Here is a 62185-nt window from a genome sequence, read left to right as displayed (position 1 = left end):
AAAAAAAATTAAAGCCTATAGGGGAAATTTTCTAACACTTTTTTTCCTCTTTTAATTGAAATAAATCTCTCTTTCTCTCCATCTAAAACCTTGTTGGCAAGGACAATCTGCTCCCCATATAGATTCCGTTAAAATTTTTGGCTTAGAAAACCATCTCTTATTAGTGACAATATAGGAGAGTCATTAAAATAATGACTTTTATATAATTCAACTTATTTTAATGAATTTTTACATTTGATCAGTTTCTTTTTATTTTTTTTCAACAATAGTATGTACCATTTTTCCTATTAATTTTTAAAGTAGATATTATGTTCTTATTCATAACATTAGTTTTTCCTATTAATTTTTAATTGAATTTTTTTAACATTAGTTTTTTTTTTTTTTTTTTTTTTTGAGAAACTTTTTAACATTAGTTCACTAAACAAGACGTATAAAATGATTTTAATATTTGATAATAAATGTAACCTCACATTTGATTGGCTTGAACAATCTAAAAGAAGAGGAGAGTTGAAGGATGAATAAATATTTAGGTTTAGCTTACCTTCAGTACTTTTCTAACTTGAATTTTCTTTTATTTTAATGAGAAACTATCATATCATCCACTAACTAAATAAAATGTGAAGATTAAAACTCACTACCACCTGTCATTGTATATTTAAAATAAAAGGACATGTCCAGTTAAAAAAAGTACTAGAGATAAGTCAAATCCTAATTATTTTATGTACATGATGAAAAATATTATTCATATATTGTCCATACAAATTAAAAAAAAAAATGATAACACTACCCTCTCTTATGACACACGTTGTGGATTTGATGAGCCTCCTCTCTAAAGAAAATTATAAAAATAAATAAATAAATAAACCCATATATATATGGTAGAGATTAAAAAAAAAATGTCCTATTTAGAAATTAAGGACTCATACCTGAACTCCTCAAAAATAAATTAAAAAAACTCATGCCTTAAAAAAATAGAAAAAAAAAAAAAAGGAAAATTTCAGCAACTTTATTGAATATTGATACTAATATAACAAGATTCGGAAAGATAAAACATAATTATTAATGATGTTTGCTGTAAAAAATAAATAAATAAATAAAGGAAAAGGAAATAAGTATATGATAGAAAAGCAATGTCATAAGGATAATTTATCCTTATGAACACCTAATTAACCAAATTGAGAGAGTCTACATGCTCTCCTCTTATTTGATCCCCCTTATCATTCCATCGTACAAAGTACTCATTCCTTTCCCTCTTTATCTTGAGAAGCTAGACCTCTTACAAAATCAAACAAAGACCTTGCGATTCCCCACCCTCCACTTACAGCCTTAAAGCTAAACCCTCCGCCATATGAGGGAACAAAGAAAAGTGCCAAAATAAGCAGTATTAGAAAATGGCTAATAAACATAAATTTCTTGCTTCCATTAGAGGCTGCCATCTTTCTTTCTTTTTTTTTCTTTCTTTTCTTTCTTTTTTTTCTTTTTAAGTATGAATGATCTCAAGGTTATAGTTGTGACTTGTGACAATGGTTCTGGAGGTATATATAGTTATATACATAGCAAAGGTGATTTAAGTCAGCCATAAATGAAATTAACTGAAGAATTTAAATTTAAGTTATGTGGACTGTTTGTAACTATACTCAATTAACTACATTGAAAGCAATTAAATTTTAACATGAACTGACATATTTCCTCGAATGACTTGCAATTAGTTTTTTTCTAATAACCAAAGGAACGCAACTACTAATTTTCCTAAATGTTAATTGTGGCTTGCTTTGATATAAGTTCTTTTAGTCTTGGAGAATTGGCTCCATACCCTTTAATCTATATATATATATATATATATAGAGAGAGAGAGAGAGAGAGAGAGAGAGAGAGAGAGAGAGAGAGAGAGATTAGATTAGAATTTAAAATTATATTCCAATTTTGTAATATATGTCCAAATTTATGTGAGGATCACACCATAATTATTCACTTAAATTTTTTAATCTTTTTTCCAAGTGAGTTAATGAGTGCAAAATATTAAGAATCTAATATTAATGAACTATAAAATTAAATAATAATAAAAAAAAAGCAAAATATTAAGAATCTAATATTAATGAACTATAAAATTAAATAATAATAAAAAAAAACCAATCACATGTACTTACTAAAAATCACCGCACAATAAAAATCATCACATGTTCTATCTTATTAAAAATTAGAAAAAAAAATTATCATAAGTAGTATTAAATATAGGATAAAACTTTAATATGTGACTAATTGTATTTGTAAAGCCTCGTTTTGGGGCCTAGGCCCAACAGGTAGGGGGTTCTGGCCCAAGAAACCCTAGACAATGAATTTTTAGAGAGCGGGTTACAGAACTAGGCCCTAACGTAACGAAGTGAATGTTAGTTAACTTTGGGCCATACAACAATTGAACATAAGAATGTCTCCTTCGTGTCCACTGGATATTCGGTTCGAGGAGACGTATGGGTGCACCTCTGTTCCTGATCAAAGGCTGTGGTCTTTCTCTCTTTCTTTTGCTCTTTCTTCCTCTTTTTTCCGATCCCCTTCTTCATGGGGATTCCCTTCTCTTATATAGCCCCCTTGAAGTCATCAGAACCTTACACTTATTGATCATCTGGACCTTCACTTGAGTATCCGTCCCATCGGACATCTCCTCTATCTTTCTGTGAGTTGTAGTGGCCAAGATAACACTGTTCGCCTGTCCTCTCCACATTAATACGGCCAAAAAAATAGCTGCCCTACATTTAATGTGGCAGCTATAGTCTCTCCCTTGACATCCTTTACTCTCTTCCCTCTCTTGGGCTTGTGGGAATCATCCCTGTTACTAATACTCGTTGGAGTGATTCTTTATTGTTAGTAGGATGCATGTTTGAGCCATACTTGGCATGTCCGAGGAGACATTCCTCCTCGGACAACCTTTTAAATAAGTTTGGGCCCATAAGAATCGGGCCGGGAGCCCTTTTGGCGCCCACACTTTCTCCTCGGACGTGGTTGAACTCTATATGGAGCCCAAGGCCCATTATTTGATCTATGGACTTTACCCCTACAATAGCCCCTCAAAATTCCAGTTCTTTCCCTCTTATCCGAGGAGAAAATGCGGGACTTTGAAATTTATGGGGTCATTTATTATAAATTCTTGTTTCACCCGTGTAGAGGTATGGCCCCATGTGCCTCATTACTGCTAATGGCGTTTCGTAACTCACGAGGCGCTAATTATTGTGCTTGACGGCTTTATATCCTTCTAATCCAAGGGTGGGGCGCTACATCAACGATTGATATTTTTCCCATTTCTCTGGGCAGGAATGAGCCCGTTCAGTTTCTCCCCGGTATATAAGATTTCCAAGGGAACTTACTCCCATTTTTTGAAAAGGCACTCAAGCACCCCAGAGCACTCTAGCACCTTCCTTTGCAAAGCGTTCAAAACTCCACAGACATTCCCCTGAAGATTCCTGGCGAATTCTTCACAACCTCGAGAAATTTAGAATTTCCGCTCCCGTAAGTGCTCATTTCGCGTCGCCTAGGGTTAGTGGGATGGGTAAGCTTGAGAAACTGGTAGACTCACCGGCCGGTATGGAAGGCTTCAGGGCCAAATACCGTATCCCGCCGAGAGTAGGTCTAGAATATTGCTCCTTCGAGCATTTGCAGCAGTGGAGCTATAATGCTATAATGCTAAAATTTAGCTCCACAAACACAAAAACTTGGTTGCAGCAGTGGAGCTAAATCTAAAAAATTTAGCTCCATTGCTACAGTGCACATCTATATATAGATGTGCACTGTTCATCAAAGCTAAAAAAAAAATTAATTTTTTATTTTACGTTCACATTACCTTTTTATTTTTTATTATTTCTGCATTTCATTCTCCGTGTCTCTCTCCTCACTGTCTCTCCATCTCTTCTTTCTTCCTCCACAAACCTTCTCTCCATCGCCGATCTCACAAGCCCAGCCGCCGACCCTTTTCTCCATCCCCAATCTCACAAGCCCAACCGCCACAAACCCTTCTCTTCATCACCGATCTCACAAGCCCAGCCGCCACAGACCCTTTCGTTTCGCTTTGCACTCATTCCGTTTCGATCGAGAAGGACCAAGCCATGCCGTTGGCGGCGAAATCGGGCGGTCAGTATCAGTTAGGGCTCGATTCGTCAATGAAGACCGTGAAACCGTGCCCCTTGGCGCAGGTCTCGTCGGCCGGTACCGAAACGGACAGGGTATCGGGCATGGGTTTCAGTTTGGTTGTGTTGATTTTTCTGGGTTTTTGTTTTGTTCTTCTTCACTGGTTTTGATGTACACGGCGTGTTGTGGTTGTTGTGGTTGTGCAGTGATTTTTATGGATTTGGCGGTGGTTGTGGCTGAACGTTGGTGGTTGAATGAAATATTATTTTATTGTAGTGTTTATATTATTTTATTGTGTTAAAAGTTAAAATAGATCCACTGCTGTAACATGTATGTAGGTAAAATAGATAAAGTGACTTTTTGTATAGATAAATAGCTAAAATTTTACATCCACTGCTGTGGATGCTCTTAGAAGAGGTCTTAATCAAGAGAAAGACAAGACAGGTCGCCATTCCGATGATAGCCTTCATAGAGAGAGGAATGACGATCCCTATGGGGAGGATAACTAGGGATTATCTGCGTGGTCATAGGCTGGCCCTCCACCAGTGTGCCGCGAACATGTTCTGAATCTTGGGGTGCATAAACGCTCTAAACAAACAGATGAACCTCGACCTCTCATGGCACGACATAGTTCATCTATATGAATGTCATAGCCTCAACGAGTCGTATTACCTAAAATCCAGGTCCAACGAGGTGAGGCTCATATCCTACCTTCCCAAGTCCAACAAAGGCTTGAAGAACGACCTTTTGATCGTCTCCGGAGCATGGCACGATAGTCTTCATTGCCCAATTAGGGCGGGAACACCAGGTGGGGCACTGTAGGGTCAGATCCCTTGGAGGGGATCTTAGTTTCGGGTCTTTTTCTCCTTATTTCAGTTTTAGCTTTGGTTATTTGCCTCCTCGGACTAATGTAACCCTTCCTTTCGGTTTTGCAGACAAAGAACGCACAACTCGTCGACTAAGTTTGGTCAACGTCTAGGCTCTCAACTTCCTCTTAAGGTCCGAAATTTTTGTGAGTGAGGACGGGCAATTGCATGCCGCTCCTCTAATCTTGGACTACAAGCCCCTTTCTCGCGCTCTAGTGGACGCCGGCCAAGCCATCAGGGCAGGAAGTCCCCGATTAGCTCGCATCGACATCTTTATACTAGGTTTTCTTGCTCGGAGAGACTTACCTCCCATCCAACTGCCTGCTCAGCGCGTTCTTCCCGAGGCAGTTGTCCCAGAAGGAGCTGATTCCTCGCATTTATCTCTTGAGGATCAAATTGACCAATTCCGCTTCGTCGAGGAAGGAGAGGTATTGGCCAGGTCTGTAGAGCTCTCGGACTCTGACTCTGACTCTGACATAGATCATTCCTCGACGGCTCCCACCCTTAGCTTGGTAATTGCACAAGTTGACACTAGTCAAGAGGTCGAAGAAGAAGGCATGGACTTGAAGCCAAGGTCTGGTCTTAGGGACCTTCTGTCCAATAGAAATAAGGGGCAATCTTCTAGGGATGCCCCCAAGGAGCAGGCTACATCCAAGCTTCCTCCTCCTCTTCCCTCCACAACTGACCCAGCGCTACAACCTCTTCCCAATTTAAGGCGGAAGAGGCCAGTGGAAGAGCTGGAGGAGGGCGAGGTCGGCCTAGAGAAGGCCAAGCCGCAGAAGAAGGGCAAAGAGCCCAAAGAAAAAAGAACAAAATCCATTGACAGCCGAGACGAGGCGGCTTTAAGGAGGGAGCAACGGACTTGGTCCCTACGCCTAAAGTTGGATGGCGCCCCTATCTCGTGGGACGCGACTCTGTGGGAGTCCCAACGAGGACAGGCGTCCTATCTGGCTGAGGTGTTACAGCAGCCCCTTCTCCTGCCCCGTGACATGGAGGGGCTCCGGGCTACTCGGCAGCCAGATCTCTTTATGTCGCTGAAGAAAGATATGGCCATGGTGAACCGAGATTCTTCCCTATTCAGCTTTTTCATACTGCACCTGTCTATTTGCTATTTTCTTCTAATCAATTTTCCATTACTCCCATGCAGGTCACTCAACAAATTTTTGTAGCCGAGGAGTGGGCCAAGAAGGCTCGTGAAGACCTGCATACTGAGGTTTAATCTCGCATCGCTGCGAAGAAGGCTAGTAGCGCCCTCAGGCTTGAAAAGGATCGCCTAAATAACGAAGTAAAGGATGCGCAAAAAGCCCGCGCCAACACCGAGGCCAGACTCAAGACCACCACCTAGCAGGCTGAGAAAATGCACAAACAGCTTCATATGTCCGAGATAAACCTTGCGACCGAGAAGCAGATGGTCTCAGACCTCAAGGCCGAGCTATTAAAGGCGAAAGAGGCAGCCCACCTGGCCAGGGAGGCGGTTGAGGCTGCGATGGTAACCTCCTACGAACGTGGAGTAGCGAACATCGAGGCCAGGCTGACCGAGGAGGTGGCTACAATGTGCAGGGACTACATTGCTATGTCCTGGGGGGTGGCCTTGGACCGGGTGGTTGTGCCTGCGGACTCCGACCTTAGGAAGATTGAGAATATCTTCTTCCCTGAAGATATTCATGAGATTCCGGGTTCGGTTCCTCCTAAGGAGCCTGTCCCTGCTAAGGCCATTACTTCGGATTCCCTCACACCTGAATCCGAGGAGGTGCAGCCCCCTACAAAAGACAAGTCGCCTGAGGACACCCTCACAATAAGGGATGTGGTCGCGCAAGCCAAGGAGTCCGTCTCTGAGCCCAAGGCAGGAGGTGACCAACCTGAGGCGGAAGTCCTTGCAAAGAGTTCGGCCCAAGATAAGGCCTAGGACATTAGTGTAGGACTTTACTTGTAGTTGTTTTCCCTTGTTTTACCAAAATTAGTGTAGGACCTTTTTGTCTTTTGTCTCCTTATTTTGTCAACGTTTGTAAGCCAACGCACTTTGGAGCTTAATGAATGATATTATTTCTCCTTTGAATCTTGTCTGACTGTTTCTTTTTCTGCCTTTGTTTTGAATGAGTTTCTGTTATGCTACTAACTGCTGAGAACCAAACATTATTCGAAATTCAAGTAACACGGTTATGCATGAATGAAGGGTTGAGAAAAATGATAGTTAACACTTAGATAAGACTGTACTCTGGTTAATTTCCCCCAATCCTGTGATCCGAGGAGTCAGGCAGGACTTAGGTTCTATTTAACCCTTAGAAGAAGTTGCATTCTAGTTAATTTCCCCCACTCCTGTGGTCCGAGGAGCCAAGCAGAACCTAGGTTCTGTTTAACCCTTAGAAGAAGTTGCGCAGTAGTTAATTTCCCCCAATCCTGTGGTCCGAGGAGTCAGGCAGGACTTAAGTTCTGTTTAACCCTTAGAAGAAGTTGTGCAGCAGTTAATTTCCCCCAATCCTGTGGTCCGAGGAGCCAGGCAGGACTTGGGTTCTGTTTAACCCTTAGAAGAAGTTGTGTAGTAGTTAATTTCCCTCAATCTTGTGGTCCGAGGAGCCAGGCAGGATTTAGGTTCTGTTTAACACTTAGACGAAGTTGCGCAGTAGTTAATTTCCCCAAATCCTGTGGTCCAAGGAGCCAGGCAGGACTTGGGTTCTGTTTAACCCTTAGACGAAGTTGTGCAGTAGTTAATTTCCCCCAATCCTGTGGTCCAAGGAGCCAGGCAGGACTTGGGTTCTGTTTAACCCTTAGACGAAGTTGCACAGTAGTTAATTTCCCCCAATCCTGTGGTCCGAGGAGCCAGGCAGGACTTGGGTTCTGTTTAACCCTTAGACAAAGTTGCGCAGTAGTTAATTTCCCCTAATCCTGTGGTCCAAGGAGCCAGGCAGGACTTGGGTTCTGTTTAACCTTTAGAAGAGATTGCATTCTAGTTAATTTCTCCCAAGCCTGTGGTCCGAGGAGTCAGGCAAGACTTGGGTTCTGTTTAACCCTTAGAAGAGATTGCATTCTAGTTAATTTCCCCCAATCTTGTGGTCCGAGGAGCCAGGCAGGACTTGGGTTATGTTTAACACTTAGAAGAAGAAGTTGCAAAGTAGTGTGGCGCCAAGAATTACATCTTTCATTAATAATAGTACCTTTTCAGGTTATTTACATTCCAAAGGCGTGGCACTACACGTTCGTCCAAATCTTCTAAAAAGTAGGCCTCTATGCCGGCCACAGAGGTTATACGATATGGGACTTCCCAATTTGGTCCGAGTTTTCCCCACGTGGGATTTCTCGCAGTGCCCAAGACCTTCCTCAATACCAGATCCCTGGGTGCCAGGGGCCTTGGCTTCACCTTGGCATCGTAACCTTGCTTGAGTTTTTGCTGGTAGTAGGCAAGTTGGACCATTGCACTCTCCCTTCTTTCCTCAATGAGGTCCAAGCTCTTTTCCAACAGTCCGTTGTTAGCATTAGGGCAGAATGTGCTGGTCCTCTGTGTTAGGAAGTTTATCTCTAGAGGAATAACTGTCTCGGCCCCATAGGTCATCGAAAAGGGGGTTTCCCCTGTGGACCTGCGTGGCGTGGCGCGGTACGTCCACAAGACATGGGGCAATTCTTCTACCCATCTTCCCTTCGCGACATCCAACCTCTTTTTCAACCCATTCACTATGCTTTTATTGATGGCTTCAACCTGCCCATTGCCCTGCGGGTAAGCCGGCATGGAGTACCTGTTGGTAATTCCTAACTCGCTACAATATCTCCTGAAAGCTTTACTATCAAATTGGAGGTTGTTGTCTGAGATCAAGGTGTGAGGGATTCCAAACCTAGTGACGATATTTTTCCAAACAAATTTCTTGGCGTCAACATCTCTAATGTTTGCCAGCGGCTCAGCTTCGACCCATTTTGTGAAATAATCCGTGCCGACAAAAAGAAATCTTTTGTTCCTCGCTGCTTTAGGAAATGGTCCTAGGATGTCTAGGCCCCACTGTGCGAACGGCCAAGGGCTGGACAGCGGATTGAGGGTTCCGCCTGGCTAATGTATATTCGGGGTGAACCTTTTGCACTAGTCGCACTTCTTTACATACTCTTGCGCCTCTTTCTGCATGCTCGGCCACCAATAACCTTGCGTTATGGCCCTATAGGACAGGGACCTACCTCCCGTATAACTTCTGCAAATCCCTTTGTGTAATTCCTCCAGGATGAGTTCAGTGGCATCCGAGTGCACGCATAGCAAGTACAGTCCTGAGAATGAACGCTTATACAGTTTGGAGTCCTCATACAGCCAAAATCGAGAAGCCTTTCTTCTAATCTTGTCGACCTCGCTTTTTTCTTCTAGTAAGGTGTCGTGCTTTAAGAATAGTACTAGAGGATCCATCCAGCTAGATCCTGCCCTGATGCTGTGAACCCATACTGGGTTGGTTCTCGCCATCTTTGGGCTGTAGAGATCTTCTACGAGAATAACCCGAGGAAGTGGCTGAGCTGAGGAGGTGGCGAGCGTTGCAAGAGAGTCAACATGGGTGTTCCCGCTCCTGGATACGTGCACTAGATTGAAGTGATCGAAATGTGTGCTCTAATGCTCGACTTGAATTAGGTCCTCTTGCATTCTTTCATCCCTCGCTTCCAATTCCCCATTTACTTGCCCCACAACAAGTCTTGAGTCCGAGAACATGTTCAAAGATTTTCCACCCAATATCTGGATCATTGACATTCCTTCCAATAATGCCTCATACTCTACTTCGTTGTTCGTGGCGGAGAAGCCCAGCCTCAGTGATTTTTCGATGGTAATCCCCTCGGGGGAAATCAGGACAAGCCCACCCCCGAGCCCCTTTGGTTGGCCGCGTTTGCGAGGTTGCTCTTCCTCATAGGAAAAGGTTTCACTTGGAGGGGTTCTTGATCTCCGCCTGTACTCATTGTCCTCCTCATCGCTAGTGTCCAAACTGGGTGAAGGATGCTTTCGCTATGCTCAGCGTAACTTTTTCTTCAAGTCGTCGATTTCTTGCTGTAGAGCCCTATGATCGTTTCGCTGATGGGATGCGTGACCTTTCCCTTTTGAGCGACTTCTGCTCGTGTGGGAGGTGTTTACACTACCCTCTCGCTGCTTGTCTTGATCTTTCTCCCGTTCGAGGTTCAAAAAGTTGTCTTGCCGTGGGGAGTCTGTGTGTCCGGTTTGGCGTGGACCTGATCCTTCCATTTCTAACAGTTTCACTTGTCGAGGCACAAGTTCTCCCCACAGGCGGCGCCAATTGTAAGGCCTCGTTTTGGGGCCTAAGCCCAATAAGTAGGGGGTTCTGGCCCAAGAAACCCTAGACAATGAATTTGTAGAGAGCGGGTTACAGAACTAAGCCCTAACGAAGTGAATGTTTGTTAACTTTGGGCCATACAACAATTGAACATAAGAATGTCTCCTTCGTGTCCACTGGATATTCGGTCCGAGGAGACGTATGGGTGCACCTTTGTTCCTGATCAAAGGCTATGGTCTTTCTCTCTTTCTTCTGCTCTTTCTTCCTCTTTTTTCCGATCCCCTTCTTCATAGGGATTCCCTTCTCTTATATAGCCCTCTTGAAGTCATCAAAACCTTACACTTGTTGATCATCTAGACCTTCACTTGAGTGCCCGTCCCATCGCACATCTCCCCTATCTTTCTGTGAGTTATAGTGGCCAAGGTAACATTGTTCGCCTGTCCTCTCCACATTAATGCAGCTAGAAAAGTAGCCGCCCTGCATTTAATGTGGTAAATGTAGTCTCTCCCTTGACATCCTTTACTTTCTTCCCTCTCCCGGGCTTGTGGGAATCATCCCTGCTACTAATACTCGTTGGAGTGATTCTTTATTGTTGGTAGGATGCATGTTTGAGCCATACTTGGCATGTCCGAGGAGACATTCCTCCTCGAACCGCCTTTTAAATAAGTTTGGGCCCATAAGAATCGGGCCGAGAGCCCTTTTGGCGTCCACACTTTTTCCTCGGACGTGGTTGAACTCTATATGGGGCCCAAGGCCCATTGTTTGATCTGGGGACTTTACCCCTACAATATTTACTTTAAAAAAATAATAATTTAACTAATTATTTATATTTTATGGTAAAAATTGCATTTAATTTTAAATATATCTATACGTATGCATGTGTTACATGCCATTTTTTAAAATAATTTGACTAATTATTTATATTTTTTATAATAAAAATTGTGTTTAATTTTAAATGCATCCATGCATTTGCATGGGTTACATGTTAGTTTGAATAATGTTATAAACACAAATTATTTTATAATATTGTTACAAATTGCTGATGTAGCTTAAGTATTTTCCAAATAATTATTGGTAATTAAAAATGTGATGTTAATAGTGGCCTACATTAGAACTAGTAAGAATTTACCGTATCAATAATTTGTAAAAATGTTATAAAATAGTTTGTAGCGGTAGTATTACTCCTTCAATTTTGTTACCATAGAATTTTACAGCTTGCTAGGGGCATAAAAATTGTTGTCCATTTTTTCTTCCAATTATGTTAGTTTCTTTATCAAAGAAGCTTTTGATGGAATCTGCCAAAATAAGTATGGGGTCAGTGATCTAGTGGATGACTATATCTATATTGATGGATTCCATAAAATTCATGCCTAAGTGGTCTTAGGCAGCTTAGGCTAACTAACATTTATTTCTGTGATCTAGTAAATGATGAGTATATGCATACCTATTTATCAAACACATTAAGACAAATGTGTACATGTATAGTATAACTTATTTAGATAAATTAGACTTGATAAACTACACTTAAAAAGATGAAATTTCAATAGGGTGTACTTAACAAATAACTTAATTTATAGATTAAACAGTCATAAACAGTGATTGAATTAGTAAAATTAGATCAAATACTCCTGGTAATCTATAATTTAAAGCAATCACTTGGGTTGATTCAAGAGCTTGATTTTTTTTTTTTTTTTTGGCAGCACTCACAATCAGCCAAATCAAATTGTGGAGGGTTTATATTTTCTCTTAAAAATTCTTTTAAAAACGGTGGTCTTAATAGTGACTAATCCTAATAATTTGGACAAGCCACTGTAAGATATTTGTGGTCATAAATGGTTTAAAAAAAAAAAACCCTTATATCTAAGAAGAAAAAACTCTATTTTTGAATTATACAGACCGTGGTATCCAGAGTCAATATTCCTGCTTCTTTGGGAAAATATTAGAACAATTGAGCTACAATTATTCAATTCCCATAATTCCACGTTCTGTCATATCCCAATGAACACTGTGCTCCATTCATTTACAATCATAAGACTTTGGATCCTTTACCACATCAATGCATTGATGAAATTCAATTATTTACACAGTTTGAAGGACATGCACCTTCAAATAGTGTGATGTATCCAAGTTTGTTCCATCTAACATTAATTGAGTATGGCCTGTTTTCTCAATATTCTGTGTTCATCAAATTACTTTATATCCGAGAGTACCTTTTTCGTTACACCAAATTTTTTTTTTTAAAAGAACTGTATTCATTTTCAATGTAGGACTTTGGATCCTCACCACAGTACTAGTTGTTGAGGGTCATTTGTGAGAACCCAAGTAGGAAGAAGAAAGCTCAACAACAAGGGCAGCAAAGAATTGGCAAACAGATGGCAAACCATTAGACCCAAGCGGTAGGAATAATGGATCACAGGCCCATGAAATAAACAAATGGAACTTGAAGAGGCAAATGGGCTTAAAGAAACCCAAAAAGAGAGAAATAGCATACTCATGAGCAGTATATGATGTAGAAAAGTGAGAAAAAGCCACCGCAGGCCCAAAGTAATACAAACAAAGAAAGTAAGGGGATAATGGCAAGCCCATGAACCCCAAGGATGAGAACAAGGTAATTGGGTCAAGGAAGCCCAATGAAGTTAGTAAAAGCCCATGGGAATGCAGAGTTAGTAAAAGAGCCAAGGAAGCCCAAAGAAAGCAAGTGGGCCAAGGATGCCCAAAGGGACACAAGAGCCCATAAGTAGGAAAACCAATGGCCGTACCAAGCCATTGGGGGAAAGAGTAAACGGCTAGCTTAAAGAGGTCTAGCAGGATTGAGTCATTACAGTAGGAGTGATAGAGTAATATGGTAAGAAATGAGGGTAATCAAGAAATGGGCCAAAAGAAATGTAAAACTCAGTATCAAATAAAGCCCAACTCCTCAGGGGAGCGGGAAATCGAAAAGCAGTTCACATAAAAGGTCAAAAGGAACGGATGGCAGACTATGCAGGCAAGCCTCCAGCCTACGACAGGCGAATGACCAGCAGGTAAATTTTGAACACACATAGGAGGGTGGCACGCACAAGGCCCAGGCACCATCAGCCTATACCCAGCCAATACAGGGCATGGTGAGGTTGTGGGTCAGAGATTCAAAGAGCATGGTTTGGTGGTAGGGAGATGGGAAAAATCTATTTTTGAGGTTCTGGTTCAGGTTCTTTGGGGAAAGTGTCCTGCTGGGATGACTTACTACCAAAAGAAGCAAGCTGAGTTGGAACCACTAGGTGCATGCCATGAGGGATAGGGAGAGAGAAAAAACCCAGACCGTAGCAGAAAAGGGTGCCATGGCAAACAAACAAACAAAATATCATTCTTTGTCTGGTGGGGGGGGGGGGGTGGCACACAGACGAACCAGTGGTGGTCGGCCAGTACACCTAGACTAGACAAAGGAGGTTAAGAGCTAAAATAGTAAAATCCGGTCATGGTAGACACTATAAAAAGAGAACCTTGTCGTGAACAAAAAACAGGGTAACAACGGGAACCATAACTAAGAAATAGGAATTCGAAGAAAGAGACCAGAAAATAGAAAAGAAACGAGTGGGAGGGAAAGAAAGAAAACAACCAGAAAAAAAAATAAAGTGAGAATTAGAACGGCAAGCATGCACCGGTAGATTGATTCCCTCTCTCCCTCACGAAATCCTACTCTCTGTCAAAACCAAAAGGGGCCTCTATGCATCAACCATTCAAATCCGTTTCCCTCATGGTAGTTAATCTCCACGGTAGGACTTTTCCTAAGAGATTAATTGCATTGAGAAGGAACGTTCTTTCCTCTCTAGTTTTGCTCCTGTGAACCAGATTTAAGTTGATTTCTTCATCTTCTGATCAACCCATACATATTACTATTTGCTCCCTTTTGTTCTGTTCTTTTCTTTTTGTAAAAGTAATTATTATTACTGTGATTGTGTTTGAGGATTATTTGGTCATTTCCTACTAAGTAGCCAAATTTTTTTTTTTTTTTATTACTATGTCTATCTACCACAACTTGTCTGAAACAGCTCTGCTTGCCGCAAGCACATACCTGGCAAACCAGGCATAGTTTGTGCACAAGCCAGACCAAATTGAGTTGCAGCTGGACCAGTCCCAACTCTCTTATCCAGAAAACTTGGGCCTAGTGCAGTAAAAAGCAGCCCAACACTACTAGCACAGCCCACCACTTTATACTAGTTGAATCCATTAATAAAATATTTTGCACATTCTGAAGTACATGCATCTTCAAATAGTTTGATGTATCCAAATTTGTTTTATCAAACATTAAATGATGAGTATGTCATGTTTAACTGTTTTCTCATATACTATGTTCATTTATTTCTATATAATATATAAAAGCTTAAGTATAACATTTATTGTTGCTAAACTCTTGTTAAGCCACATTAGTGTAGCATTTCAATCCACTTTGGAACTTTCAGTCTATTGAGTACCTTTCGGTCCACTTTGATACCTTTCAGTCCACTTCAATCTTTGATTCATTTAGGTCTATTTCAGTCCATTCGGTACTTTAATAGTCATAGACAATTACTATCAATTTTTTTTTTAGTTCATATTTTATAATTAAGTTTTTCTAATATAGTTATTAACAATATGTGTTTAAAAAATCGTTTTGATTTTGATGTCCTTTTCTACGTTGTTATATCCTATTGGCTTCCATGGTAGTTGATAACTTAATTCCCATTTTGATATTAGGTGTTATGACTAAAAAATCAATTATAAATTTATCCACAATTTTAATATTTCAAGTTAATGTGTATTAGTTTTATTTTACAATGTTGTTTTAAGTTTATGCTCATGGCTGCAATTGTTTTTTACTCGATGGAAAAAATCATGGGATGCTTATGATAAATATATGGAAATCAGTAGTTTTAAATCTTTCAAGTCATTCAAAACCTAACATTTCATTTTAATTTTTTTTTTTTTTTTTTTTTTTTTTTTTTTTTTTTTAAGAAACAAACACATACACACAAGAAAGAAGGAAATGAGTCCTAACACAAAGGTTAGCTGAGAAAAGTGCAATAAAAATTTACACTATTAAAATTTTTTAATTGTAAAGCAAACTAATAGTTCTATTTTTGGCTTATTTTAACTGTAGAATATAAAAGTGTAAATTTTTATTCTACTTTTTATATTCCACTTCTACTTTTAAAAAATGTTAACTGTAAAGCAAACTAATAGTTCTATTTTTGGCTTATTTTATATTCTACTTTTAAAGTTTACATTTTTATATTCTACACTTTTATATTCTAACACTTCTATATCAAACTAATAAAAATTTACGATATTAAATTTTGTTTTTTAATAGTTCTATTTTTGGCTTAGAAGATAAAAGTATAAATTTTTATTAGTTTGTAATAGGTTAGCTGTATTGTTTTCATATAATTTTTTTTGAGAGAAATTGTTTTCACATAATTTGGTAACTTGTGATTGAGGAAAAAAAAATGGTAGCATAGCAATGACTAAGAGGTTCATTGGTAGCATAAGGGTCAATGACATCCATGTCATTATAGAGAATGACAATCATCTTCATAACAAGAAATCTAACCTTCGATCCATTTTATTTTCTGGCCTTTAGGTTCCAAAATTTATATTGATAGAAAGTTTCAAACTATTAACTCAAATTTTGTATTGATGGAAAGTTTCAGTCTATTAACTCTCCAGCTATTGTAAATTATAAATGTATTTATATGACTGGTCATCAAACCATTATAAGGTTTATAGTTGCATCCAATTAGAACTAATGCATTTTTACATAACCAAAGGAACCTAACAACGAAGGAGTTGCATTCACATTGAGACCACTACTAAAGACTTTGGTCCAAAAATGAACAAGACATTGGGGCCTTTCCTCATCAAGGATTCTATGTCTAAGACATTGCCTTTCGACAAGAATGGATTCACCATTCACTAGCAAGAAAGCAAGAAAACTAACAATCTTAAGTGATGAAAATATAGTAAAGACAAAGTAGTAGTTTTAGATTTCTAAGAGATGATTGTAGCAATCGTCGGATATGCTCACATTGGGGCTAATCATAGAGTTTACTCCATGTATAGATTTGAGATCAATGGTATGCATTTTGTTTTTTAATCTAAGATATAACAAATTGAGTGTCATGTAATCATTTAATTCTAATCTTTTGGATAGTAGAGAAATGTCATTTAATTCTAGTACATATGTATTATTACATTAATAGCAACTAACTATATTAATTTGTTTGGGGGGGGGGGGGGGGGGGTGGGGGGGGGGGGTGGTGGTGGTGGTGTTGGGTGGTGGGTGATTGTTGTTAAGAATAGAGGAGTTAAAGCTGCAACACCAATATTTGCCTCAACTGATCTCCACCTCCTTAGAAAGCTGATAATCAGCCATTAACCTCTGGTAATATCAGCCAAGATAGGCAGAGTAACTCCCAACTAAAACCAGGATCTGCCCCACTCCTACTACTTTTCTTGTCGCATAAATTAACTTTCACTGAATCACCTGCTGCAAAATAAAATCCAAGTCATTGTCCTTCAACAAATGGCAGGGAAACATCTAGTATAAACAATTTTTTTTTCCAAGAATATGATGCTTTTTGGCTGATTGGTACTCTTCCAGCTTGCCTAAAAGCTTATATTAGAACGTTTAAGTATAGAGGCACAAAATTAAATTACATGCCGTACTAATTTGTATAGGCATTCCACAAGATGATTTTGCTAAATACCTATTTTATAAGTATCAGAGATAAAAAAAATAATAATAATAATATAAAATAAAATAAAATAAATTAAGATTTAGTGTGCATGAAAATAAAGTTGTTAATATCATGATAATCATGGGAAAATTCTTGAAGAGAGATGAAGATAAGAACTGAAAAGGGCAAATATTACTGACAACAAAACTTACCTTGCATGCAGCAAAAACTGGCCAAACTTGTTCAAATATTTCATCTTCTGTTCCTAATGCACAGATCTGCACACATTTGCTTCTCTTATGACATGTAAAATATAATTAAACACCAAATAGGAAATAGAATTCTTTAAACTCAACCAAAAAAAGAAAAGGTGAAAACAGGCAGGCAAGCCAATTAGATATATTCGCTTATACATGACAAGGCTGTAAGGCTTGAACACCACCTACTAATAAGAAGATGTAATATAACCCCTAATACATCATTTATTTATTAAAATACCTTATGAAGTTTTCCTTTCTCCGCATAGTAATTGACAACAGGAAGATTTAATGATTCAAACACTTTAAGACGTTTCTTGATTGTATCCATATTATCATCAACTCGGCCCTACAATAAACAACACCATACCCTTGAATAACAGTTTCTACATGATCTAAGCATGTGAAGAAATATAATTCACAAGAACCTGATTACGGCTTAGCACTCTTTTCACCATCTCTTCTACAGGGCAGTCAAAGAAAAGTACGATATTTGGTTCTACACCAATCTGCATTTGGAACACAATATGGTAGTATTATATACAAGCAATGTCGTAAAGCTTGTTATGAATGGAACTATTACTGCTTCCAACATCCTTACTAAAGTTGTTATTTCTGATCATATTCATCCCCCCTTTCATCCATCTATAAATTACTTTGCTACATAGTTAAATTTCTTTCAATTTCAACAAGATTTCTATTTCTCAATAGTAAATATTGGAAGGTAAAATGCACATATCTCAATGAGTTCCCTTGACAATTATCTTGCATGGATAAAAATTAAATTTTCTTTAACCAGTTTTAACAAGACAAGTATTTGGGAGAGAGACTCACAATTTGTTCAAATGCTACGCGGTTTTCCTCACATCGTGGGAAACCATCAATAAGAAATTTTTTATTGTCACTTGACTCCATCTCCTTTTGTATCAGTTTGATCGTCACTTCTGAAGGAACAATTCTTCCATCCTTAATTGTATCAAGAATCATGGACCTGAAATTTTAATTTTATCATCAAAAAACTTCATAAATTTGACAATGTGGATAAAGAATATTCTCAACAATGAAGATGAGGCATCATCACCCATATTCACTCTTAGAAGCTATTTCCTGCCTTAACAGATCTCCTGCACTAAGATGCTTAAATCCAAAAGTTTCAACAATTTTTTCACATTGTGTACCTTTTCCACTTCCAGGGCCACCTGAGAGAACATGAAAAAAAAAATTTAGCTTAATGCATAAAAGAAATAAAAATGTCACCAGTTCAACAATTTTGCAAGTAGTTTTTTTTTTTTTTTTGGGATAAATAATTATGAAAATCATTAAAGAAAATGCATAAAGAGGTGTAATTCTAATACATGGGGGTGTATACAAGAGTAAAACCCTTGAAAAATTAGCCATTTTGTGAGCAACATTTACAAGAAGACATTTTTTAAAGCATAAATTAGGAAAAAGTGTTGTCAACTCCCAGGAATCCAATCGTGTATTATATAGATTTGGGGGTAAGAGGAAAATTTTCTTTACTACCTGTTCATTGAAGATGTGCTACAAAGAAAAGTTTTCAATGTCTGCTAGATGGCATGTTATTCATACATATAGATTGAGGATGTAAAAATTGATTTTTTTTTAATAGGTAATAGAGATTTTATGGAGTAAAAATTACATCGTATTCATGATGATGAACACTCTATACTTGAAACAATTACAACAAATCAAAAAAAAAAAAATATATATATATATATATATATATATACATATTAACAGATTCTAGAAAATCAGAAATGGAAGTACAACTTGTATAGACCCAAATACGAGACCACTCAAACAAATTCCCAACTAGCAAAGACTTCAAAAGATCTAAAGGTCTCTCAATATCTTCAAAAGTATGGGTATTGCGCTCCCTCCAAATTTTCCACATTAGACAAGTTGGTACCATATTCCAAATATTTGAAAAAAAATTTCCCAACCAATTCCTCCATGTAAAAAGTAAAGAAGCAACCTCTTTCAGCATCACCCACTGAATCCCAAACATAAAAAATAAAAATAAAAACTTCACTCCACAAAGCGTGACCAAACTTACAATGGAGTAAAAGATGATCTACAATGTCCCCATTACACCCGACACAAGTGACACAAGCAACACCAATTAATAGGGACAATCCCCTCTTAAAAAGATTATCAATGGTAAAAATCCTGTCCCAAACCGTTGTCCATTAAAAGAAAGACACTCTTTTAGGTGCCTTTATACACCAAATACTCTTCCAAGGGAAAGAAGCATTAAGAGGACCAGACAAAAAATTATAATAAGAGCACACATCAAAAACTCTGTCTGAGTCAATTTCCAACTCAAATGATCATCACCCTCACCCCTTGGCAATTTGGAATAAATAATATCAAAGAAAGAATATACACCCTCCAATTCCCAGTCATGAAAAGCGCGGTAGAATTGTAAATTCTAGCTCCTACTTCCCTCTTCTGAGGCATAGAAAACCAAGTAAGAAATCCAAGCTTCTTTAGACACAGAACATGCAGACAGAACAGGATAAAGGTCCTTTAGAGGAACATTCCCACACCAAGGATCGTACTAGAACCAAATACGATAACCCTCTCCCACCGTATATACCACATGTCCAAAAAAGCTCTCCACACCTGTTCTAATATTCTTCCACATCCCTCAGCCATGAGTCCCTCTAGACCACCAACCCCCTCTAGTCTCTCCATATTTGGTTGCTATAACCTGACGCCATAACCGGTTACCTCAATTCCCAAAACGCCGTAACCACTTTCCAAGCAAAGCTTGGTTAAACAACCCAATCCTCCGAATCCCCAAACCACCAGCCACCACCGGCATACAAACCTTGTCCCAAGCAACTAGTGTGTTTGTGTGTCTACAGACAAACCACCAGACCAAGTGGCATACCATTGAAATCCCAGAAATTTTATTGACACATTGAATGTACTAATAATTTGTTCATTAGCTTATCAAAATATCCATCAAAGTTACCAGCAAGACAAGTTTTCTGTGGTATAGTCTATAGCAAAACAAATGGTGTCTCATGGCATATAATTAGCATAATAGTTCAAGCTAAGCCAATATACAGTCTTCCCTTTCACCATTTTCTTAAAATAAAGATTTAATTACTTAATTCTTATGAAAAAACGCTCATGTCTGTGATTGATCATCTACCAGTAGCATTTGTACTTAAGTCGTATTTCTTCTCCTTTAAGGAAGAGTTCTAGGGTTCAGTCATGGCAAGGGTTTGTGGGGTTAGTGATTTTTTTTATCATTTGACCAAAAGAAAAAAAGTGATCATCTGGTCTTGAAAAACAACAAAGACTAATTAATAACAATTTGGAGGCATATTTTATTCTCAGAGGAAAGTTGGTCTACTGCAGCCAACTACAGCAAATTTCCCATAGCAAGTTAAGCTGAACTAATTATTTTGAGATTCTTAATGAATTCATAACTAATCATCTAGTCTTACATTATTAAAGTTCAAATCGTTTTCTAGTTCCATTTATTATAAGATTATAGAAAAAAAAAATTGCTCAAATTCATAATTTGGATTAATCAAACCTTTCTACAAGCAGTTAGTGCAAGAAGCAAACATGCAGTGAGCCTAAAGAAGTAAGGCTCAAGAAATGAAATGAAGGTGAATAACTTCCAACATCTGTTTCTTCAGGCCCAAAGCATTTATTCAGAAAGAACGATTTATATCATCGAATCTTAAGAACAGAAATATTTTCCCATATAGTGTATATATGAATATGATCCCATTATTCACTCAACCAATAATGCGCTATTATTACCTAAGACAAAAGTTATGAAAGGGATTCTATCTTTGAAGGATGTTCCACCTTTTTCCTGCATCAAAATAAGAAACAAACAAGAAAATGAATCCCTTGGAACACATGAGACAGTGAAGCTCAGTAACTGGAACATTTGTAGGTATACCCCTCCTTGCTGAACAATTAATATTGCCACCTCACCCAAGGTATACGACTCAAGCAAATATTACACATAAAAGATATCAACAAATTAATTTTCTTAATCAATATTCTTCAAATAACGTTACAAAGAGATCAACCAAAAAATTGGGACCCTACAATAGTTGCTAAATTTTCACAACCTTATCCCATACTCAGGCTTGCTACAAGCATGTGAAAGCACAAAGTCTAGACACAACAAAGAAAACATCCTGGAAATTCCTAAAGAAAACCATACAAATAACAGGGTGAAACACAATTGCATGTCCTGTAGAAAAATTGGTGGACCCAAACAGAGTTGTTCGTTTATGTGCGTGATTTTGCTCAGCCAGGAAAAAGCTCAGGTGTAAACAGTTTATCAAATTAGAAATCCCAGTTCAGACCATGTCTCTACATCTTGGCTTAATGTCCACAATTTGTTTGACCACCATATACGAAATTTCACATTGAAAGATTTGAAAGTCCATATAGAAGATATCCTAATATCTAGAAAAAGCAATATGTTCAAATAATATTTTCTGTGTAATAGCAAGGACCAGATCAGATTCTAAACATGGCAAATAAGCTGTTGCGTTGTCAACATCTGACACAGACTTGACTTAGCTCCCAAGCTGCCAACTTTACCAAAAACATTATGACAAAATTAAAAGGTAAGTCTCTATCACTAATGATTTAACCACGAGAAAAATGGTGCCAAATATTCATCTAGCCTAGCTCAAATAGCTTAGAAAACACAATGTCAATTAGGGAACAAGTTTCTTTCAAAATGCAATCTTGAACATATCACGTTTACAGTAGGTATTAAACGCACATCTCCATAAATGTAGTCACCACAACTTTCAAAACCTTCAGCACATAAACCTCTAATTCATTGAGCAGTGTTCATACATAGAAACTATAATTAGAAAGTAGCACATTCTCATAGTTCTCCATGATATGGCTCTACCATAAAAGTAGAAATGATATGGTACCAAGTTGGGTATCTGTGTGGTGAATGATTCCCAAATCTTCAATGTATATGCTGGCTGCAGTCAATATTAGAAAAGAAAAGGTCAAAAGCAGGCCCAAAGTCTGGGCACAAAACCATAAGGGATGAAGGATTTATGTGTAGCACTTAGAGACAGTTAATTATAAAGGCATAAAACTTATCAAAAAGGATAATCATAAAAGCATTAAGATTGCAGCTTCAGGTGATTAATTGGATATAAAAAATTACGCAATTTACAAAAACCTGAAGGAGCCTTTTCAATCCTCATTATTGTCCCAAATTTTAATCTGTTCTTCTAACCTGTTTTACAGAGTCTGGCAAACATGGCCTACCTTTACATCTAAAAATCATATATAATAGACGGGTCATTCTATGATGCACACACTTTTTATTTTGTATGTACCATACCTGCCTAATCTAAACCCTCATCTATTATTTATTTTTTATTTTTTTTAAAAAAAAAAAAATATATATATATATATATATAAGGCTATATTCAATATTAAGAGTCAAGATTCGGTAAGTATGGGACATGCCAAAAAAGGGTATGTACTGTAGAATTCTCCACAATTTGATACATACTTACATATAAATATACAAGCACGCATATATATTCACATATGTTTGCAAATATAGCAATGGCTTAAATTGGCACTTTCTCCTACCATAAGAAAAGGTGAACTGTGAGGCCGTGGATTCAAAAGTCAATACTCACTGGGTGTGTAAAACTTACCATCAAAACCACATATAAAGGTATATGCATATACATGTATTAAACTCACTTTCAATAAGATATGATCATTACTCAGTCAAGATATTGTAACATGTCAAAGTGAGCGATTGGGGAACCATGTGATGCATAACACTTCAATTTTCTAGCTTAACCATTAATCAATCTCAATCAGAAACTTAAGGAACAAAGAAGAACAAACCCATTTTTGGTTTCCCAAAACATGTCTTAATCCCCCATTTTACAAATGAAATTATCCAACTAATCAACCTGATTATAGAACTCTTCTAATATCAATAGAAAGTTAAATTCTACTATGATCCATCAAAGTCAGCTCCTTTCACAAACAAAATCTAAGTTCCAACACTTCTTTCATTCATTTTTAGTTCATTTATGTATAAATATGTATGTAAGTATGTATGTATGTATGTATGTATGTATTTTTTTTTTTTTTTTTTTTCAATTGAGGTCGGAGCTGTTACCTACCTGGTTGAGAATGGATGATGATTTTGTGGGAGAAACGAATTGGGTAAGTGAACTCACGCGCCTCCACATCTCTCTCTCTCAGTTGGTTTTGATCTGGGTTTTTTGTTTTTGCTTTTGCTGGATTTTTGTGTTTGTTTTTTACTTCGGTTTTTAGTTTTGGACTCAGTGAGGCAATATGTCGAACAAGTAGCGCGCGATTACTGGTTTTCAGCTAAACGTGTAGCACCGTACGTGCCAACGCCACAGCGACTTCGTTGTAACTGCGATGAAATTGGACCAATTTGTTTAGGTCCCACTTAACTGTCTCTTTTATTTATTTATTATTTTTTAATTCGTATGGTCCAGGTTTGTGGGCTTATTTGGGCCGAGTTGACCAAAATAAATGGGCTGAGTTTCATTTCAATTGGGATTGGGTTGAGTTTGGTCCAAACTCAAACCAACCGTGATTTTGTTGCTAGGTCCAAATCCAATTCTCCAACCATGATTTTGCACATTGAATCATTCAATTTCATAATTACATGACATTGAGTTTGGACCAAAAGAACATGATAGGCCGGCATGAAGGCGTGTAAGCAAAACACTTAGGTATATTATTGGTGAACAAAAGAACATGGGAAGAGAAGAAGAGAGGGAACATAATAATTGTAGTATTTATATATTTATATAGTTCAAATAAATCTATAAAGTATGAAAACAATTAGTTTTCAAATTTCTTTTGGATCAATGAAGTCACATTATCTATATCTTTTATTAAATTTTTACAGCAAATGTGTTCCATGTATGAGCAAAAATTTATCATTTTTTTTTTATCATATTTACAATAGTCACTTGTAACTAGTTTGTAGAGATGCTTATTCTATTGAATGGTTTATGTGGGGGCAGAGAATTCGCGGCCCAGGCCCACTCTGCATTAGGGCCCAGGACCCAAGCCGAGGAGAGCCATTGCCGAGGACGACCTCATGCTCGGCACCTCACGAAATGCCTGAAGAAAGGGGCAAACTGAGTGTAGGGGCAGGGCAAGGGAAAAAGCTGCCAACACCATAATACAAAACCCTGTATCTGACAAGTCCATACTCTAAACCATACCCTTTAACTTTCCCAACGACCCCAAACCACTCTAGGTATGGGTTGACAGGACAGGTCTGCACCCCAGAAAAGTGAAACTTACACGTGGACTCTAAAGGGGGAAAGAAACACTAGTATAAAAGAAAAAACCCTCCAGAAGAAAGCAGGGGACTCCCTCCCCAGGTAAAAGGGAGAAAGGGAAGGATATAAGGCTCCTTGGACAGCGTCCGAGAACTGAAGTCCTACAACCCGTACTAATGGAAGGCTTAGGTAGTCAAGCCAGGCCCGCCCATATAAGAACTTCCATAGACGCCACGATTAAACCGTCCACCTGTGCCCAAGGTCATGCCTTTCAAGCCCACTCTCTACAAATCATATTGTTAGGGCCCTTTGCATACGAGCCCAACGTCATTCATGGGCCGTTAAATAAATTGTGTCCCTACCGTTTATATTACAATAAAAATTCACCATTTTATACACTAAAAAAACATATTGCACCCACCAAAGTTGATAAGACGTCACCCTATCATAAGTACTACCTCATTCATACCGAGGGAGTTCTAACTTCTATCCATAACCATAAGATGGGGAGTTGGGGTCCTAGGGGACCAAATGAAAATGAATGTACTATGAAAAGATATATCAAAGGATTAGAATAATTAAGTATAGTTATCCATGATTATCAAAATATATATATATATATATATATATATATATATATATATAGTCATCCTCATTCAATCATGATCTAATAATTACAGGTTGGACAAAGTTTATTAGCTTCAAAACTTGTTGTAGCTTAAGGCTACAACTTTACTCAATAAAATAAATATTACTACATATTTTGAAAATCTAACCGTTGAATTGCATGTTCTATATGCTCTTATTACACATGCCAAATTTGGTGTTAATCAGATATTATTTACTATATGATCTATAAGCTTATATATTATACATAATTTTAAACTACAAAAACTTACAATTTAAACAATTTATTGATGACATAGTTATTGATCTTTAATTTTTTTAAAATTTTGCAAGTATGGAAAATATAAAAAGAAGATGTAATATAATGGTAGATTTTTCAAAATTCACTTCCAATAAAAAGATATTGAGCAAGTTTGTAATTTTAAGTTACAACCAATTTTGTAACTAAACTTTGTACTTATAAGTTTTAATATGTACTCTTGAACCCAAATGAAAATTACCAAATTCAGTAATTTTCATGATAGGCTTTCCATTCCTATTAGACTTAGACACAGTTGGCCAATCATGGCCCATTTAAGAAGCCATTTCCTTTCTTTTTCTTATTTATTAAGCTTTTAAAACATCAATCATAACCAAAGGTCATAATAATTAGCAGATGGTTTTATGACCCCAAATAGAAAGGATCTAAAAATCAGAAATTTTCACAAATGCAAACAAATTTACTTGACCCACAAAAAAAAAAAAAAACTATGTGAGCTCGATCTATCATCATCATTACCAAACTTCATTTATGTCATACCAAACATTTTTGAAGTCATTTTGACATCTAATCACTCGCAAAATCAACTGATCAAAAAAATAGCTGTCTTATCTCTCACGAGTGCAAGAAAAGAACCATGCTCTACTCAAAAGCTATATAGCTCATTCTCAAAAGAAATCACCCATTAAGGAACTAATCCTAGACCTAGAGACTTTGATTATGATCCATACCTTTTGTTTTACACATAAAAATTACTAAATTGTCGGCAGATGGGTCTCAAAGTCTCACAGTCTCACAGTCTCACCCACTTTTTTTGCACGGGTGAAAAAGTTAATTGTGGCCTTGTTGAATATTGTGGATTGCATGGTAATTAAAAAGGATGTTGCGGGCTTCATACTCCAAAAAAAAAAAAAAATCCAAAGGCTGGGGGACAAGTTGATATGCTTTACTTCCCCACCATACCAACTACCTGCCTTTGAAACATAAATTATGAATCAATTACAACATCTTTTTAGCTTCTTATGTACTGGGAATTAGTTTAATCATAATGACGATATAACTACCACAGATTGCATCATTAATTCGTAAAATGATATCATATGGTTGTTTTACTTTCTTTTCTTTTCTTTTTTCTTATAGTGTACTTTTCATTTTGAGAGGAAAGGGAGAAAGTACGTTAAATCCGTGGCATCAGAAATGGAGATTGAGAAAGTGTCGGTTGAACTACAAACCTATCGACAAATTGGATCTCATTGCTGAAGGCTAATGGGTGCCTCACATGACTTAGGTACTAGTATTAGAGCAAACTCCCCTCATGTTATGTACCCTCTTCCCTATCCATAAATGATTCTAAATTAAGTGATAGTTCTGCTTTCAAGTCCCACATTGCCAAATTTTGAAAATTTGCCTTTTCAATCCTAAGTATCATGGAAAATAATTCAATATTTTCATAGTACAATTTTTTCTCACATGCATAGTAAGTCCCACTATTCATGTATTAACTATTGAGTATTACATCGTTGTACTCTAAAAGTACTAAATAATTTCTAATGTATATTATATAGTGGGAATGCAATACTAATTACTTAGGCCTTTCTTAAGTTACCATTTTTTTATGTACATAATCATATTATTTATAGATTTAAAATTTAAATCATTCAAATAAATAAATAAATATGTATATGTATATATGTATATATATATATATATATATAAGATTGGGTTCAAGTTACACCTAGTGTAATTCTAAGCAATGTTACACCACCTAATAACTTGTTATTGAATTAATATTTTGAAAATCCAACCATTGAATTACATATTCTATATGTTCTTAACGTGCATGCCAATTTTCATATCAATCGGATGTTATTTACCATTTGATCCATAAACTCATCTTTTATGCATTATTTTAAACTACAAAAATTTGAATTTTAACAATTGATTGATGGCATGGCTTTAATCTTTGATCACCTCGAAATTTTGCAAACACAGAGAATATACGAAGATAATGTGATCTTACGGTGAATTTGTCAATATTCACATCCAATTAAAAAATATTGAGTGGTGTAACATTGCTTAGATCACATTATCTTCGTATATTCTTCGTGCTTGCAAAATTTCGAGGTGATCAAAGATTAATAGCCATGTCATCAATCAATTGTTTATATTCAAGTTTTTATAGTTTAAAATAACACATAAAAGTTGAGTTTATGGATCGAATGATAAATAAAATCCAATTGATATGAAAATTGGTATGAATGTTAAGAATATATAGAATATGTAATTCAATGATAGAATTTTCAAAATATGAATTTTATAACAAGTTATTGGGTGTTGTAACATTATTTAGAGTTACACTAGGTGTAACTTGAACCCAACATATATATATATATATATATATATGACAAAATGACAAAATACCCATTTCTCACAAACTTTCTAGCAAAATACATACATATATATATATAGGCCAAAATAGCAAAATACCAATTTCTCACAAACTTTCCAGTAAAATGCTCCCTGTCAAAAACTATTTAGGGATACGTCTCTGTTTTGAAACTCAATTTTCTAAAAATCGAATTCCAAATGTAAAACTTGATTTTTGGACAATCGAATTATAGCGAAATGAAACTTAAAAATAAAAAATAAAAATAAAAATTGTGGAACTCAAGTTTCAAGTGAGGAACTCAAGTTTCTAGTAAGGAACTCGAGTTCCTTGAAAATATTCAAGTGAAATTCGAGTTCTATGAACTCGAGTTCCACAATTTTTTTTGTTTTTTTTTTAATTTCATTTCGCTATAACTCGATTGTCTAAAAATCGACTTTTAAAACAAGAGCATATCCTTAAATAGTTTCAAACAGGGGGCATTTTACTGAAAAGTTTGTGAGAAAGAGGTAAAACCCCATTTTGGCCTATATATATATAATTCTATTCTTGAACTTGGTCATAAAACAAACGCACCTTATTGGGTTGTAACGTGGCAAATAGTTTCTTAGGCTCAAATAATAGTGAGGTTTAAATCTGAATCCTTATCCTTACGCGAACCCTTTGGATCCATACAAATTATTTGTTTATTTGTCGCATTCTTCAATTACTAAATTCAATTCAATCATTTCACTATGACTTCGAGTTGCATATGTCATATGACTTAAGAGAAAAATTATTAAGGTAATGGAAAAATCTCATATACATTATTTTTAAAAACTAAACTTTGCATAGTTTTCTATTACACAAGTTGTAACCAAATAATGATATGTGATGTGATGTCTAGAGTTTGTAGTGAAGGAATCTCCAAAACTTTAAAAGAAAATTTTGTTTTAAAAAGCAGCATCGTTTAATTACCTCATACCAATTTGAATTGAAAAGAATAATCCTAAGAATATAAGGCTGAATTTTAATAATTTTTATGACAATTTAACCATAAGGGAAGAGTATAATTGCATTATAATAATGCAAAAAATCAAGTTTTGAAAGTAAATAAAGTATTAGAGCACAAAAATAAGTATAGACCATCGTCTCTTAAAATCATTTTAGAAAATCTACAATTTTTAAGGGTCATTATTAAGGTAATATTTTCTTTTATACTAAGGTAACAAGGGTAACACCTACATAATATAGGCGTTATGAATCTTATGATGAGATTTTTTTTTTAATATAATTCAATAATTACAATAGAATAAGGGATTTGAACCTAAAATTTCTCTATTGAAAATACTAAAAAGTATCAATCAACTCTGCTACGAAGTTCTTAACAAAAACTTGTTAAAATAACACAAATCCTAAAGGCGACAAAATATTGTCTCAACATTTGCTTACAGTAATAGCTTATAAATTTCCTTACGAAATATATTGGTGGTGTCCACTAGTTGTTGTATAGAATTAAATGTTGCATTAAAAATTTTCTTTTATCTCATAATCTTACATTTTTGTACTTGATTATCCATTCAAGACCATTTTGTTCATAATTCATATAATTTTTTGAGATCGATGTGATGGCATAGCTGAAGAAAAAATTTCACTTTATTAACATCACATACATAAAAACAAAAACAGCAAAATGGAATAATCAATAATGTCCTCACATATGCAAGAAAAGGCAATAGTAACATAATAAATCATTATCAAAAATTAATTAACTAAATTGACCCGACGTATAATGTAGAAACAAGGCCTCAAGAATGACACAATTTACGTCAAAAAAGAAGTTTTGGGTTCAATAATCATATAAGCCAAATATTTACGATAGCCTCTCATTGTCTGATGTTTAGGCTTAGCATTTAGCAAAAAATTAGCCAAAGAGGTTGAAGAAGTTGCTGACGAAATGAATGATGAAATGCTTGAGTAAGAGAGAAACAAGTGGTACAATTTAGGAGCGTGCGAATAAAATGAGAAATGAAACTAGTTTTTGGCTTAGATGTAACTATGTGGTTGGGTACACCACTTTCCACAATCCCATCATGGACCCTACATCTTCTGAAATCAAAACAAAAGGGAACAAACAACTAACGTTTAATTCTTAGGTCCCACGCACCTTTCATAAAACTTATATGAGTTATGATGGGCCACTCACTCTGTCTAGCTCTAAACTTTTTTTCTTATACTACAAAAGTGCGTGTGCTCACGCACACAGTTTTTGAAAAAGGATCAATTACAAAGTACATATGCTTTGACCTATTTTCAATTTTGTATATTTAGTTTCATTGGTTTTCAACGTAATGCTTCCGTTAAATTCACACCGTTAAGTCCACCAAAATACTGAAGTTTGGTTTGAGAGAATTGAGAAGAGAAAAAAAGAAGAGGAAAGAAAGGAATCAAAAGTCTGTTTAGTTAGGATCTTTCTTCCCAAATTGAGAGGAAAGGAAAAAGAGAAGAAAAAGTTTTGATGGTAGGACCTACTAATAAGTTATATTTCCTTCCATTTCTCCCTTACAAACCATATAAGTAAAAGGAAAAATGTTATCATTTCTCTTCCCTTTCCTCTTCCCTCTCCTTTCCTTTTACTAAATACGGTGTAAAACTACCAACAAGATTGGATGACACTAGACAAAAAGACAACTTAAATATAAAGTCTGTTTGGTACGTGTGTTTAAATAATAGTTTTCAATTTTTTTGAAAATACGTGCAAGTGAAAAAGTTGTGTAATGTTATTTAAAAACTAAAAATATATGTTTGAACTCGTGTACCAAACGGGGGCCTATAGTTTCTTGGGTACAATACATTAGAATCTCCCATTGAATTGAAATACATAATCATATTGAATTTAATCATTCTTGTAAAAGATAACATTATTTATATTGTGTATTAGTTAATGTATCTATGAATTATTTGAATTTAATTGGGAAACCTAATGTACTGTACCTAAATCAAAGTGTTACACAAATTGAAAATAGATTAAAGTTTACGGATTGAAATGAAAACAAAAAAAGAAAACTTAAGATTTAGGCTATTCAAAAAAAAATTCTTAGTCGTATATTAGCAAACATTCAAGATGAGATGAGAGGCAATTTTCAAGAGACCCTAGCAGTAGAAATGGCCAAGGGTACACACTACTCATTTTCTTGTCATGATCACAACGCAACTAACATGATTTCCTAGAAAGGGGCTTTGCGTGGGCTTAGAGAGAGGGTTGAGACTGAGTACCAAATATACTTTCCTATGCGAATGGAAGACTCTTTACCTTAATAAGTTTTGATACTATTGTCTTTTTATTATATAGTTTAGCGATAAAATTTCGGATTTCATTGTTAATTTCCAACTTTTTAGTATATATAATCATACTTTTATATAACTTTTTTAACAAAATAAAAACAAGCTCAGCCAAATGCACTCGAAATCAATATCGTATTAGAGTTTTGAGCTCCTTTGTTTTTTTTCCTGGTCAGAAAAGGTGGGGGGGGGGGGAAGACTAATATAAAGATAAATGATGTTTTCCAGTTTAAACAAAATTAACACAAAAAATAGCATATAATCAATTAGAAAATAAAAAGAACCAATCAAATATAGTAATCATTTTCTCAAAAATAAAAAATAATAATAATAATTATAGGAATCAAAGTCACCAAGATACTTTATATTAAATAGGATGAGCCTTGCCTTCCTGTTTCACAAATTTAAAGAAGAAAAAATTACAATTACATTGTCAACTTAAGTGTTTAATATAGCTTTTACATTGTGAATCGATCCAAGCCCGATAAGATTTACAAGAATTACCTGGTCATCACCTTTATATTATATAAAAAAAAGAGACAAAGCTAAAACAGATCTCATCTAATCATCTATAAGGATGCTTAGTAATAATTAATAAAATTACTTGAAAGATTAGCTTGCTTATGCAATTAATATTGGGGTTGAGCTATTACTTTTTAAATAATAAAAGGATGCTTGGCCCTTACTTGGCTTCAGGGTTTTTATTATTTGCGCTTTTTATCATCCCGGTCAAAAGCAAATTTCAAGTAAATGACTATCCTTAAATGTATTTGATAGTCATATGTTAGCTTTTCATTACTATCAAAAAATAAAAAAGATTTTGATATATGAGCAAAACTTAAGTACAATACTTAGGTACTATTTCTTAGATTCCCTTTTTAAGATTTTGCCATATGGATTTTTTCTCATAGAATGAAAGTGTATTTTTAAATTAAGTAGCCACACAACTGAATCTTAAGAGGGAAACTTAAGGAACAGCACCTAAGGTACTGTACCTAAGTTTTATCCTAATATATATTAAATGTCATGACCTTTGCCATGACATTAAAAATTACCTTGTTGCTTATTTATTATTATTATTTGTTTGGATGATTATTGTTGTATTTATTTATATAGGAATTGGGAACTCTTGGACAGCATTCTCACACGCGCAAGTCAAGCGTGAGAGTAGCTATTAGCTAACCTCCAAAATAAACATTTCATGCGCCCCCCAATGAAAAGGGAGGTCAGTAGTATATAAAGGTGGGTGAGTTAGGCTTAGGTTCTCCTGAAGTTGGTGGACAACACTAGTGAAGGCAAAAATACTAAAAAGCTCAAACGTGATGGGGAGGCAACCTTGTTGTGACAAGCTTGGAGTGAAGAAAGGGCCATGGACAGTTGAGGAAGACAAGAAATTGGTCAATTTCATCCTCACACATGGCCAATGTTGCTGGCGTGCCGTGCCTAAGCTCGCCGGCCTCCGGCGTTGTGGCAAGAGTTGCCGTCTCCGGTGGACTAACTACCTCAGGCCAGACCTGAAGAGAGGCCTACTTAATGAAGCTGAGGAACAACTTGTTATCGATCTCCATGCTCGTCTTGGCAATAGGTATTTCATTATTTTAGTGGTACTATATTACTATGTTTTGTGGTTTACTGTTTACATATCAAGTTCTGTAAGCATAATTTTTGAAAACATGTTATTTGAAAACTCTGGTCTACTTTTCTAGCTGGGGTCTAGTGCTTTTACTATGGGAGGTGTGAAACACATGCATGCGAATGAAATTTGAGGTCTTGAAATATCTACAACTTGGTTTCAACATGTTGGAATTGACAATTTGAAATTAGCCAAAAAAAGATGATAATGTTACGTTGCATCACTATCTAATCTTACTTTCATTTTCCATGGCTGTCTGGATTTTACACTTGCACATCTACCTGTACATGAAATAATCAGCTACAGCTATGGCTAATGACAGAATGTGGGGTATCCAGAAACCCCTAATTACTTAGTACTTTAACTTAGTTTATCATATAGATATGAAGAAAATGGAACTAAATGATAACAGAAATCAAAGATAATGAATCTGTATGAGCTATAAAGTAAAAATAAAAAATAAATAAATAAAATAAAAAATAAAATAAAATAAAATGACACCTTTTATTTAAAAATATAATGAAAAAATTGCAATATATATATAAAAATAAATTAGGGCAAGATTTTTATCTTGTATCTTAAATGTAACACGGACACGATACATGTTAACACATACTGCGCTTATCGGTGTTGCATCCAATGCATTAAAAGACTAGGTAAAAGTCAAAAACCCTTTTCTATGAAGTATGGTTTTAGACTTTTAGTGTTTCAATTTTTTTTTCCTCAAAATAATAAGCACTTTCATTTTCTTTAGGTGGTCCAAAATTGCAGCAAGAATGGAACTAAATGATAACAGAAATCCAAGATAATGAATCTGCATGAGCTATAAAGTAAAAAAAAAATATATATATATATATATATATATATGACACCTTTTATTTAAAAATATAATGAAAAAATTGCAATATATATATATATATATATATATATATTTATATAAATTAGAGCAAGATTTCCATATTCTATCTTAAACTTGACACGGATACGATATATGTTGACACATACCGCATTTGTCGGTGTTGTATCCAATGCATTAAAAGACTAGGCAAAAGTCAAAAACCCTTTTGTATAGAGTAGTTTTAGACGTTGTGTCTCAATTTTTTTTCCTCAAAATAATAAAGTTGCACTTTCATTTTCTTTAGGTGGTCCAAAATTGCAGCAAGATTGCCAGGAAGAACCGATAACGAGATCAAGAATCATTGGAATACCCATATCAAGAAAAAGCTTATTAAGATGGGTATTGATCCAATTACACATGAACCTCTTAATAAAGAGGCCACCCCACCAAATACCCTTTGTCAAAGTCTTGATCAAAGAGACATTGAAGACAACCATCAGGAATCAACAAAAATATGTGGCCAAGCCTCCTCCATTGATAATTCTAGTGCCCCAACTGAAAATTCCTCAACTGGTGAATCTCAGTCATTGGACCCAGGTGACAATGACCTATTAATGAGTTACATATGGTCTGATCTGGACGATTCACTATGGAATTTCCCAGCAACTGGGGAAGACTACAGTAATTTTGGATCATCATCACCAGAAAATTACTCTGAATTTTCTTTGAACTACAAGGACTTTTTTGGAGAGGACTTTGGCTTTGGTTGTTTTAGTGACATGGACATGAATTCTCAAGACATGGGTGGCAAGCACTAACTAGTACTTCAAAAATCACTAGCGGGGTTCATGAGTGGACACTTTTTGGTCCTGCTTCCATTTCCAATCTTGGCTTAATTTATTTTGAAAACTTTTAATTACAGTAACTTACGCAATTAGAAAGCCTACGAGTATATTTACCTTCAAAAGAGAAAGACTACAAGATAAATTATTAGTTGGTCAGTCCCATCAAAGATATGTTTATATAGTTGCTACTAGGTGTGGGTTGGTAAGGTGTCATTTTGCTGAATATATTGGGAAGCTTACAATTCAACCTTTTTTTCTGTGGAGAAGGATATATTGAGGCCCATGATATGTGCCTCACTTGGCTTGTGATGGCAAATCTATTTGGGATTTCTAATTGCATAGGGTAAAATATAGATATGCCCACTAATAGCAATTTTATTTATCTTTTCAGATTTTAGATAATGTTTATGCTACCTAAAGCAAAAGCTCACCCCACTCAAAAGAGTTGTGTGGTTGAAGCACAGGACCCCTATGTAAATGAAAGTACTTTGTAAGCATGTGCATTCCAATAAGATGTAACTAAATTAAATAAAAATTGGGAGGGGAATCATTGATTGATCCCAAGAATATCTTAAGCTTTTTGCCTACTTTTGCAAAATTGAAAGATTCTATTCCTATCAATGGAAGACGCTGGCTCTGCAACAAGCTACCTTTTGTGCACATTGCTTTCAAGTTTCATCTGCTTTTGCAGATCTTGGTGAAACAGTCAGATTGTAGCCCCCAAAAGGCAATTCAATTGATAGGCTCCACTTTAATGGCTTAGCATTCTGGTATCCCACGTGGATTTAAGACTTAGATCGTTCAAAAAAAAATATAAAAAAATAAAGATTTAAGTTTTTTAAGGTCAAATTGAGGTCCAATCGAGGTTGGACAGTAATAATGTCAAAATTAATTTAAAAATTAAACTTTCAAATGAATTTTCACAATTTATATAAAGTTAATAGAAAATAATAAAGTATAAACAAGCATAAAAAATTTTTGTTCAGTAATCTTTCAAATCAAAAATATTGAAATCTAAATAAAATCATTTTCAACATTAATTTATATATTGCATATTTATATGTTAAAGTAAAATTCTTGAACAACTAATAAAATTATCAAATAATAATAAATTGAGAGGGAGGTAATATGATAAATTGAAAAACTATAATCTAAACTTAAAATCTAAGAATGACACAAAAAATGAGCTTGGCTTGGTGGTTGGCATGTCAATATAAGCTTTATAAAAAGTTAGGGTCTCAAGTTCAACCATGTTGTCCAATGTTCCAGGATACCGCTATAATGAATTTTTTTTTTTTAAATTAAAATCTTATTTATTCATTTTGAAAATAACACTAACTCCAGTCTAGGTGTGACAACCATGTTGTCCAAGCTCCAAAATATTCCAGCATAGCATATTTTGGGTGGAGCAAGATCCTCTAGAGGTCTTAAAATAACTCTATAATGAAAATTTTAAAATCTTATCTATTCATTTTGAAATAAGAGTTAGAATTCTTAACATGACAATATTACTCTATGAAGTTTTTAAAATCTTATCTATTCATTTTGAAATGAGAGTTAGAATTCTTAACATGACAGTATTACTCTAGAAAGTAAGAGATAGAGAGTGGTTAATTAAAGCCATGGAAAGCCCACATTGCCAAAAGCAAGCCACACCTAAGTCATGGAATTCACTTGGTGAATCACTGTATAATTACTGCAAGATAATTTTATTTGGTTTTGATAAATACATTTGTCAACTATGATTTATTGTTGAATACGTTACCTTGTTTATATTTGCAAACTATGATTTACAAATTACAAGTGAGTATTGAGTGCCTTATAGGCTATAGCCTAATTACTTTCACAAAAGAATAACTTTTTTTTTTTTCAATATACATAACTAGATTTTTTTCTCAAAAAAAAAAAAAAAAAAAAAAAAAAAAAAAAAAAAAACCAACTAGATTTCTTCTTTCTACATTATGGATTCAATTATTTTATTTGCAAGTGGAAGTACAACAATAATAGGACCACAAAAAGAACCCACGCCTTGCAAAGCCACAAAAAGTACATGGTGTGAGTGTGACACGCCCAAGTTTTGGAATTCACTTGGCGCTGTGTAATTACACTAGATGGCAATTTAATATATCTTTTAGTCCAAAAATAAAACATAACTTAAAATTTTGAGATTAATTAGAGTGAAATTCTAGAAGTCACTACAAAACTTAGCTTAAGAACAAGTCAATATGAGGCTTGATTTTTTTTTTTTTTAAGAAGAAATAAGACTCTTTTTTTATTTTTTAGAGATAATTACAATATGAGACTAACTCCACAGCTTGAATTATTTCTCCCCTAAACCCCCCAAACACTAATGCTTGGAGAGATGTCATTTCAACTACAAAACACTTAGCCAAAAGAGATGAGGCTTGATGTTGATTTGTCACCACACAAATTATTTAACCTCTATGTATAAGTTTTTTTTTTTTCTCTAATATATATATATATATATATATATAAGTAGAAAAATACGAAATACAAAATACAACATAAAAGACTTATAAAAAATAATCCTTGAAAAAAAAAAAGGCCAAGGTCCTTAGTGTGAAATTAAATTGCTTTCCGATGCAAGACTTTTGAAGCCAGTGCCGAGAAAGCTTGTACGATACCATTAACTTATGAGTCTATGCCAGTTTTTCTTTTTTCAAATTACACACGTGAGTGGATTTTGAATTCATGACCAAGTTATCTACACATTCTAGTAAGAGAAGAAATTGTCATTTAGATAATCCAAGCTTATTGGCTGCTTTTAACTCTCTTTTTTTGTAAATATCTTATTACCTTTGGCTTAAGCTACAACTCGTTTATGCGCAAATGTAATTAAGAATAAACACAATTTTTTATATATATATATATATATATATATATATATATATAACATTTCTATTTAATAAGTAATAGTCTGTACACATTTAATGTATTACATTGAAGCACAATAAATTTAAAAAGACTCCTTTTATATTTTTTAAGTTTAAATGTATAAATTCATATGTAAATATAATTGGCATGAAATTAGAGTATAACTTGAAGAACTCATGGCATGAAATTGGAGTTGCTTTAAAATCTAAAGATATTCGGCATCAAATTATAGAGCAAATTAAAGAATACTGGGCACAAAATTAGATTACAATTGGAATCTAATTTTGATTCTTGAGTGAGCTTTTCACTTTATTATATTATGAAGTACTAATCATTATCGTGATATCCCTTAATTAGTCAAACCCATCGGTTCTAGTTCTTATGTGTATATTGGTTGTTTTACACTTGCAGTCTACACCTAAGCAACTTATTAACCGATTGAACAAATAGCACCTTCTTATTAATAATCCATTGGCTTTAGTTCATGGGCATGATGGGAATAGCACAAGCACTAAAAATTACCCTTAATTTCCACCAAGGAATGATTGAACAAGTAGCACCTTCTTAATGGTAATCCTATCTCTCTTTCGTGGTAATTAAGTTAAGATTTGGACAGACATACTTTTGTTGAAAAAAATAGTAGTGCTCTTTATGAAGGGAGCGTGATGTATGGCATTTACCTCCACAGTTAAAGCCTCAATTAGAAAATAAAATGATATTAGGGTTGGGACGCCAAAGGCCTTAATGTTGAGGGGGTGGAATTGGAAGGAAAAGATAAATTATTCACCCTTACGAGAGCAGTCCTTCTGTGAAAGAATTGAGAAAGAACTCTTCCTGTAAAAGTGAATAATTTCTCGAGTCGAATGAAAAAACCAAATAACGAATCTACTAAAGAGACAATAATTTTAACTCGACATTAACACAAATGAATGACAAGTTCATCCTTATTAAAACATACTGCGAAAGCCATTTTCACTTGTATACACTAGGCATGTGCCCCATCATAAACAAATTCTAGTGCCAAGTACCCTGTTTGCAGAGACACCCTCCCTAGATCGTAGTGCAACAAATGCGACAATGCTTCAAATTTAACGGTGACAGTGCTTCATCGTGCTTGGCACAATATACCATGTTTGCAGAGCACATATTGAGATATAGTTAAGTATGTTGTTTACATGTATTAGGGGCCTTGCCAACAAAATTTGAACACTAGTATTGTATTACCCTCTTCATTCCCTCTATAAAAGGAAGTCTTATATTTGAACAGATCATAAAAATATAGTGAAAGTATAACTAGCTTGTGCCCGTTGTTTGTCTTTGATTCCACTAGGGTGTCAAATGTTGCGGTAGCTAGCCTTATGTTTTATCCATTTACTGTTTTACCCCTCTAGCACCAATAATTATAATGTATAGCGAGACTCAGTTGCATGTATTGGAAATATAAGATACTGTCTCCTCTAACTCTTACAAAAACATACCCTAAAATCTTATATGTGAGGTGTATGTGGGTTCAAGAATTATGTTGATGCCACCTCCAAATGGTATGGTTTTATTTCACTTCATCATAATTGTTTGAACTAGTGGTGGAGTTTACATATTGTGAGAGATCCACTACATGTATATCGGAAACAATAGATATTGTTTCTAGCAAGTATAGTAAGTTAGTAACATACCCTAAAATCTAATGTATACGTACGTGGGTTCATCATTCATGAATTATGTTGATGTCACCTCCCAAATGGTAGGGTTTTGTTTCACTTAAAGAGTTGTTTGCATACAGGGAAAGTGTGAGATAATGAGATAGAATAGAAAAAGCTTTTGAGCACGATGTTGATATATAGCATGACTAACTTTGGACCACTTCTTTCTTTTCTCCAAAAATAAGGTTCGCTTTTGGCTTAGTGGCAAATCAAAATAGAGTAATGTGGTAATTTGTAGTTTACCAGACAAAAAAAATGTGGTAATTTGTAGATTTTAAAAAGCCATGAAAGGAAATGCTTATAAAGAGGACCCATCTAATCCTGGGCATGATCATTGTCTCATTTCTTTAACATTTAACAACTAGATTTATAGGTGCCGTTATTTCTGACCTACGCATGGCACCAATTCAGTCATCTAATCATAAAAAATCATATTAAGATTAAAGAAGTAATAGAACCCCACTAAAGCTCTATGCCTTTAATCAAAACTATAATATGTATATTTCCACTTTTATAAAACTAATAACAATGTTACAAGATATCTCATGATGAGATCCTCCTAACAAATCATCCGTGAACAACGACAACAATATATAAGCCATCAATTTGGTTATTCGTGCACGAAAGTGAAGGGAAAGTGAAATTCCAAGTCACACAGTTTGCTTTGGTTTCGGATTTTCATTGGGAAACAGAGACTCTGAAAGCATATTCCTTGGGAGAGTCAGCATGGATTGCCTATGCGAGAAAGCAATTTAAGATATCTTTCTGCAGCTCTTGCATGTTGGTGTTTAGTTTTTTTGGACAATAAGCAAAAATTGTGGCTGCTCCTTGAGATATATTATATTTAAAGGCAAAATAGTCTCTTTTAATCCTTACATTCTATCAACTGTACCTTTTAGAAAAGGGAAAGAAAAAAAAAATAAAACAAAAAAACAAGATTTGTTAGGTAATTATAGGAATGAGATGAGTGGACAAATTCCATTATGACTAAGCCTCCAGGTGACTCCAAAAAGAATACGCATGTATGAAGAAAAGTAGAACAAAAGATAGTATCCATGTGTCAATAATGACGATAGAGAAAAATGAGTTTGCAATTTTCATCACGCAAATGATGTCATGAAACAAATTTATAATTTCTTCAATCATCAATAAACATACAAAACAACCCCCGCCGCCTCCTCTTCTTCCTCACAACTATCATATTAAGCAATTTTATATAGGGCATGAATGTTCAATGTGAAATTATTCATTACACAGTATATTTTACCCTTCTCTCATATAAAGATACACTTTTTTTTTTTTTTTTTTTTTTTGAGAATCAAGTAACTGAATTTTATTAAACTAAATCAAAATTGAATACATCATCCAAATTCAAGGTTAGTTCTTCTACTCATACATCAGTATCTACAGATACAACTGCTCGTCTAGCTAAGGCGTGTGCCAAATTGTTGCCCTCTCTTCTTACATGTTGGAAGCTACATGTCCTTAAAGAGGAACTCAAACTCCATATTTCCTCAATGATATGGCCAAACAGAGTATGACAAGGCTCCTTTGTGTTAATAGCTTTTATTATTCGTAAACAATCTCCTTCAAGTATTACTTCGAATAAGCTGAGTTCCTTTGCAAAAGCCACAGCCTGAGATGCCGCAAGTGCCTCTGCATGTTCTATTGATTAAGGCAAAGCTATTTTCTGACTGAGAGCACCAATAACATTTCCATTATAGTCTCTAATCACCACTCTTATACCTGCCATGTTACTGCTATCAAAGAGAGCTGCATCAAAATTGGCTTTGAACCAAGTGGCTTCATCATATTGTAGAAATTTTTTTAGATTTTTAGATTTTTTTTTAAATATATATATATAATTTTTCTTCTCCTATCATTTTTAAGTTGATAAAAATCTTAATTTGATTACAATCCAAATTCTTCATCTTATCCATGTAATCCTTATTTTTTACATGTAGTGTCTTATAAAAAAAAAGCAACAATTTCCTTCTTTTTTTTAATTACTACAATACATGTAAAAAGAAAAATTTTATATAAAAAAATTTATATATTACTAATAAAGGTCTAATCAATATTGTAGAATTTTTTTTTAGATTTAAAATGATAAGACAATTAAAATAAATAAATAAATAAAATAAAATAAAAACCTTAGAAACATGGATAAGATAACTAATTTACTAAGATTAGGATCGTGTAATCATTAGTATTTTATTTAAAATTTAAATTATAGATGAAAAATAATTTTAGAAAAAAATGCACGCTTTTTTTTTTTTTTTGATAGAAACATTTTTTAACAATATATAATTGATTAGAATTTCACATGGGATAGATGTTTCTTTAATTCCAAACCATTTAATAATTTCTCTTATAATTTAGCCTCAACATAATTTGAAAATCTATGTCTAATAGAACTCTCCCAAGCCCTAACTTCCATGTTTTTTGGATAAACAAGCATTCTAATAAGTGATGAGTTTTACCCTTTTTTTTAAACGTTAATTGTGATAATTTTTTTAATACACATCTTTTTCCTAACAATTCTATTTCTCTTATAATTCCTAAATTGATTAGAAATCTAACATCTTCACAATTGAAAATTCTCTATGTATACGGTTTTTTTAGTTTATTCTTATATATTTATATGCACAATTTCTTCATTTATGGCTTCTTTCTTTCTCTTTTTCTTTTTTCTTTTTTTTAATTTTTTGATGATAGAAACACTACTTATTGTTCTAATCAATTTTTTCTATCCCCATTATTAATAATAGGTTTGTATCTCTCTTTTTGTTTGCAGTAGAATACTTTATTAAAACCACACCATTACAGGTATGTTTCTATTCTTTGTTTTTGTTTTCTATGGTTTGCTTATGAGTCATAAATGCAATTTTAAATCCATGAAATCAATTTTATGAACCTCTATAAATATTTCACATTTATGATTTGTCAGGTATCAATTATTATTTGAGTTTGTTTTGTTTGTAGTAGAATGTTTTATAAAAACCACCATCCACACTATTAATGGTATATTTCTTCTCTTTGTTTTTGTTTTCTATGATTCTATTTATGAGTTGTAAAGTCAATTTTAAATTCATGAAATTCATATATAAGCCTATATAAATGTAGGAGGGATAAGGCTGAGTACAGAATGGAAACTGTGGGCCCAGCCCGAGAAGGGAAAAAGGCCCACTTGCATATTGTTGATGGCCATTTCAGAAGCCCAAGTGGAAGGAAGAAGCCTAGCAGCACAGACAAAAAGGAGTTGGCAAATAGATAAAAAAACTCAAATAATAGATCACAGGCCCATGAGATAAATAGATGGGCCTTGAGGAAGTAAATGGGCTCAAAGGAGCCCGGAAAGAAAGAAAAAGTAAACCATGGGCAGTATATAATGTGGAAAAGTGAAAATGGGCCACAATAGGTCCAAAGTAATGAAAGTAAAGATAGTAAGGGGTCGATGGCAAACCCATGGACCCCAAGGATAAGGAATAATGTAATTGGGCCAGGGAAGCCCAAAAAATTCAGTAAAAACCCATAGTAATGCAAAGTTAAGAAAAGGGTCAAAGAAGCCCAAGGGAAGCAAATGGGCCCAGGACGCCCAAGAGAAAACAAATGGGACACAGGAGCCCGCCAGTGATGTAACAAAAGAACCAATGGCCTTGCTGGGCTATTAGGGGAAGAATGAACAGCAGGCCCAAAGAGACCCAGCCAGATTGAGGCAAAACAATTTCGCAACAGGAATGATAGAGTAGTATGACAAGAGATGGTAGCAGGAAAAAGGATGGGCTGAAGAAAAAGCAAAGCCCACCATCAAGCAAGGCCCAGCCACAAATAGGGCGAGCCATAAAGGAAAGGGAAATCAGAAAATGGTCAAGAACGGATGGCAAACTGTGTAGGCCAACCACAGTAGACACATGAGCAACAAGCAGATTTTGGACATACATAGAAGAGAGGCACGCGCAAGACCCAGACCTCACCAGCCTGTAACCAGTCAATACAGGACACGATTAGGTCATGGGTCAGAGGTAAGAATGCATGGTTTGGTAGTGGGAAGAGGGGAAGAAAGCCTATTTTGAGGTTCCTACTTGGGCTCTTTTGGGGGAAGTGTCTTACTGTGATGACATACCACCCAAAGGGGCAAAACTGAGCTGGAACCACTAAGTGCATGCCATGAGGGATAAGGAGAGAGAAGGCACCCACACCGTAGCAGGAAAGGGTGTCACGACAGACAAACAAAAAAAATAGTTTTCTTTTGTCTGGCGATAGGGAAGACTGACCAGTGGTGGTCGGCAGGTACACCCAGACCAGACAAAGGTGGTTAAGGGCTAAAATAGTAAAATCCGGTCACGGCAAGCACTATAAAGAGGCCATTGCTGTGTACAGGAAGGAGACCTAGAATAAGCACCACAGTATTGAAAACTTGAAAGCCAGGAAATAAAAACAAGAATTAAGAAAGAAAAAAAGATAAGAAAAAAGGGGGATATTAGAAAAGAAGGAAAAATAAAGATAAAGAGTTAGAACAGTAGGCATACACCAATAGGTTGATTCCCTCTCTCCCTCTCAAAATCTTGCTCTCTGCCAGAAATGAAAGGTGTTCTTGTGTACCAACCATTCAGGTCCACTTCCCTCAAAGTGATTAATTTCCATAACAGAATCTCCCTGAGAGATTATTCACTTTGAGAAGAGGTGTTCTTCCCTTTCTGGTTTTGGTCCCGCAGATCAGACTTGATCTAATTTACTTCCTCTCTCAATCAACTCATATATATTACCCACTTGTTCCCCTTACTTTTATTATAAAATAATTGTTGTTAAAACTGTGATTATCTTTTTCTTAATTAAGGATTATCTGTTTACCTTAAATAAGATCTCAAAGTATTTAATTTTATTGTTATTATCATATCTGCCTGTTGCAACCCATTTGAAACAGTTCTGCCTACCGTAAGCATGCTCATAACAGACGAGGCATAGTCTGTGCACAAGCTGGACCAACTTGAGTTACAGTTGGACCGGTCTCAACTCTCATACTTAGAATACTCAAGCCTAATACCGCAAGAAGCAATCCAACCCACTTTAACCAAAAAAGGCCCACTACACATATCAACCCTAGCCCAACCTATGTATTAGAACCCGATGAGGAAAGATGAAGAGGCTGACCTCCTGAGGAGCCTAAGGAGAAAGCATTCCTCAGGAATTACCAAGCAAGCCAATAGTACCAGAAGACAAGAAACAAAGGAAGGTGAAAGAGACGTGCGAGCAAAAAAGAAAGGATATATCTAGATAAGGTAGTCATCACATTCGCATTTAATGCACTGTGCCAACTCAAATGTCCACATTAATGAAGGAATTACCACTGAATAGTTGCCTCACAACTTGCAGCACATATTACCACCTCCAGGACAACCCTAATGGGACAAGCATTCAAAGAAAGGACCTTAGCTGTACAAGTGGAGGGTTAGGATGCAATCCAAATGACTATATAATGAAAGGAAACCCCTCCAAATAGGAGGACGAAGAATCAAGAAAAGAATATAGAAACTGTGGGACACCACCCTGTATTAAGGACTTGAAAACTTTTTATGAACATTGCCTCCTCAGCCAGACCCAAGGAAGTGTTATTTCCACATTTAGTACTTTTTACAAGTCGCTCAGTCCTATCTCCACTAACCTAACAATTGGACCATAAAAGAGCATTAAAGTTGACCTCACAAGCTCATACTCTAATAAATTAATTACACTGGGCCTGTAAAATCTAATTCCACTATTCTAAGTAGCTTAAACTTTTTGGGCCCTTACAATAAATATTTCACATTTATAATCTGTCTAGCATTAGTTATTATTTGAGTTGGTTTTGTTTGTAGTAGAATGTTTTTTCAAAGCCACCATCCATATTATTACAAGTGTGTTTCTCTTCTTTGTTATTTTTGTTGTTTTTTTATTTATGATTTTGCTTACAAGTCATTAAAAGGTAATTTTAAATCCATGAAATTTATTATATAAACCTCTATAAATATTTCACCTTCTTCCGTAACTATTTCACCTTCATGATTTTTCCGCATCAATTATTATTTGAGTTAAACTTAAAGGTATGGAGATTTATCCTTCTATCACTATAATATTCTTCCTTTTTATCCTACAAAAATATGTTTAGTTTTTTTTTTTTTCTTCTTTTGTTTGGTTTTGCATTTATGAATTATTTGTACTCATCTTCTTCTTTTTTTCCTCTCATAGGCTTTATTTATTTATTATTTAAGAATTATCAAATTTTGTATTTCCTCCTACAACAAGGGTTTCATCTTTTTTATTTCTAGGTTGTATTTGAGTTATGCTTATATGTGCATTATTAGATTAAATTAATTTTCTTGAATAGTAAAATTTTTATGTTACTATTTCTCATTTTTATTTTTGTGGTTAGTAATATTATATGTGTGCACTACAAAAATGTCATTATAAGACAACTGATAAGTTAGAAGAGAATTATGTTTATTTTTTTGGCAAATGAAATATCTTTTGTTGAGTTTCCATAGGTTTTTAATTATTAAATTTAGGAATTGTTTCAAATAAATATGTTGTGCTATTGCTCAATACTTTTAAGAACAATAATTTATATGCAATTTATATAATCTAGATTCAAGTGATTATTAATTTATTATTTTTCAATAAAAGTATACTAAAAGTTTATAACTAAAATTGTGTAACGCACGAGCATAATACTAGTTTTCTAATGTTTTCAATGGAAACATCCAAAGTTCAAATTGACCATGTCCCAACTATCCAATTATTAAAATAATAGAAAATGATTCTACCTCGTAATATACATAATATACATGAGATCTACTTTTATGTAAGAAGAAGACATAGTAAACCGGGTATACGAAATAATTTCTCATGTTCTATATCCTACTGTAATCTGTTCAAGACAGAGTGTTCTACAATTTCAACCCTCTTTCCAATAGGACTTATTGAAATCAAATCAATTTCCCAATTGATTTCTTCCCTTTTTTTCCCTTCTCAAATGATGTCATTTCTTCCTTTGCCTACTGCAAACAATCTAAGAAATCATATTACAGAGAATGTATGATATGGAGCAAGTTGTTGCTAATTAGTTATATGATGGGGCAGGTAAAAACAAATCTCTCAGCCCATGAGAACTGAAGTTGGGTCTATTGCATCTTCACCACTTAACATCGTCATTAGTTATATCATTCTTTTCTGGGATAAGTAGAATAACCAGCCTTAGCTCAAACCCCATGGTGTGTGCAGTGCCCCTTAATTCATTCATAACAACGAATTTCCACACTACTTCTGGTTTCAACTTCATGGTTCTCTTGAATTTAATCATTTATATCTCCTGCATTATGCACAACTTCCTTCAGCATGACAAATTTTAGGCAGTGAAAATTTCCTTTCATTGCAAATTAGCTTCAGCCATTGCAAAATTTTCCACAATGAATTAATAATTCACAGATTACTTTTGACATCTCTAACAAGCAAGGAAGTATTTTACAACGTACAGATGCTAAAAGAATGACAATCATATTGACTTAAAGGAGGGAAATGCATAGATAAAAAATAAAAATAAATAAATAAAACTTCATTCCATATTACTAGTACAACCAGTTTCAAAATTTATTGCAAAATTGGTTTTTACTTTATATATCCCATAAGTACAAATGCCTCTTTACACCACCACCCCGAAGAATATTTGAATTTGTATTTTCAGAGGCCATCAAGGAAGCAAAGTACACATTTCAACTTCTAAAATAAAAGAGCAGAATCTGAAATATTCTAATTGACACACTGAAGTTTGTTCCTAGCAACATCCCACAGAAAAACTAAACATGTTTTCAAGAACCAAGAGTGGAAAAAAAACTAATAGAATTATGCCTGCTTGACCAGAGATCTTGTCCATTTCCATAGGGCCAAGGTCAAGTTGTGCGACAATGTCCATTTCCCAGTGAATATAGAGGAAAGAAAAGAGAAGCAAATTAAATTACGACAAATTTTCATTTTCCCAATTCTCTCGTTAGATATCTGGTCTCAAGAACAAAGGCGTCTCCGAGAGACCCATGAAAATTTAAAGCACTAAAACATGATTTATAACCTTTTACAAAAATTTGAAAACCTAGAAAGGGTACAAAACTAATCAAAAAGAGCATGTAATTATATACACACACAAATACAAAATTACTCATGACCTTTCACAATGAAATGCCATTTTAAGTGCAGATAAAGTAAGAGCAAAACACCATACCGGCTTCTAGTGTCCAACAATAAGCTGGTTAGCATGAATTGAGACTTAGACCTATCTTTGTCTTCAGAAAGAACAATTACTATTCAAGAAATAAAAGCCATATCAGACAAGATGAGCCTTTTCATGATCTTTTCAACTTGGAGACTTTCCTCCTTGTCAAAAAACTGCATTATGTACTAATTGTCTAGCGATTCCTTGGAGCTCTTCACAACCAGATCGAAATTGATAGAAGCCAGCTGAGACAAGTTCTGAGAAAATAGGAAGCAAGTTTTCAATTTGTAGGGCAACCTAATAACTTGATCAACAGTTTCTATAATTTAAAAAGCATATTAAGAATGAAACCAGTCTGTATTTTCTCCAAAATGCTAAAATAGAAGTTACATCAATTCCAGGGAGAGAATATAGAACTCCTTGCTAGGATTGAAAATAAAACTACTGGAAACCACCTCCCAAAATACCAGAATAATATACAAACATAAATTTTTAAACCAGTATAAAAGATTATATAGCCATACTCAACAAATATTGAAAGCGGCAGAAGCAAAATGAAAAATTTTCATTGCCATGTGACATCTAAATTTCCCTGATGATGACAAAATAATAACTAGGTGAGGCAGATCTTACCTTGAATGAGAAATTACTAAATGAGTACTTCACCGCAAGGTTTGGGCCATTGAAATCTGCCAAAATACCACATTCGTCACCCTGAACCACAAGTATTCAATTGTGAGAACAGTATGTAATCACACAGGGCTGTAAGTAGGTCAAAAAGATTTTATTTTATTTTAAATGTAGAAATTCACACATATTAGTTTAGGATATTCAACTTCAATTATCTAATATTTAGCTATGATTATGCTACCAAATCCACATGATTCCATATGGATTTGGGTATCTTAAATCAAAGCAAGTAATATCACAGATGACTTTATTTTGCAACCAAATTGATATTAAGATTTTATCAGATCTTAGTTTCCCAGGACAGCTACTGGTATCAAGTGAAATCAGGTTCATGTTTTGATGTATTGAAAGACCTAGGTGCATAGACATAAAGATCACACCAAAGAAGCATGCATACATATTCATCATGTTCGTTGTTGTATGATCCGCTGCTGCATGTTTCAGTCAAATCATCAAAGTCACTACCTCCAGTGACATGATCATCTTCTATATTCCATATGTACCGGCTCATAAAATAACTTGTATCATGTCCTTCTGCTGTTGGTATGAACATAGCCTGCAGCCAATAACAGTACTTTGAAAATCACAATTTTATCAATACTTATTCCAAAAAATTCAACAAAGTTAAAATAAGAAAACCTTCTGCCTGGCAAGTGTATCCCAGTTTATATCCTTGAAGAAAGGATGTTGCTTCACCTGTCAGGAAAGTCAAGGTTCTGCTTAAATTTATGAATTGAAAATAAAATTAATCTAATGGCCTTTAAAATTACCTCCTTGGCTCCAGTTGCTCCTAGTCTTTGAACTGGATTTTCAGTCAGCAATCTGCAATGGAGTGCACAAGCAATCTTAGTTAAAATGAAGATAAGTATTTTCTGAATTCCAGGTAGTAGATTACCACTATCTGCTTAGTTTTCACATGATTATCTTGTATCTGAATTAAATTATGAAGCAACCACGCAACCCAATTTCAATCACATAAAACACACTATATATAATGAGTACAACACTAATGCGATTCCAATAACCATTTGCATTATAAATACAGTGACAAAGAGTTATTTTTCGATAAAAAGACATTAATAAAATTGGAAAAGAGGTCACAAATCATACAACAACAATACCCTAAGTTATGCATTCCGAAAATGTACAGATCTAATTTTATGAATCTTACTTGTTAATCAAATCATGTGTTTCATAGCTCATCTCTTCAGGTATCTTTGGCCAATGTATATCTCTGTTTATTATATTGTCAAAAATTTGCTGCAAATACAAAGGATCCATTAGTAAAAGTTTCACGATCAAGACCAATGATTATCAAATGATTTGGTGCAAAAATCCTACAATTCCCTGTTTAAAGGCTCAAAATGATTCAAACATGATTTGAAAACAATAAAGTCATGCTAGCAGTCCAAAAAGAACAACCAATGGAAACACCAACAGAGCCAAGATATGTACAGAAAATGCAGATGAAGCTTTTGGAAAGGGGAACAGAAACAATTAAAATATGGCTCCATATACTCATCATATAACGGCAAAAACTTGATTCTATGTAATTCTCTCTTCTTTTTTTTAAATCTGTAAACTCTAAAACCAGCACAAAGCTTTTGGGATGTATGCTTCACCAATGTTTATAAAATATGCCAGAAGAAAGCGAAGAACATATTTCATGTTGCTTGCATAAAAAGAAACATTAAAATCCAGACAAATGTAGAGCTTTGTCATATATTTCATTGCGATAAGGATTAGTTAAAACATACATATGTTGATGACAGTTTAAAAAGAAAACGAAAATCAACCATCTACTCCTGAAAGCCTCTAAATCTAGCAATGATTTTATTCAGATAGCCCACCAGTGGATGTTCAGCATTGAATGGTGGAATACCCACAAGCATCTCATAAAGGATAACACCCACAGACCACCAATCTGCAGTTGCACCTGCAAGGAGAACAGTGTTGGAAGATCATACAACCAAACTGAAGAATATTCATCATACTATCTAATCTTTAGATAAATTGCGAACCATGTCCCATGCCAAGAAGTATCTCAGGTGCCAAATAATCAGGGGTGCCCACAACTGCTTGTTTTTGGCGCTGTTCTCTTTTTGATGAAGTTTCACTCTTTGGTTCATCATCTCCAAAAAAACTTGTACTGCTATCTGGTGGACCTGATAGGTCATCTGTGCTATTCATAAGGCCAACCTTTGAAAGCCCAAAATCTGTCAACTGTAACACGGGATTAGAAATTTGTGAGAAGTGACAAATAAAACCTTCATGGCATAACATACAATAGAAAGAGGCAAGTGATTACTAATGGAACTCTAAATCTTAAAAGCAAAGAGTATGTCTTTCTTGATAAATAAATAAATGAAAACCCCTTAAGAGAAGGTAGCCTGTGTTACAAATCAACTCAACTTCCACATGTATACAGAAAAACTTGAACATATTACATAAGGAAGTAGCATCCTCTGATAATTTGTACCCCAAAAAAAAAAAAAAAAAAAAAAAAACTACTGCTCCTTTCCAAAGACAATTTTTGATAAACTTAGATATTGACTAATGAAAGAAAAGCTATATATTTCTAAGGAAATACAAGCTATAGACTTATCAAAAAAAAGAAATACAAGCTATAGAATTTCCACACCCTACATGATAAAAAGGTCAGATTGAGTATATTCAGTAATTTTGAGGGTATTTCGGGCTATTCAAGATACTTCTTTAATATAAAGCATAAACTTCTTTTAATAGAATTACTAAACAAATTCCCATAAAAAAAAAATTAAAAAGAATTACTAAACTTTGAAACCTAAACGCTCATATAAAATGCACATAAATATTAATTATTCCACAACTCTCTCCAAAAGAAGTTTTTTTTTTTTTTTTTTTTGAGAAACAAAATGAAGGTATTTTAAATCATTTAAACAGTGAAAAATTAAAACTGCAAACCATTGACCTTGAGGTGACCATTTTGACCAATCAACAAATTGTCAGGCTTCAAGTCTCTATGAATAACATTTAAAGAGTGCAGGTACTCCAAAGCAAGAACCTGAGGGAAATAAAGGAAAGTATATGTACCATTTGTGAGAAACTTTTACTGACGCAGATATTGATAGGAAAATCTAAGACAAACAAGGATATAAATAAGTCCTTACAATTTCTGAAATATAAACACGGGCCATGTCTTCATCCAAGCAGCCTAAATTTCTCAACAAAGAGTAGAGATCTCCACCATTTATATACTCCATGACCAAATATAGATTTTCCCTGCATGTGAAGGAGTAGAAAAACCGGACCTGCTCATCATCAGATCACATTCACATTAGAAATGTATATCCATGTGCAATGCATCCTTGAAAGGTTTATAAATTGTGGGACCTCCTTACCACAAAAGGATTGCGAACTGATATAAGGATGTTACGCTCCGCCAAAATACTTTCAACCGCATTTTTACGGATCATGTCAGCCTTCTTTAAAACCTGTAAAAATATTCAAAACATATTAAAGACTTTGAGATAAAGATTGTCTCAACTTGTAATCCATATACAAGCAATTAAGCTTTCATACCAGACACTCACACACAAGCAGACACATAAAAACTTAAATGTGAACATACATGCAGTAATCTGTAATCAATATCAAAATGAAAGTAAAAAGAAGCAATAACTCTTATATTCTAACTACTCACTTGATCATCCATGATAAACATATAGAGCTGAGACGCGGAATGCGTATGTCTTAAGGAAATTTAAAGGAAACATAAATAACCACCAACAAGACAAGATATTGAGCAAGGACACATTTTGGTCTTTCCCTGTCACATACCACTACACGTACTATTGCATGATGTCTAAACGTCATATATACTGTGAAACAGGAGGTATAAATATGTCCAACTACAGAAATTGTATAAGCTTGTCTTAACAACTTCTATTCTAATATTTCATCCATTTCATGGTGGTTTGCAGTTAGGTATGAATGCCGACCTTTATAGCAAATAAGTCACCAGTTGCTCTTTTCCGGGCAAGAAAAACTCGTCCAAATGCCCCCCTACTAATTGGTTTTATTATTTCAAAATCTTCTATCGATGTCCGATCCTTAGAAGATTGATTAATAGGGCTTGTGCGTAAACTGCGACCTGTATCATCTTCCACGGAACTTTCTTCATCAACCATGCCATTTGAGTCTACTTTTTCATCGTCTATCTGCCCACAAAGATGTACATATTTTTCCCTACAAATTTCAGATTGCAAACATGTGATGGCAATAGAAGCTGGAAATCAAATTTTTTTTACTAATTGTAGAGGTGCTCAAATATATTGAATCTGTAGACATATTTCAAATTTTGTTAAAACCACAATAAACACATGAGATATAGTCTGAGATTAAAAATTGACTCACTGCAATAGTTTCTCTATACGTCTTCCAAAAGTCTCTACAACAAGGGCATCCACCTTTCTGTCCTGGATGGCATATTTTAGTTCTTCCAGCTTGTCAATCATACACTCCAATGCAACGTAGTCACAATTATTTACATTTGCAACAGAACGAGCAATATCCAGCAACTTGTTTATCTGCCATTCATGGTTTGATTAACAAATAATAATTTCAGCAAAAAGAATGCAATCCCAACATTAGCAACCAGAAAATCATACTAGTTACCAGCAATGTCATTAAATCTCCATACTAATGACCAAAACAAAATGCCAAAAGAACCTTATTGATTAAACCATGTTTTGATAAAGGCTAAGCAAAATGAAAAAGTGTTAAAGAGGCTTATCAATAAAATAAAATAAGAGGAATCATTTGAAGGTAACATAGGAAAAATTATTTAACAAAAAGGGAAAGTTGTGTGTCAATACTGTAGATAGATACTCAAATTTTAGTATCAGTCATTTTTCAGAGATGAAAAGCAGGAAAAAAAAAGAGGGGGTGGGGGGGGGGGGGGGGTGAGAGACAGTTTGCATGATGAAGAACTAAATTGATGTATAAGATCCAAAAACACCATAAGCAGGATGGCGAAATTTGTATAAATTTATGCAGAAACCGAAAATAAAATAGATACCAAGCCCTTTAATCTTAAGGAATCAAACAATATAAGGGTAAATATATGGGAATATTATTTATCAGGTCAAATACCTGCTGATAATTCTCATGCTCTGATAAAGCACTCCATCCATTCAAAAGCAATTCAATCTGGTTGGTTCGTGGTGTTAATAATGGTGATCGCGGTGTCAAGGTTCCTCCTGATGAGGCTTTCGCGCATCGGTCATCTATGACAAGGTTATTATCAGCATCAGGGACACAGTCAAGCACACCTTCAGAGAATATACAAGCCAAGCTATTTGGCTTATTAGGTGACATATCATCTAAGTAATGCGTACTTAATGTAGACTCTCTAGCAACCTCAAAAGATCCTCTTGGACTATCAGTGCTTCTAGGCGTGCTCTTTGCAGTCCAAGATTCCAGGATCTTTTCAAGAGTCTCAGCAACTCTTTCAAGCCGTTCATTAACAGTTAAGCCTTTCAAGTCACATCTATCAGCAATTGTACATATTTGAGAGTGCTGTTCTACATGCACAGTTGGTATTTCTACCTCACAAATACGACAGATCATCAAATCCTCATATGCAACATTTTGCTGATCCCAGAGATTGACTCTCTGTAACCCTGCAGAAGCCTCTGACTGTTCAGGGTGGCAAGGCAGAGTATCCAGATTTTCAATACCCTCCTCACCACCAGTTTTTTTTTCATCTTTAATTTGCAGCTCACCCGTCTTTGAGGGTGACTCAAGAGCATCATAGCCCTTTTTATTTTTCCCAGCAGCACCAGGAAGTTTCTTCCAAGATGACATTCTATAGCCACTTGAAGCTGAATCATTACTCCTGGCAGTGTTGACTTCCACCTCATCAGCTCCATTACTGGTGTCTTGTTCTGCTTGACCTTTCTTCTTAATCTGACTTCCTTTTTCCTGCCCATTAGAATTCTTTGCCTGCTTCTTACTCAACTCCTTCACATTAAATGGCCCACTAAAGTCCGGCTGTGTAGCTGAATACTCTCCAAGATCACTGCACTGATGAAGTCCCAGGATGTGATCTTCTTCAAAACCACTCTCTTTCTGGAACTGCACAAGCCGGGTGCAACGAGTGAGGATAAAAAGTAGGCGGGTATGTGCTTGTTTGAGGATCCCCATTGGTAGCTCCTGTCTCCGGTCATCCAAATTCTGTACAATTCCTTCACACTTCACCCAAAATTCAGTAGATGGCATCTTTGCACAGCGCTGAGCAACCACCAACAAATCCTCCAACCCCTCCTTCCATTCAGGGTGAGACTCTGAGGTCTTATCAAGCATACCCACCATGTCTCCAGCATACGCACCTAAATCAGAATTAACCTCTTGCTTTAACTTGTCAAACTTTGCCCTTACTGCCACCATAATCTCCTAAAAAATTTAAAGGAACGTAAATACAATGCCACATAACACGACGAAAATCTACCTTCCCCCCTAACAAAGTAATAAACAACCAAATCTTTACCATTCAATTCTATATTACAATGTACCTTCAAGCATAGCAAGAACTAATTAAACAGTCTTATCACCCTATAATATTCACATTAAAGTTCTATACAGCTATATCTTTTCTATTCAGTAACATGGATTACAAAATATCCATAATCCCTAGGGATTTCTCCCTATAATACATTATAAAACGAATATAGGGACATCATTCACATTTGTGGCATGGCCTTATTGGTGTATAATAAAAATAGTGTCAGTGATAGAACGAAATGAAATTAGTATGACTCCAATTACAATAGACTATATGAATAGCTATATAAAATTTTGTATTCCTAGCATTATTCTAGCTTAAACAGATATACCTCCACGTAGCCGAATGCGCGAGACTTCCAAATCGGAAATGGACGAACTCCTTTGGAGTTGAGCTCATGAGAGAAGCTCTTGATATCATGATTTCTATTCTTACGCCCACTCGTCACGCGCAGTATCGCTTGGAAACGAGGCGAATGTATTTCCTTGGCAAATGCTGATGCATGATTAACCTGCCCACACAGGCGCGCACACACACAGAAAACCTAATAATACGTACATTCTTTGAAAGAAAGAAAAAAGTACCAATTCATGAACAATTTCATTACCTCAAACCCTAAACTGAGCCCTAGATTGAGTGGCGATGGCGCTCTCATCGCTCTAGTTTCACTCCAATGAACCTTTTTCCCTATACACATTCATCAAAATTCGAGAATTCAGATTTCATTTTCACGTATAATGTAAAATTTTCACACAGAAAGAGAGAGATCTGTACGAATTTGTTGGTCTGAGTTTAACATGGCAGGGTGGCGAGAAAAGACCGATTTGATCGGGATCGTGATCGGGATCTTAGACATGTTGGACTCGGAGGTGCCTGAAGCAGCCGCCGACGCCGCCGTCGTCGTCGTCGTTGTTGTCGGAGGAGCATCGTCGTTCAACGACGTGAATCGCAGCGGCGAATGAGATGAGCGAGTTCGAATGTGATTAAGCCCCAACGACGACGGTTCCAAAATCGGCTCCGCCGAATCTCTCTCACCATTACCGGGGTCCAATACGCCATCGTTTTGATCACCTTCTTCTTCTTCTTCTTCCTCTTCTTCTTCATCTTCGTTTTCGTTTTCGGATTGATCATGCTTCGATGAACGACGTCGGGTTGGGATGCGTGGGATTTTCCGGAGCTTGGATAGTAAGGAAAGTGGAGTGGTGGCGGTTGAAGATGATGGAGACGACGTCGAAGCCGGGTCTTGCTGAGGGTCCGACATGAGGGATCGGGTTCGGGTCTTTCATTTCATTTCGTTCTGTCTTTTCCTTCAATTCTTCTTTTTCTAAGTGTAAGGAGTGATATTAGAGAGAGAAAGAGAGATTTTCGCGGGAGATTAGGGGGAAATAGGGTGACACGAGAGCACTCTTCGGTTGGAGACTTTGAAAATTCGGTTTTTTCAAAACTATACGTGCTTCCCGCTAAGTATATATTCACTATTTTATTTATTTTTGGTAGGTCGTACGCGTTTTTTTTTTTTTTTTTTTTTTTTTTGGGGTGAGTCTGTTTCTAGTTACAGACAACGGAGACCAAATAAACAGGATAAATAAACCGAACCTATCTATATCCATATCCCAAACAACATTTGTGGACAGATCACAGATATGGGCTTTGACCCAAAAGGCCTACAAAACAAGCCCATATGAAATTAAGCAATGGGTCGGACCCATTACATTTATATCCACTAATTAAAGTAAAAACATCTTTCTAACCCTAACCCATTACTTGTTTAAAAGGTAAATTCTAAAGTAAGAATATTTTACAATAAAATGTTTACAAGCTAATGTACTAGTAAATTTGAATTGTTTTTATATGATTTGCATTATATTAATTTGTGAGTTTTATAGAGTAGAATTTGAAGTATTCTTGACATCATACTTTCAAAATGTCCTTTAACTAAAAACAAGATAATTTGTGGTGTGCCAATCGGCCCAATCGTAGGTGTTGGAGTTGCTTGGCAATTCAGGAGTGCCATTCAATCACTAAGTTTTACAACATAGCGTTTTTTACTACTAAGAGAATTGCTTGAGCTTGGCCTCATAAAGGTGAACTCTAAAGTCTAAATTACAAATCCTTTCTTACAATTGTTCATTCTTTTGATGCGCCTCCTATCTGGAAAGGGTGATCATGAAACATCCAAACCAAGGAACAACTGAGCTACCCAAGTTGCCATTGCATTGTACTTGAACTAGCTTACAACGGGGACACAACTCTAACAATGTAGGCTCTGTATTGTTCTCTTATTATGGTCTCTACTCACCTCTATGCTATTTGAATCTATTCAAGCCCCTTTTTTACTGCTAGGAGTGTAGCCGTGTAGGTGAGTGGATTTTAAGAACAATATCCTTAGTTGAGCGAAATGATCGAGCACTAATTAATGGATAACTATAGAAGCAGTGGCGTGCAAAGACAATCTTGGTAAACTCATGGCAAAAACATGTTTCACACACAGTGTGATTTATAACTGAAAATGTGGTTTAAAGTCACATTTTTAAGTTATAAAACACTACACCAAAATAATTTTATTACATCAAGTGCTAATACTGGAAAAATAATATAGTAGTATTAGACATAATATCACATCTACAAATTAAAAGTCATTGTAATAATAACTTAAAAGTGGTAAATTATTACATTAATAAATAATAATTAGTTGTAATAACTTATAATTTTTAGTTGCAATAGAGGCATTAATACTAAGAATTTTTTTTGCAATAACTTAAATTGAAAAAATTGTTGTTATAACTTGATATCAATTATTTTGCAATCTATTACAATAGAAATTTCAAAGTGACAACTTATTGCAACAAATATATCATTGCAATAATTAAATATCAATTATTTTATAATCTATTGCAATGACAAATATGAAACTGTAACGAATATATTATTACAATAATCTAATACCAATTATTTTACCATCTATTGTAATGAAAAATATGAAACAATTATCTATTACAATGAAGATGTGGCGGGCAAAAATTAAGTAACGTACAAATGTCACTACTTTTACTCACACAATTAATTTTTAAGAGTTGGGATGCTCAATCAACCATAAATACCTTAAGAAAAGAAGAAATATTTATAAATAGTGTGTTAGACTTGATCCAAATATAGACAAAAGGTCTTAAGTAAGAAACATTTTTGAAGTGTTGATTATTGGGTCCTTGGGTTTAGTTCAAGGAAGAGATTACAAAGACTTTCTAAGTTCTCAATCCAAAAGTCCTCTAGAGCCAGGGGCTTCTTGGCTTTATATAATCAGTCAAGATGCATCTGTCGGATTTCCTTGATACTTATCTCATCAAGACCTTGCCAGAAGGTTTTTACACTAAGGTATGAACTATGTGGATATTGTTCACAAGTCATTTCCTCATTAATGCAACTAGCTAAGTGGTTGCAATGTATTTAATGCAGAGGGGATGGTTGATTTATCCCTTTCCTTTCCTTTCTTCTTTGCTCTGCGCTGAGTAACCCTTTTCACCCTCGGTCCGCATCCAACTTCCTTTAGCTTTGGTTCTCGGCTTACCGAGGGTAAGCTGGTGTCCTCAAAGTCCTCGTCCACTGTAATCTTTCTACCTTTGCACAAGGTCGCTAGTATCTTTCCGAGGACATTTTACTAATGTTTCCATAAGGTTTGCTTCCTCGAGAACATCTTTAATGATTTTATTTGTATTCTTGGATCCTCGTCCCCTCACAATAGCCCCCCCCCCCCCCCAAAAAACCTCACTTTCCATTCCTTCTTCAAGAAAGAGGGGTTTTGGTAATAGAGGATGGGTCTTCTAGCATGCTTTCGATGTGTTCCCACATGGGAGTGTCCCTTCAATTGACGGAGACACGCTCCTGATACTTTGGAATCCACGATACTACAGTAAATGCTACAGGCAACTCCCTGTTGTCCACGTTTTACGGTGAGATCACAACCCTACGGCTCCCATTCTCTCACTAAAGGGGCAGGAAAATTGCCCCTCATTTTTTTACCCTTATACAAAGGGAGAGATGAGACTACTGATCTCATTTTTCACTTTTAGAAAAGAAACTTACTCCCTTCTTCGAATAACTTGCCCAAAGAGCCCCTCTTCTCATATCTTGTAAGTGTTTTCACGGTTCTTTCTTTTTTGATAGATTTTAGATCTCTCCTCCCTTTATTTTTATTCTCTTACAAATGGGTAGATTTTTTAGCTTAGTTGATACCCCCGAGCACAAGGAAGAGTTCAAAAGGCGATATAGGATTCCTAGTAACGTATCTATATAACACTGTAACTTAGGAGAGTGGCACAAGAAAAGACCCTCTGACGTAGTAGCAATTCCTATGATAGCATTTATTAAGGGAGGAATGAGGATTCCTATGGGTAGGGTTACTAGGAATTTTTTAAGTCTTTTTAGGCTTTTTCCTACTCAATGCACTCCCAATATGTTTAGGATATTAAGTAGTGTAGATGCAATAAACAATAAGATGGGTGCAAACCTCTCCCATCACGACATAAACTGGGTTTATAGTTGCCAGAGGAATAGTGAGGCGAGGTATTACCTAAAAACTAAAGTCCCTGTCGTTAGATTAATTTCTTGCCTCCCCAAGATGAACAAAAGTATGGACGAGGATTCTCTCATCATTTTAGGAGAGTGGCATGACGAATTGCACTGCTCGACCACAAATGGCATTCCAGGTGGGGTGGCTTAGGAATACCTTTAAGATCCTGTGTTTCTAGTTGTTGAGGACTAGAATATGAATATCTTATTTTATTTATTTTTTATTTGTCATCTTTCCATCTTAATTCCTTCCCTTACTTCTATTTCGATGTTTTTTTTTTTTTTTTTTAAAGGCCACTACCAAGAGGCGAAGTTTGGTGAACTTCAACTTGCTAAACTAGATTTTGAGATCCGAGATCTTCCTACATCGGGACGGCCAACTTTGGGCAGTGCATGTTATCCTCAGCTTCAAGCCAATCTCCACTCGTTTCCAAGTCTCGAAACACATGATCAAGGCCAAAGATACGCATCTCGCATGGGTTGATGTGGCCGTTGAAGGGTTCATCTGAAAGCCTCCTCCTACCGGAACCCAACTTGTAGAGTTCCCTGACAAACCAGAGACTTAACCTTTGGTCGAAGAAGTTATCTCTTCAGATGAAGAGGTTGAAGCTCAATCCCAAGAGATCGAGGAGGAAACCGAGGAAGAAAGCACTGAAAGCCTCGTTCGCGATGAAGATTTTGAGATTTTCTATCATCCCGACGTGACCAAAGATATAGCATCTATGTCCAAACCGATTACTGTTACTGTCAATGAAGACCAAGAAGCTACCAAGGTTCCAAAAGCAATGGTGATTGAGAAGACGTTGCCTGACCTGCTGTCCATATTGGAGTCTCACACTAGGGATGCCACCCCAGAGGTTCCCGTGGTGCCCAGGCCTCCAACACCTGCTCCCCTTCCTCCCACTCAGACCAAACTAATTGATAAAAAACGAAAAATGGATAAAATGAGAGGAAAAGGCTCTGCAGAGGAAGGGGAGACTCAAGAAGAAACTCCTCCTAAACAAACCAAGGTTACCAAAGTTAATCAATCCCAACAAAAGAGAGGAGGAGAGACTTCAGAGATGGTTCCGCACCGCCACTCACGAGTTCCAAGCTAGAATCCTCCTATGGTGCTGGATGGAGCCCCCCTCCCCGCGGATTCTTCAATCTGTGAGTTTGATAGTGGCAGGGCAGGCTACGTGACCAACTCAATGGAGCAAGCGCTTCTTCTACCTCGAGACATGGCTGAGCTTCACAACTTGAAGAAGCATGAAATGTTTCTGTCCTTGAAGAAGGACTTAGCCCTGGTACATTTTCCTTCTGCTTTCCTTATTTCTCTCTTTTTTTTTAAACAATTTTTAGCTTCTAATTCTATTTCTTTACTCTCGTAATTTTAGGCAACCCAAGCAGCTCACGTGGCCAAGAAATGGGTAGACCAAACCCTCTATGAACAGAAAAAGGAAGAATCTAAGTGCTACGCTACTCAAAAGGCCCAAGCCCAAACTAACAAGAAGCTAAAGGAGACTCTCCTTAAACTGATTGAGTGTGATAAGGCTTGGAAAAGTGCTGAAGCTTCAATTGAGAGCTTGGAGAGGTAGGTTCGAGAACAACTTCACCATTTGAGGGAGGCAGAAGGTCAGCTTACCCTTGCTCGAGCTAAAATTGTAGAGCTAACCAAGGAACTAGAGCAAAAAACCGAGGAAATGAATAAGGTCGAGCATGCAACTTATGACTTAGGGTAGAAGGAGACTGCGGCACACTTGAAGTCTCAGATCCCATCTGTGTGCCAAGTTTACTGTCTTCGAACCTGGACAAAAGCCTTAGATGCTGCTGGTGTGCATCTTCGAAACTGAGGAATCCGAAAAAGGTGTTCAACCCCCCAACCATCAGGGCAAAGGCAACTACCCTGACCCCAGTATGCACTATTCCTCCAACCCAACCCACTCATGCTAAGGATCCACCTCCTGCCACAATTGATAAAGCTTCGACGACCTCTGTCACTCCTACTGCGAAAGAGGTCCCTCCTTCAGACAAGGCTATTGCTTCAGTTGAGGCTCCTATCTCAGTACCAAAGCCTTCTCCTGAGGGACAAAACCTCCAAAGAAGCAGAGAAAGGAAAACTACCCAAGGACCAGAGTGGAAAGTAAAAACTAGGCCAAAACTTCTTCTTTTTTTTCTTTTTTTTTTTTTTGTAATGGCCATTTTTGTGTTGTGCCCCCCTCTCTTTTTTGTAAAGAACTTTTTTGGTACTTTGTTTATTAATGAAAAAATCTTAATATGTTATTCAGTAGACATATTCTCTCCTTATTTCCTACTTATCATTGTTGGTAGCAACCTTTTGGCGCTATTTTAGAAAAATACATTCCATACTACTTTGCTTTCCTAGTCTCTACTATATTTAACAATCGTTTTTTGGTTTCACACGTGCCTTTACTTTCTGTGGACTTATTTTTTTAGGGAAATCCCCATTTTGTACCCCAAGGTACTAGGGCCTATTCTTAGAAAAATCTAAAGATGAGTTTATCCGAGGTTGATTATTCATGGAGTCAGAACTAGCCGAGGTCTCACTTAAACTATTTAAGGAAATAGGTGTTAATTTACCCAAGGTAGGTGACCCGAGGAGTCGAACTTGATCGAGGTTCTATTTAACCCTTAGAAAAAAAAAATTAGGTGTTAATTTACTCAAGGCAAGTGATCCGAAGAATCGAACCTAACCAAGGTTTTGTTTAACTCTTAGAAAAAATTAAGATTTAAACCCAAATAGCAAAAATGAAGAAGAAAGAGGCACTGCGAATACATCTTGATTGTATATACAAACATGATTATTTACAAGATTTCACACTAGTAGTAATATTTTTGTAAATTGTTTACATTCCATGGTTGAGTGACTACGATTCTAGCTAGATCCTCTAAACGATAAGCCCCCACTCTAGCTACTGAGGTCCTTCCCAAAGGGCCAAGTTTTCCCCAAGAAGGGTTTTTCATACTTTCAACAACTCTTCGCAGGACGAGATCTCTTGGTATAAACGTCCTCTCTTTTATCCCTTTCTCATATCCTTGACTAAGCTTCTGTTGATACTGTGCCAATCTTACAACGACGACTTCCCTTCGTTCTTCGGCCAAGTCAAGATCAAAGGAGAGAAGTTGTTCATTGC

General features: G+C 35.6%; 3 protein-coding genes across 7 annotated transcripts; 1 reads left to right on the top strand and 2 right to left on the bottom strand.

Annotated features, from left to right (window-relative positions):
- Positions 1 to 16340: 16340 nt before the first annotated feature.
- On the bottom strand, positions 16341 to 23636 carry LOC126699349 (UMP-CMP kinase). 4 transcript variants are annotated; one of them, XM_050397103.1, is made up of 9 exons: positions 23360 to 23635; positions 22102 to 22180; positions 20979 to 21033; positions 18253 to 18370; positions 18006 to 18162; positions 17600 to 17680; positions 17413 to 17520; positions 17127 to 17192; positions 16341 to 16724 (listed from the first exon to the last, which is right to left on the bottom strand). In XM_050397103.1, exons 2-9 carry the CDS (start codon positions 22102 to 22104, stop codon positions 16710 to 16712), a joined length of 603 nt encoding a protein of 200 aa, XP_050253060.1. In that variant the 5' UTR covers positions 22105 to 22180; positions 23360 to 23635; the 3' UTR covers positions 16341 to 16709. The 4 variants fall into 4 exon arrangements, with proteins under 4 accessions (XP_050253060.1, XP_050253057.1, XP_050253058.1 ...); XM_050397100.1 differs by having other exon boundaries at positions 22127 to 22180; positions 23360 to 23634; XM_050397101.1 differs by having other exon boundaries at positions 16341 to 16721; positions 22127 to 22180; positions 23360 to 23634.
- An 8716-nt stretch (positions 23637 to 32352) lies between these two features.
- Positions 32353 to 34981, top strand: LOC126699571 (MYB-like transcription factor ODO1). The gene is made up of 2 exons (XM_050397471.1): positions 32353 to 32683; positions 33874 to 34981. Exons 1-2 carry the CDS (start codon positions 32421 to 32423, stop codon positions 34385 to 34387), a joined length of 777 nt encoding a protein of 258 aa, XP_050253428.1. The 5' UTR covers positions 32353 to 32420; the 3' UTR covers positions 34388 to 34981.
- Positions 34982 to 45813: 10832 nt separating this feature from the next.
- Positions 45814 to 55926, bottom strand: LOC126699681 (probable serine/threonine protein kinase IRE). Of its 2 annotated transcripts, XR_007646862.1 has the most exons (18): positions 55260 to 55926; positions 55093 to 55172; positions 54817 to 54996; positions 53075 to 54376; positions 52337 to 52509; positions 51922 to 52168; positions 51322 to 51414; positions 51091 to 51231; positions 50892 to 50984; positions 49963 to 50164; positions 49792 to 49877; positions 49113 to 49201; positions 48712 to 48763; positions 48581 to 48637; positions 48339 to 48497; positions 47885 to 47965; positions 47261 to 47508; positions 45814 to 46357 (listed from the first exon to the last, which is right to left on the bottom strand). XR_007646862.1 is itself a non-coding variant. In XM_050397634.1 (17 exons), exons 1-17 carry the CDS (start codon positions 55744 to 55746, stop codon positions 47437 to 47439), a joined length of 3594 nt encoding a protein of 1197 aa, XP_050253591.1. In that variant the 5' UTR covers positions 55747 to 55926; the 3' UTR covers positions 46975 to 47436. The 2 variants fall into 2 exon arrangements, 1 of the variants encoding a protein (XP_050253591.1); XM_050397634.1 differs by lacking the exon at positions 45814 to 46357 and having other exon boundaries at positions 46975 to 47508.
- Positions 55927 to 62185: the final 6259 nt, after the last annotated feature.

This window comes from Quercus robur, chromosome 9 (genome assembly GCF_932294415.1).
Source record: "Quercus robur chromosome 9, dhQueRobu3.1, whole genome shotgun sequence".
Lineage (NCBI taxonomy): Eukaryota > Viridiplantae > Streptophyta > Magnoliopsida > Fagales > Fagaceae > Quercus > Quercus robur.
Note: the sequence above shows the minus strand (reverse complement) of the source record. Positions and strands in the feature narration are given on the sequence as shown.

Bases quoted from the DNA above. Each gene is read 5' to 3' on its own strand.
- LOC126699349 (XM_050397100.1), bottom strand. From the start codon at position 23,428: ATGTGGAGGCGCGTGAGTTCACTTACCCAATTCGTTTCTCCCACAAAA. The intron at 21,034-22,126 runs GTACCATATCAT...ATTTTGATGCAG, and splicing joins CCACACAGATACCCAACTTG to GAAAAAGGTGGAACATCCTT. The intron at 17,193-17,412 runs GTATTTTAATAA...AAATGTGTGCAG, and splicing joins AGAAAGGAAAACTTCATAAG to ATCTGTGCATTAGGAACAGA.
- LOC126699571 (XM_050397471.1), top strand. From the start codon at position 32,421: ATGGGGAGGCAACCTTGTTGTGACAAGCTTGGAGTGAAGAAAGGGCCA. The intron at 32,684-33,873 runs GTATTTCATTAT...CATTTTCTTTAG, and splicing joins CATGCTCGTCTTGGCAATAG to GTGGTCCAAAATTGCAGCAA.
- LOC126699681 (XM_050397634.1), bottom strand. From the start codon at position 55,746: ATGTCGGACCCTCAGCAAGACCCGGCTTCGACGTCGTCTCCATCATCT. The intron at 54,997-55,092 runs GTAATGAAATTG...CTGTGTGGGCAG, and splicing joins GGCTCAGTTTAGGGTTTGAG to GTTAATCATGCATCAGCATT. The intron at 51,415-51,921 runs GTCGGCATTCAT...ATATTTTTACAG, and splicing joins GTGACTTATTTGCTATAAAG to GTTTTAAAGAAGGCTGACAT.